The following is a 54,323-nucleotide window of genomic DNA, read 5'->3' on the forward strand; positions in this document are numbered from 1 at the left end:
ATAGCAGGTATGGGAGTGGTTACATCTTAGGAGGAGGGGAACATTTCCTTACTACCATATACGGTCTTTTTTGTGCCCTTTAGGAAATGAGGAAGTCACCTTAGGCATACGTGACATAGCTGTTGGTCACGTAGGCTAGCTTTTGTTTGAGAAAGTGCTTAGCGATAAGCACTGATACATTGTATAGAATATTGCAACAAAGGGACCTTGAAGATCATCTAGTTCAACCCCCTGCTCAGGTAGGAAACCCTATACCATTTCAGACAAATGGCTGTCCAGTCTCTTCTTAAAAACTTCCAGTGTTGGAGCATTCACAGCCTCTGGAGGCAGATTGTTCCACTGATTAATTGTTCTAACTGTCAGGAAATTTCTCCTTAGTTCTAGGTTGCTTCTCTCCTTAATTAGTTTCCATCCGTTGCTTCTTGTCCTGCCTTCAGGCGCCTTGGAAAATAGCTTCACTCCCTCTTCTTTATGGCAGCCCCTGAGATATTGGAACACTGCTATCATGTCCCCCCTCGTCCTTCTCTTCATTAAACTGGACATACCCAATTCCAGCAGCCGTTCCTTATATGTTTTAGCCTCCACTCCCCTAATCATCTTTGTTGCTCTTCTCTGTATTCTTTCTAGAGTCTCAACATCTTTTTTACATCGTGGTGACCAGTTTTTTTAGACCAGTCTTTCATAATCTATATCCTCCAGAGGATCGTAATTCCTGGCAGTTCAGGTCAGCATGGCCAGAGACTGCATGGGCTGGGGATTTTGAGAATTAGGAGAGCATAATCCAGGTAGGAAAAGGATTAGAATGTAGGGGCTTGCTCTATAGATCAGGAGTCTTCAAACGTGGCCCTTTTATGAGCTATGGACTTCAACTCCCAGAATTCCTCAGCCAGGCATGCCTTTGCAGTCCTAGAGACTGCTCCTAGCCAAGTTAGGGACTTTAAGCATTTAGTTTCAGTAAATTGGGTTTAGGATTAAAAAACTAAATTTTGCTATGTTTCCAGATGAAAACACTCAGTAGAGAACTATGACAATCCAACTCAATGTTTCCTGAGGCGCTTCCTCCTGATTCAGTACATAATTTGTTTCAGATCCTGAATCAGATTTGAAACAAATGCAAATGGTTTTTTTTTCTTCCTTGGAGGCATCTTTTCTCTTCATATAATACATGACACCTTTAGTCCTGCAACAATACTTTGGAATTAATGATTGCAAATTAAATGTTTAAACTTCCTTTACAATAGTATTTTACAGACTGAAAATGAGAAGCAGCACAGCCTATCCATCTTCCCATACCATCATCCTATTCATGTATTTTGGGCAGGATTGAACTATATCCCCAGGGCCTAAAAAAGCAAATCCTTTCAGTGCATACCAAGCTGTAGGCTTCTTAATCTCTAGAATTTTAGTTTTAGGAAGCATTTTAAAAATGCCAAGCTCTAATAAAATCTGTTACTCATTTTAATTACATTATTTTAGCATAACATGTTATACAATTTGCTCTACCCCACACACCCTCCTACAAACTTGATGGAAGTTGTACTTAGAATATTAATTTATTTTTCTGATGTGATGTACTAAAGGAAGAGATTCACCGTATGCCTAATTACACCTACTGTAGTTTAATTTTGGCACTAGCCTAATACAACCTCTGGTCACATGTACTGCTGAAAAGTGGACCCCATAAGTTTTGGTTGAGATAATGCAGAAACAAAAGAAATAGGTTTTTAAATTAAGAGCAAGAGCATGTCTCTATGAATAATACATTCTAGACAGCTTTGGGTGACCTTTTATTATGGGCCAAAAAATAAGGCTTCAGATTAAATTATGGAATGTATATATTTGCATTTTTGCCAGTGAATGCTAATAAAACAACTTGAAATTAATATACTAGAGTTTTGAAGTGGTTGTAGCAGTGGGCTATGAGAGCTGTGGCTTCTGTTACTTGAAAAAAAGGACATCATAGCCTTTGTCTTATTTGTAAGGTGCTAATGGGCCATTTAACAACAGCCCAACTTTAGCTTGTGAATAACCACAAGCCTACTTAACTATGGCAAATGAGTGAAAACTGACTTCTGATTATCATATCTGATCCTAAGTCTTAAATTTTATTTTATTTTATTTTTCCTCATTACTGCTCATGACTGAGCAGGTATCTTAATTACACATCACACTAAATTGTCATGTAATTTGGTTGGTTTTAGTTGAATATGTGTGAATCTTCACTCCTTTCAGTCTAAGCTGTAAAAGATTCAACTTTCTTTTTCATGCCTTGCCACTGCTGCTTTATGTTATTTAGATCCTGCTTATTTCAGAAGAGAGAATCCCAAGGCCTAGTCATTCAATAGGTTAAGAGACTAAAGAAACATTTGGATTTTCTGCTGCCTGCACCATAATGTCATTTTGTAGCTCTAGGTAGTATAATTGCCTTATTCTATTTGAGTGGGTATATAAGAACCATGTGCATGCATGCCATAAAGTACTCAAATTGACTGCTTAAATTGAAGGCAAAGGGATTTTTTTTTTGTCTCAACTGACCCCAGACTGAATTATCCCCTGGGTCAGGCCTTGGTTCCTCTGGGTATAAGAAGCTTTCAGGAATTCCTCTGTGGCTGCATGTTGAGGCTAGAGAATGCAGCTCAAGGAAAGGGCAGCCATCCTATAGCCCAGATTGCTTTACAAAGTGGTTATTTATTGCTAATATAAGCTCTGTCATCATATCCCCTGAGGCCGCAGAGCCCCATCAGACCAAGCAACATCAAGAATTCTTTCATATCCTTTTCTTCAAATCCCTTATTTCCACAGTCAAATAAGTGAGCTCTGCATCCAAAAGAAAAATGGAGAATGCAGAAAATAGGAATGGCAGGGAGGAAGCATTTCAAGATTTGGATACATTTAAATAGTAGATTTTAAAGTGGACTTCCTTGACCCTGGTGCCTTTTGGGGATGCTGACTAGCAATTCCCATAATTATCCAAGGCTGAAAACAAGTTAAGGAACGTTCCTTGATACTCACCATGCTCCAAATTCTGTAAAATCTCAAGAAACCATCATTTGCTAGATCATCATCATCATCATTGTAATTGACAGCCACTGTGTAAGCATGTTTGAGCATGTCTGATAGTGTGGAATTTGGCCTCAGCAATTCCTGGGAGTCTTTGCAACAAGCAATTCTTTCTTGGGAGTTTACTTCTTGTTCCTGGTGTCCCTTTTGGACTCTAATACCACATACGTTTGTCCTCCACAAACCTGTGTGACACTCTTACCATCTCCTACATTTAAGTTTTTGTTTTGTTTTCCTTTTTTTACATAACTCAAAGTGGCAGAAATAACTAATTCTCTTGCTTCCCCACAACCACCCTGCGAGGTGGATCAAGCTGAGAGAGAGGAACTGGCCCAAAGTCACTATCATTATTCTCTTTTCCATCTGAAATATTTTATTTACTTATTACACTTCTTTTACTTTTAAACGGTTTAATACATTTTATGTTAAATACTACATTGCCCCAAGTGTCTATGAGGGAGATGGTTTGATGTAGTGATTAAAGACCTCAAGTTAGGAACCGGGAGACTGAATTCTAGTCCCACCTAAGGCACAAAGCCACTGGATGACCTTGCGCTAACCACTCTTTCTCAGCCATAGAAAGCAGGTAGTAGCAAACCTCTTTTCAAAACCTTACCAAGAAAACTGCAGGGACTTTACCAGGCAGTTGCCAGAAGTCAGACAGAACAGAACAGAATAACAGAGTTGGAAGGGACCTTGGAGGTCTACTAGTCCAACCACCTGCTCAAGCAGGAAACCCTATACCATTTCAGACAAATGGCTATCCAGTCTCTTCTTAAAAACTTCCAGTGGAGGCAAGTTGTTCCACTGATTAATTGTTCTAACTTTCAGGAAATTTCTCCTTAGTTCTAGATTGCTTTTCTCCTGGATTAGTTTCCATCTATTGCTTCTTGTCCTGCCTTCAGGCGCTTTGGAGAATAGCTTGACTCCCTCTTCTTTGTGGCAACCCCTGAGATATTGGAACACTGCTATTGTTATGTATTGATGTTAATTACTTGGAAACTGTTGGAAACGGTCAAACCGCTGCACCTGTTTAAACTTAAGACTGACTGTCTACACATGCTCTTTAGCTTGTGTTTAAGCGGGAAATACTGCTTTAATTCTGTTGACCGCTGCCTAGCGGTGATCTGTATAAATAGTGGGTAAGCGGCAGTTAGTGCTGCTTCTGTGTTAACTTAATAAAAGAGTTGTTGTTTGCACCAATCGCCTCGTCAATGCTTCACCAATCCCAAAACATAACAGCTATCATGTCACCCCTAGTTCTTCTCTTCATTAAACTAGACATACCCAATTCCAGCAATCGTTCTTTATATGTTTTAGCCTCCAGTCCCCTGATCATCTTTGTTGCTCTTCTCTGCACTCTTTCTAGAGCAGGGATGTTAAACTGGCAGCCTGCGGGCCAGATGCATCATGCACAGGCCACACCCACCCCAGCTCAGCAAAGGCAAAAAATGTCATGATACATCACAATACATCACATGACACGATCAAGTTTGACACCTGTGTTCTGGAGGCTCAATATCTTTTTTACATTGTGGTGACCAAAACTGGATGCAGTATTCCAAGTGTGGCCTTATCAAGGCGTTATAAAGTGGTGTTAACACTTCATGTGATCTTGATTCTATCCCTGTTAATGCAGCCTAGGACTGTGTTGGCTTTTTTGGCAGCTGCAGCACACTGCAGGCTCATATTGTCCAAGATCCCTCTCAGAGTTAATTACTATTGAGCGAGGTACCACCTATACAGTACCTGTGCATTTAGTATTTCTTGCCTAAATGTAGAACCTTACTTTTTTCACAATTGAATTTCATTTTGTTAGATAGCGCCAAAGACAGAAGTCAAAGGCACACAGACACACACACACACTGTGGGTGCATCAGATTAACACTTTCCTTTGCTCAGTGAAGATGCAGAATGCTTCCACAAGGGAGAAATTCAACAGGTGAGCAACATGAGCCAGTGACAGATTAAGATAAAGGCGTCTTCCAAGTCAACCCTGACTCTCCACGTACAGCAGTTTTTTTGGCAACAAAAGGGAAGTGGTTTCCGCAAGTGCCATTGCATTCTGGGATTTTTGTTCATTCAGCATTAGCCTACAGCAGTCCTTGTATGGTTTGATGGTCTTCTATTAAAATGCTGATCAGACCCGAGATTGGGTGCTGCCTTGTACTATGTTAAGGCGTCAGATTAAGTTTGTTTTGTTTGATTTCCCTCCGTTCTGTGACATTTACTCTTAGGAAAGGGCGCCAAGCACAGCAGCAAGGAAAGAGAAACCAAGTGACAATTGTGATTATTTTGATGTGATACTCCGGGCTGGCACTTAGATGGCAGTCTCCTCGGGGCACATCTCCATCCTTTGATTTACTGTTCCGTAAAGTAATGTGCTTAACAATATTATGCGGAAGCCAACTGCGTCGAATGGGCGACAAAGCAAACTCGGAATTAAGGCAGGCATCGGAGGGGGGGGGGAGAAAGGCAGACGCGCTCTGGAAGAAGCCGAGAAAAGGGAAGTCGGGGGAACCGATCCCGCCGGGCCGCGCTGCTTTCTTCTGATTCGCAGAGCAGCCAGGTAAGCGGGAGGGGGCGCCTTACCTGGCTCAGGTACGGGACGGGAAGTACCTGCTGCTTTGGGATCACGTGCCTCGGAGGGGAGGAGGCGGCGGCGGCGCTGTCGTCGTCGCGGGAGAGCGACTGCTGGGTCAGAGCGAAGGTGCTTGGCCGACAGCGCGGAGCAGGTAAAGAAAGGCGGGGAGGGCGGTGGGGAGGGGGAAGGGAGAGGTTTCCTCTTCGGGGCTTGCGGACTTTGGCATCCCCGCCAGCGCAGGCGAAGGCTTGGAGCGCTGCCCGGGAGAAGGAAGGCAAGCCTGCTTCTCCTTCCCGATCCTCGGAAACCGAGGGTGGGGTGTTTTGTTTTCGCTTGCTTGTTTTTGGCCGGGCTGACCGGGCGGCGGGGGGGGAGGAGGGTGTCCCGTTATTAAGCCGGGGCTTGTGCGGGTTTTCCCTTCGAGCGAGAGCGGTTGGCGCGCGCTGCCTGGACCTTCCGAGCCCGGCCGCGGAGCCCACTTTGGCGGTTCTCCCCTACAACTTCCAGCTGTTTCCCGGGAAAGGGCGGGCGAAGCAGGTGCCCGAAATGCTAAGGGAAAACGGCTCCTTTGAACTTGCGGTGGGCTTTTGGTGCGCCCTCCCGACCTTAACTTCTGCTGGGAAGGGAAACTTCTGGGGGCATCGGGGGGGGGGGACACCCGATCGGGCCGAGGCCACGAGCAGTTCGTTGGTGCTGCTCGCTGTTTGAGCGACTTTTCGCTGGGTTGTGCTTCCTAAGCGGCCGGGTTAACCATTGAGTAACCTGCTTGAATTTTCTCGCACTCCAACCTGGGAAACCGAGTAGAGGGAGATCTTGTCTTCCGCTAGGAACGGAATTGAGAGTTGAGCCAAATCTTGTAAAGCGGGGGATGAGAAATTTATGGGCTTTTGCGATTTAGAAGATGCAGCGAATCTCTCTCCCTGTGTGTTTCACGTTGCCCTGGCTTCTTAGAAGAAAAAAGGCTGGAATTCCCTTGATCCGCACAATACATTTTACAGTTCTGTTCTTACATGTACATAGTGTAGAGATGTACTCTTAACTCCACTTTCTATTTGTAATTTCCAGCCTCATTGTTTCTAAACCATCTCCCCCCCACAGCCCACTAGACTGTGGGTTACTTTTCTGCTCACCTCTCTTTGTCTAGACTGTGCAGAGGACAAGATTTTTGAATAAATAAAAGCAGTGTCATTGGCACAGATAGGAGGTGGAATATGAGCAGGGGTAACTCCTTTGCAGTTTCTCAAAGTACTGAGGCCTTGGCTCCCTTTGCATCTGGAGAACACTCTGGAGAACTGTTTTCTGCAGAGGGGAAAAGTGACTTTTCTTGCCTTGCCAGGAAAGTTGGTCAGAATTCTGTGAAATTTAGTTGTAGGAAAGGGTGAGAAGATAATGTTCATAGAAATTGCAGACACTGGCCTGCCAGAATTGTCTGTGTTAAACTTTCAGCTGCACTGAAGTAAGCATCAGATCAGATTTTTTTTAAAAAAAAATAAGTTGGAAAGCTGTGTGCTTGTTCTCTCTGGATGGATTCACACAATGCTCTAAGCTAGTGGTTCTCAAACATGTTGATCTCGGGCTCTCTTTATATTTTTAAAATAATTATGGATTCCGAAGAACTTTGGTTTATGAGAATTTTATCAATAGATATTTACAGTATTAGAAATTAAAACTGAGAAATGTTAATTTATTTGACCTTGAACATTGCTGCTCAAATCCATAATGTGTTTTGATTTAGGCTTATTGTGATGCATGGAGTCAACCATGTGATTGTAAACCATAGTTTGAGGTTTAGGATTATATGTGAATTAGATTTCTGATGCTTGTTGAGACTTACCAAAATAGAGCGTAAGTGAATTAATCTCGCCCTTTGCTTACCTGTAACTGTTTAGAATACAGATGGATTGCCAAGATTTGAAATCATTGTGGTTATATGTGTGCTGATGGGTAGGGCCTTCATATGACTTGACCAGGCTTGAAACTTTTCAGTGATGCAAATCAAAAGGAAGAGGAAGAGGATAGGGAAGATTTACTCATACCACACAACCATAAAAGAATTGGCAGCTTCACACTGTGTTTTATAAGGGTGGAACTTTTGCTTGGACATTGCTTCATCTGAAAACTGCCCTATCTGAAATCTAGGATGGCCCAAGTTCCTTTCCCCACTAGACTTCTGAGCAGAGATCTGATGACATGATTACCTGCTCAGCAAACATAAGTATTTCCTGATCAATCTTGCTCTTTTTGAAAATGCGAAAAGTGCAGGAACTGTGATAACAAAAAGAACACAATAAAAGTCCATTTTTCTCTCTTTCATGCCTTGAAGTAGTAAAATTAACTTGAATATACCTCTGAAATAATAAGGTTCAGATTCTCAGAACTTGGTTGTTGTTAGAGAAGGTAGATCAATTCGGAACAAAGTGGAAATGATTAGGGATATCTCTAGGTTCTGTCTAACGCACAGTCAAAAGCTGCTGAAACTGGTATTAAAGATAACACTTGGTGTAAGCAGTCCCAGTATAAGTTACTCTGTGGTTAGTCCCTGTAGTGCTTGTCTTAGAAAAAGAAGTTCAAAGGTAACAGGAGAGACTCACTGGCAGAATACAGACAGTACTCTGAACTGTAGGCTAACGTCCATGGATAGGTTCACACAGGACATGAAGATAAAAAGTGGTTGGCTGACTTGGGGCTTATTTCTTCCTAAGGGAGCTTAGTTCCACACTGTGATTCCAGCGGCATGAAATCAACTTGTCTCAGTGTAAGAGAATTGGTGCCACCTTTTGACCAGTGACTCATGAAAGCTTCCTAAAGATCATGGGAATGAGTCTGTCTCACAGCTGACTTTTTGCTCTGGGCTTCCAGCATTAGAATATGGTGTCAGAAGGAAGAAGAGGGAAATAAAAAACCCTCTGAGTCAAGAGACATTCGCAACTGCAGACTTTCTGTGTGGAAATACACAGAAATTAGTTCCTGCATCTACTCCAAGAAACCACTGTAATCTAAGGCAGTGCTTTTCAACCTTTTAGGATGCAGGTAGTTCTTGACTTACGACCACAATTGAGTCCAAACTCTGCTACTTGTCAAGTGAGTTCCACCCCATTTTACAAGCTTTCTACAGCTCACTTAGTAACACAATTGTTAAGTGAATCTGGATTCCCCATTGACTTTGCTTGTCAGAAGGTTGCAAAAGACAATCACATGACACTGGAACATTGGAACCCTTATAAATATGGCTGCCAAGTGCCCTAATTTTGATCTCATGACCATGGGGATGCTGCAATGATCGTAAGTGTGAAAAATGATCATAAGTCACTTTTTTCAGTGCAGTTGTAACTTCGAACAGTCACTAAATGAAAGATTGTAAGTTGAGAACTGTCTGTATAAAATATACTTGGATTATCAATTATTCATAGAATCTAGATTCATCTTGGTAGAAACAAAACACACCTTTTATTTTATTGGTGGCTGTCACTAAGGACTTACTTAAAGTGTCAGGGATTTAGCTTGGTTCCTTGGTTCCCACATTTCCCACAGGAGCCAAGCTAAAAGTGGTACATTTACTATCTTTTGAGATCCACTCATGTAAAGGAGTTTTTCCTTGCTAGCCAGATGTCAGCATGAGTTAAGGCCCAAGGTGAGTCCTTCCTAAGTAAATCATTGGGAGTTTTATGAAAATAAGGATGTAATTATTTCAAGAGCTAGATGGATAATTTGTTAAAGTGCAAGGAACAAAATAACTTGTTGACACTAAAATATTCATTTTTTAATGAAAGAAATATTTATAGATATTAGAAGTAACCATTTACAGTAGGCATATTCTTACTGGCTGGGGGTGATACTGATATGTAAAGTGAGAAGTACTGTAAAATAGGTTTATGGATGCAAATTATGGATCACTAATTACAAATTATTCTTGGAGGAACTGATTATGATTTTTAGGCTCAATTCACACATTACAGGAAAGCATAATGTAATTTGGTTTCAATCCAGCATGTTCCATGAACCCAAGTGATTACACTTTATTCAATAAACCCGAGTTAAACCAACCTGAGAGGTAATATGATCAGCAATATGCAATGTAATTTGATTTCTAGCAATGTGTTTTGGCTCAGGCTTCCAGTGATATAATTGCTGTAGAACCTTAGCTCAATCCTTTTGCCATAGAAGTATTGTATTGTATTGTATTGTATTGTATTGTATTCTTTGTGAATGGCTACCTTAAATTACTTACTGGTTGAGCTCTTCACAAATTGTTTTAAGCTATAATGAGCCTGGATGATTGCAGCCTGATTTAGGTGCTGTTTCTCCCCTCCCTGCTAATTGCAGTGGGGAACAAGTAATTTTCATAAAGATTGTCCAGGACAAAGTGGTCTTGACATGCTTCCCAGCAGCCGTTTTTTTTATCAAGGTGGCTGTTTCTCTGAAATGCTGGGACCTTGGATTCATGAAGCCCAGTGTTTATTGGAAGCCTGCCCATGAACCTGATCAGAGCAAATGGTTGTTGGTTCCTGGTGTCCTGAGCAAGCACTGGAGCAGAAGATAATGGGCAGCCTTGCAAGCTTTCCTTATGGCAAAGGGCTATTGAACATAGCTGCCCTTTTGGTAATTGGGCAAGCTTTCTTATGCCATTCCTTTTGCCTGTGAAAGTTTTTCAATAAACATGTCCTCAAATTATATCCACTTTTACCTATTCATAAAGTGAGGCGAGCAAAGCTTTTAATGCACTGTGCAGAGGCTGCTTTAAAGTTAGTATTCATAGAAGGTGAAACCACTATCAATATCACATGCACACTTTTATGCACAAGGAACATAGGCTAAGATGTAAATGCTTTATCTACATGTTACATTAGATTAGAATATATCCAGAACTGTTAATACAACTTGCATCTGGAGTAATCCTTGGTTTACAAGTTTAAGGTCAGATTAATTTGGATCCTTTCAGGGTGATCAAGTTACATTTCTCTTCCCATGAAAGGGTGTGTATATGTGTGCATGCGTGCATGCATGAGTGTTCAAAGGGCAAAGTGGAGGTAAATCTGAAAGCTGTGCTGAGGGAACAATATAGTATTTCTTTGGGCAGGCCTAAAGTAGCTCTTTAGGTCCCTGCTACTGTGCATTAAGCAATGAAAGTCACTGCCATAGGACATGGTAACGCTTTCAGAGATGGCTAGTGGTGTATTCATTGGTGGCTATTAGCCACAGCCTTTTGTTTGCTTCACGGCTTGTCTTGCTTGGGAACTTTTCCAGAGCATCTTGTGGGGTGATTGCTGGCAGACTGCCAGATGAGGTGGATGTGTGATCCGACTCAGTAAATAAATTCCTCTGGTGTGCTGATTATTAAGCAATCCGGTTTTGCTTTCCGCCCAGGAAATGAAGCAATTGCTGATGTGCACTCCCATTGAACTAGAAACTTGAGGGTATGTTCTCTCCTGACAGTCTGGCAGGCAGTTGACGGGGTTCCTGGAGTGAAGAAATCATGCATGGACCTGGCTAATTGGGAAACAGTCTGTTCTGTTTTTTAGAAAAGAAAGAAAAACTTAACGTAAATATCCAACTATAAAGATTTGAAATCGTTGCGGTGGGTTAAAATAATTAAGAAGTGTAAAACTGGGAGAGAAAAAATAGCAATGAGTTTTGTTTAAAGATTGATTTGTAAATACTATATATGAGCAGCTAGGCTTTCCTATTGTTGGCTGGATATCCAATTTCTGGAGCCCTCCCCCCTTCCTATTATGTTGGTATATCAACAGAGCAAAAGCAAAACTCAATTTCTCTCCACCACCACCCCACTTTGACAAAGTCCTTGATGTTGTAGTACAGATGAGTGAACAACATCTACTGGGCACTCTTCTTTTGAAATGTTAATTAATTTACCTTTTGGCGAATTGGCTTCCTGTGAATACAAAATAACTCTTTATTCCCACCTTATCCTGAAGGTTTGAGGAAAGATCTCACTAAATTTATTCATTTATTAGATTTTTATCCCCTCTTTATTACTTTATAAGTAACTCAAGGTAGTTGAACATACCTAATGCTCCTCCTTCCTCCTGTTCCTGAATCAGTGTCCTCCGCAATTCCCTTTATCAGTCCGAGGGGGCATGCTGGTTATGACCTACATGTAAATTATTGACTAGTCCGGCTGGGGAACACTCATTGCTGTGTATTTGTTTGGTTTTATCCATCCTTGCTGAGTGATGTGAATCAAAACATAACTTGCTCAAAGCCCTTGGACTGTTCTTCTTCTGGGTCTCAGTCCAGCTTCCACTGGGCTGCTTCTCTAAGGAACATAATTTAAAATAGGGGTGAGCATCTAGCAGGGTCATCTAGCCCTTCAGCACTCTCCAGTTGCACTGCTGACATTGGGAGTAAAAAGGTTAGGTGTTTGGTGGAGAGATATTGTTGCTACGAAAATAAGAGCCCAGCCCTATTTATATGGTAAAACTTAATTTTCCTGACTTATTCCTTATGCCCTCAAAGTAAAAATGATTTACCCATGTTAAATCTTAATGCTTAGTCTTTACATCTCCCTTCATTCCATTCTGAGGACATATTGCAAGGTAGGGCAATACTGTTATAATTTATATGTAGTTCTTAATTTGCACCATTTGTTTAGCAATCTTTCAAGGTTACAACCGTGGTCCCCACACTTGCAGTTTCCCCATGGTCATGTGCTCAAATTTAGTTGCTTGACAACATGTATTTATGACGGTTGGGCAGCATGCCATGTCATGCGATTGCCATTTGTGAACCTCCCAGCTGGTTTCTGACAAGCAATGTCAAGGGGAGAAGCCAGATTTGCTTAAGGATCAAAAGAGTTACTTAACCATTGCAGTGATTCGCTTAAAAACAATGGCAAAAAAAGTCATAAAATCGGGCGCAACTCACTTGTTTAGCAACAGAAATTCTGGTCCCAACTGTGTTCATAAGTTGAGGACTAGCGGTACAGTTTGTGAGTTAATGGGTATCTTCCTTAAAGTCCCCTTAATAAATTCATGCTGGAGTTGAATTTTCAATTGGGACTTTCTGGTGTAGAACTACGGCACTCAGGCTTCCATCCTTTGTGATATGCTTATTACATATAGCTCCATCCTATACCTCACTCGTGTTACAGGTAGCTTTTGACTTGCAATCACAATTGAGCCCAAAATTTCTGTTCCTGAGCAAGACCATTGTTAAGTGAATTTTGCCCCATCTTATGACCTTTCTTGCCACAGTTGTTAAGGGAATCACTGCAGTTGTTAAGTTAGTAAGTCAATCTGGCTTCTTCATTGAGTTTGTTTGTCAAAAGGTCACAAAAGGTGATCACATGCCCCCAGGACACTGACACTGTCATAAATACATGCCAGTTGCCAAACTTTGATCATGTGACCTCAGGGATGCTGCACTGGTTGTAAGTGTGAAAAACAATCATATCTTTTTTCTCCTGTAACTTCCAACGATCACTAAACAAATAGTTGTAAGTTGAGAACTTACCTGTACTCATAGATTTCAGTGGAACAATTTCTAGATGAACCTGTATAAGAATGTAACCCTGGTCCCTTGAGCACCCTGGCCTGTCTGCTTTTTTTTGGCCCAGATGGCAGTATGGCTCATTTCCAGTGATCGCTCCAGGCACCTTCCTTTTTTCTGCCCAGAGGGGGATTGAAATGTGCATTAAGATTACTTTTTTATATGCATCAGGAGAGGGGAGAGGGAAAGCAGCAAAAAAAAAAGTCAGTGATGGGTGGATTTTGAAAACCTGATGTAGTTGGGTATTGAGAAAGAGTGAGTGAATGGAAGTACTGAGTTACAGATTCGAGATCATTTGCTAAGACTGCCATGGATGGCAGGAAAGGTAAAATTGGTCCTGACTGTTTCCTTGAGTTGTTACTCAACAAACAATAATTAGGGCATGCAATTTGGGGGAATGATAGACTAAGAAAAACATCTCTCCTTGTCGCAAAGTTCAGGGATATGGAAGGAGAAGGCAGCAAATGTAATGGATGGATGGGATCAGGGAGATAATTGGGATGTCCTTGGAAGAATTGCAGAGGATGTTTGCCCATATAATCACCAGGGTTGGGCCTGACTTAATAGCCCTAACTAACCAAATATAAGTAATAAATGTTGAAGTATTTCCATCTCAGTGGAACGTATGTAATTTTTTGTGGGGACAGCAACAAGCAAGGATGTCTGGGGAGATTCTCAGTCATTTGGGTCATAGTTGCCTCAAAGGTATTTTTTTTTCTGGGCTGTTTTTTTTTTTGTTGTTTGAGGAAGAAGAAGAAAATGTTTCGCTTCTCATCCAAAAAGCTTTATCAGTTCTGATGACGGGAGAGAGGGGAATGGGAGGATAGGTAGTGACAATTGAGAGTGGATGGTAGAGGGATGGAAGGATAAGTTCTGATAGAATGGTGGGATGTGTGGAAGGATTATATTCCTTTGCAGTCTTCTGGTCTCTTCAGGCAGCACAGTTTGCCTCACATGAAATACTGAAACAGTACTTTCATCTGAATGGGATTTTTCATCAAATCTCTTTTGATTTTGTAGTTTTCCATTTTTTTAAAATAACAAATTATTTGATTTTTCAAATGTATTAATGATTTAACATATAAAAGGGGGGAAAACACCATACAACAACATAGAAAAAACATAAATAAAAATAAACTAATAAGAGAAAAAACTGTTAGAATACCTAAATATAAAATGAAAAGCTCAATTCTTAAACAAATTGAAATTCAATCAGATAAAGAACAATTGAATGACTGACCTCAGTCTAGTTCATATTCCATCCAGAGATTTATGTCAAGTGTGAAAGAATAAAACAATATGTTTAGTTGTATCCCCTGTATAGGAAAGCTAAATCTCCATAATTGATTTTTCAAATGTGATTTAACTTCACATTCACATCTTTAACGTTTGTTTTCTCAGAAACTTAGTGAATATTAAACCAAAATAACGGCACAAGAAAACAAGGGCAAAATGTGTGAGTTGTGTCTCTTCCAAAATATTATATTTCTGATATATAGAAACCCAATCTATACAACATACAAGTAGTCCTCAATTTATAACCATTTGTTTAATGACTATTTGAAGTTACAACGGCACTGAAAAAAGCGATTTATGACCATTTTTCACACTTATGACAGATGTAGCATCCCCATGGTCACATAATCAAAATCCGGCCGCTTGGCAACTGGTTCATATTTATGACAGTTTCAGTGTCCTGGGATCATATAATCATCTTTTGCAACCTTCTGATGAGCAAAGTCAATGGGGGAAGCCACTGAACAACCACATTACTAACTTAACAACTGCAGGGATTCACTTAAGAACTGTGGCAGGAAAGGTTGTAAAATGCAGCACTTTAACAATTATCTTGCTTAGGAACAGAAATTTTGGGCTCAGTTGTGGTCCTAGGTCAAGGACTACCTGTATTGTGTGGTGCATCTAATATTCTTCAGAAAAAATCTTTGGTTGTGTTAATTACATTTTAAGATTGCAAGATAGGGTTGCTTTATTAAAACAAGATATTGCAGCTCTTTGTTCTAAATTACCTGTAGGTTATATCTATCTAACCTTATATCTATCTAAGTGCTATTTTTCAGTTATACATAAAAATTAATAGTTGTTTGGGAACCTCCAACTCTTTTTCCAACAATATTAATCATGTAGGAGTTTGGGGCACTGCTAACGCATGTCTCAAATTGCAACATCAGAATAAGACTTTATATTGCTGTTTTCAGGTTTATGCTGTCCATATTTAAATCATTTTTTTTACTATAATCTGTTGAATGGGAAATGAGACAGAATCAGCCTTGTAAATGAAAAAAGTAATACTGTATTAGCTTGTTTAGCCAATTGATTAATTATGTGTCACCAAAGCATTTTTTACTTCCAGCGATCACAGATAATCTGCATGATTAGTCAAATTACTGGTTTATTCTTGCTCCCATTTTAGGTGTCCTTGCCTGCATATAAACGATTCAGAAAATCGTTTAGGCAGAGCTCTAAAATAATCCAGTAGTAATCCAGTAAACTATAAACCAAATCCAGAGATCTTGTTAAGCCACAGTTGTAATAAATAAGCTAATAAACAATGGTATCAAACTCTGGCTTACTTACTTAAACAATCCATGGGTTACCACTGGTGCCATCAAGAATCATTCTAAGCTATAATGGCTAAAAGAAGTGTGCTCTATCAACAAGAAGCAACAGAGTATTCTGACTTTCTTGCATATGTGCTTGAATGCTGCTTGTCACTTAGCACTTTGCAAACTATGCTTCATGTTTCTATAAGGGTATGCTTTAAAATACTTCAAAAGATAGTTGTGAGAAATTAAATGCAGGCAATGTCTCCCAGGAACAAATTTATGAATAACAATTTATGGAGCAACATACATTTATGGAGGATTATATTACGTTGCAGGACAGAATGACTGATCTATTGTCCCATTTTTGTGTGTGGATGTGGGGTGAAAAAATTATCAGAATTGCCATGTTGGTGGAGAGCAGAATGTTCTGTGGCTATACCAAAAAATGCAGCAAGCCAGTTGCATTCCTGTTCCAGATCCCTAATGTGTGTTCATTCAGACCATTTGTTCAATGGAAGAAATATCTTCTGATGATTCCAGACAATTTCTGAGTTGTACTAAGATTGTGGGAGGCCCAGATTCAAATCTAGCAGTTGCCTAAATATTTGGGTATCATTCACTTTGTCTCTTTCTTTTCCAGGGGCAAACAAGCCTGGTGTCTCTCTCTCCCAGGACTTTCTTGCAGCAGAAGAACTACTTGAAGAACTACCTTTGGGAAGTCGCTGCAGTACAGGCAGAAGTTGGTGCCAGCAGCCTTTCTCCTGCGGCAGTGGGGACTTCCTCCCCTCATCCTGTCCCTCTCCTGGCTGGAGAGGTGGGCAATGGCTGGACAACTTGCACTCCTTCTGACAGTGTCTCTCCAGTCCCTTTTGCATCCTGCATGGGGTCAGGGTGGGTGAGCTACCTTTGCTGCCATAAAGGAAAGAAGAAAGGGCTGGCTAGAATTTGGGGAGGGAATTTGGCATCTCTGCTGGCTGGTGGTTTGTACAGTTGCCTGTCTGCTAAATGATTGCCTCAAAGAGTGGATTGTGTCCAACAGTCAGAATGTCTTCTCTAAATTACTCCTCCCCTCCCTCCCGAAACATTGAAAGTCTGCATCTGCAACAGTTTGGACAGTAAATATCCAGCTTATACTACAAATTCTAGGAATTCTATCTCCTGTTGAAGTATGATTGGCTTTCATTGATTGGCTTTATTTTGATATCTTAGACCATACAGTATTTAGCAAGAGTGCAATGTCATAGTTAAACAGTGCTCCATGTAAGGTATCATTATATACTTATTTTTATTTGATTTGTTCTACTTACAAACCCCCTCAAATGCTAAAGCAAATCTAAGGGAATAGGCAATAAATTAATGAAAACATTTGAGGGGGGAAAAACTGAAAAAAAAAATCAATAATAAACCAGATACTGTACCATTAAATACCATGTTGGGAGAAAACAGCATAAATAATAAACCAATTAAAATATTCAGTTATCAAATTAAATATGGAGCCAGAAATCACTTTGCCCCAAGGACTGCTGAACAAAGCCAAGTCTTCAAGCTTTCTGAAAATCCAGCAGAGTCTGGATCAGTGTTTCTCAACCTTGACAATTTTAAGGCATGTGGATTTTGCTGGCTGTGGAATTCTGGGAGTTGAAGTCCACATGCCTTAAAATTGTCAAGGTTGAGAAACACTGGATGCAATCCCAGCAGGCATGGGTGTAGCCATATAGAGAATGGCTGCCGCGAGGCCCTGTTAGATTGCAAGCTTTAGTGTAGGACCAGGAACACCTGCTTTCATTGTTTATTTTGAGAAAGCTCCATTTATTTAAATTTAATTAAGCTGAATTCAATTTAACCCTTGAACGTTTGATTGTTTTGCATAGCCTTCGTTCTGAACTGGATTTTAAAACTTGGAAGAGTTTGAATACAAACATTTCAACTTTATTGTTATTCTGTTGCACAAGCTACCTTAGGGGACTTTAGTCCATAAAGGTAGCTTAGAAATAGTTGTAATAAATAAATTATGCAACATTATGGACACAATCTATTAAATTTGAAGTGTCACGATTTGCCAAACAGTTATAAATACATATTTGACTTCCATTTTGGTAGAGCGGAGGGGCAAATTAGTTTGTGTTCAGAGAGATCACAATTATGTATGCACCTTGTTCTTGTAGTTTTGATTTCTCTGCAGTCTGAGAAAGCCGGTAGCCTTAAAATTTCTGCTCATTCAAATATAGTGAGACATTAAAATAATAGATCAACTAAAAGCAGAATCCTTTTCTTTCCTCTGTGGCTGAATTCTGAATTCTGAATCTCTGAATTCTTTGGCTCTTGGCTAGATCTCACCTACAAATTGCAAAACAGTTTCAGGGTATAGCTCAGACTCCTTCAGGCCAGGGAATGAGATCTGGCTAAATCGTTAGTGCCCTCCTATCATCTGGGCGTGGATTCTCTGAAACTTGGAAAGACTGCTGAAACCTGGTGGCTCCACCTCGTACCTTCTCATACCTGGAACAGTGCTCAGGCCAAGGCAGAAACGGAATGCCTGGGAGCAGAAACTGTTCAAACATGAGCCACACCTGCCCCAAGAGCAAGGTGAAAGCATGTCAATGGAAGTTTCTTTAAAAACAAAACCACCAGCAATTCCGTAGTCAAGGGAGTCATTTCCTAAATGTTGCATTTCTGGGTGAGGTTTAACAATCTTGCTGGTATTTGGGACATTTTAAAAAGGGAACTCATGGATGGAGTATTCAGTTTGAAAAGATTGTTGAGCCCTGTGATAAAACACAGATTGCCAAATTAGTCTGAAAATGTATTTATGTTGGCAGGATTTGAATTAAACTCTGTGGAAGTGGTGTATCTATGTTTCTGCTTCCCTAATGCCAAAACATTAACTTGGGTATAAATAGGGCAGGCAATATCCCAGTAGTAATTGTCTAAGGACCTAGTGGTGAGCTTGAATGTTTGAAACAACCAACTCTAACTAGCATTGGGAATTAGTGAATGATTGAAGCTATTCCTTAACGACCATTTCTTTCTGGCACTACTACCCTGGATTGTCCATGGATATTTATCGGTTTCACACACAGAACTACTATATCTCATTGTTTTTATTCAAACAAAAAAGAAACAATCCAGGTGAACAGGTTGGAAAACCACCTATTTGCCACATTACAAAGATGCCTGGGTATATTATGTCATAACGGTTAGTCACTGGGTGGCGTTGCATTTAGTTGTGTATGGCTGGATAAAAAAAAAATCCCATTAGCTTGGATAAATTTGATTTCTTGGCTGGTGTGTTATTACAAATCAACTTGAAGGAAAGACATGAATGGAGTATCATTGAGATCTGTGCTGAACCCTATGATGTTCCATAATTTTATTCCTGATTTAAATGCTTCTATAGAGTGTTTTTTAAAATCAGACTGGAGATCTAAAGCCTGTTTTATGCTCCTGCATTTAGGTCCAAGAATAAAGGCAACTGAGTAAGGTGGCAACAATGTGTATGAAAAGTCTAACGGCCGACATTGTTGACAAGCTGACCATGATCCAGCAAAGTGGCAGAACCACTAATAGTAAAGACTAATTTTCATTCAGCAGTGCTTTCATATGCAATACCATGTCCTATTTATGGTTAAATGGTATTTTAAGAAAAAATGCCACTGGAAAGTCCAGAAAAGCAGCCACGATGGTGAGGGGCATAGACATGACAGAATAGGGAAGAAATTGACTATACAGTATGTGTAGGGTTGAGGAGAGAAGATTGGAGTGATATGATATCAATTGTCAAATATTTTTTGGGGGGGAAATAACATCTAGAAGATGGAGCAGAATTCTTTTTTGTGTTCCAGAGAACAGAAACTATTCCTGAAGACAAATTAGATGTGCAAACCCAATTAGAAGGACTTTCCTAATAGACACCAATTTTGAATAGACTGTGTTATGAGACCGTGTCCTTATTTTTACTGGAGGGACTTAGGGAGAGCTTCAGTAGTCTCCTATCTGGAATGCTGTAGTTTGTAATGGAGAAGTGTTGTACAACATCATCAGCAAGATTTCTTCCATGGCATTAGAGCCAGGTATGAGGCCCTTCCTGTATTTCTAATGCTGTTTTATGTCTCTCCAAGGTTCCTCCACTGACAACAGTACTGCGGGGTCTACAGCGGCGCCATCCACTTCTTCCAAAGGCCTCTCGGTAGGTGTCTCGGAATGTGAGCTTAGTTACTAATAGTTCTTGAGGGAAAGGAATAGTAACCCTAGAGCAATTTCCCTTCTTTCCAGTGAATGAGAAGAAGAACACAACTGGTGTTTGTGTTTGATATGGTAAAATTGGGTGACTCGAGGATTGATCATTATACTAATATAAGATTGGCAATGTGGAACATCACCACTAGATGGTGCCTATTGACTCACAAAGTACTCCACTTTTTAAAAGAGACAAATCTTGAAAGATAGTTGTGTTCTCACATGAGTACTTATAAAAGTCTGACTGTTTTCAGTATATTATACACAAGCACGAGAATGCATTGGCAGTGGGAGGCTGGATTTGAGCTGTACTTTTGGTATTGGAAACAAACAAATATAGAAAATCTTGCACAAATTCTCTTTCTGTCTGTGTGACCATCCATCCTACCATAATTGATAAGGGCTCTGAGCCTGAAAAGAAGCTGTGGCAGTTTGGTGAATCAAATAATGAAGCAGTGTGTCTTTAATGTGATTCTTAAAGCAGCTGAATCTTTTAAGCTTTAAAGATGACAATCTGTTTGTTTTATGGAGAGTAGAGGTGCTCGGCTTGTGTGAGATCTCAAATATCTTTTCTAAATATGTGCTCTGGCTTAGCACATAAGCAAAGCTGTGGTTTTGGATAGTGACATTTTCTTTAGAGAGTCCTCGAGTTTACAGCCGCTCATTCAGCGACTGTTAAAAATTACAACGCCACTGAACGAGGGATCCTTATGATGGATCCATGAAGTTGTGCCCATTGCAGCTTCCTTGCAGTCACGTAATAACTATTTGTGAACTTCCCTGGTCACTTCCCACAAGCAAAGTCAAGGGGAAGCCACCAGGGAAAAACCACAAGCTGTTACCATGTTTGTTTTTTCCACTTTTTTTCCAGAGGAACCCCACTAGGGAGTATGTCTGCAATATCCCCCTGCCTCCCGTGCTCCTTAACGTCAGGTGGTCCAGAGGTTATGACACTAACCGGGACTCCTGGGGTTTATGCTTTATGACTATATTGCTTAGCAACAGCAATCCCAGTCCCAATTGCCGTCATAACTCATGGACTACCACTGCTGATTTGTACAGCACAGACTGCAAGGGGTGGGCAGCAGCTTTTCCATGTTGGGCTCTGCCCTGCTCTGTTTGTGTGCTGAACAGCAACTAACTCTGCTCTCCTTCTTCAACTCTTCCTCTGTGCAGAAGGCGGAACTGGAAGCTGCCATAGCTGTGCCGTGTGTTTTTATAGGCCTCCTGCTAATTGGCCTTTTGGTTTTCATGGGACTCAAAATTCGGGAGAAGCGCCAGACAGAAGGGACCTATCGGCCCAGCAATGAGGAACAGGCAGGTACCCGGGTGGAACCGCAGACCAACCTCAAGCTGCCTCCAGAAGAGCGACTTATCTGACAGAGGGAAAAAGAACTCAATTTTGGTGTGCTTAGCACACTGGACTAAAAAAAAAAAAAAAAAAGACTGAGGAACGGACCTGTGAAACTAAAAGACCCCCAGTATGAATGGTTGGCAGCATTTCCAGCTGGCTGGCTAGCTGTGAATAGCTGTCAGCAGAGAAGTCCTAAATGCCAGAAAGAGGATTTGAAGGCAGCCCGGGAGCTGTGAGACCCGGTAGAGATGCAAGATGGGATCCTGCTCTCTGCACCCAGAAAGAAAAGGCCCACCCTGATGCTGTGGGAACTGACCGTGCTGGTTGGATACCCTCTGTTTTCACTGTCCTCAAGGACAAGTCGTCCGTCGTCTTCTTCCTAGACAAAGATTGACTGTGCAGCCAGTGGGAACGGCTGAAGGGAGAAGGATAGGAAGGCTGCTGCCTTGGCCCGACTGGTGGATTCTGGGAGGGGATTTTGCTTTTCAAGTGTGGGCTTTTTTTAAGTGTGTGTTGTCCTCTGCTTTTAAGAATACCACTTTCTAATAAAAGGCAATCTCCCTTTTTTGTTGAGGGAAAAACATGGCACCACTTCATGAACTCTGTGGTGGGGAAGGGGTTAATGAAACTCAGTTGCTCGGTAGAAAGTTTAATCTGAAATGATCTCAATGCATAAATGGAGGACATCACTCACACCAAGCAATAAAATGAAGGAAACCATAGAAAGTCTCATTCAATCTTATCAAGCCATCTAGAAATTTTGCTAGACCTCACACATATTAAACATGCTGTCTCTTTATTCTTCGGTTACAAGTTACACCTTTCGTGTGTCTCATTTTGAAACTCTGGGTCATTCAATTTATATCCTATTTTTATTTTCTGTAACTCAAGGCTGGGTGTATAAAGCCCCTGCCTCCTGTTTTCTCAACAATCACCACTTTGGAGGTGGGCTGGGCTGAGAGAGAGAGGGCGACTGGCCCCAAAGACCCAGCTGGCTTTCCTGCCTGAGGGAGGACTCTCTCTACCCGCTTTTCTGGGCCTTGGCGTAGAGTGCAGGCAGTGTTTCTTTGATGCAGTGATGAATTAACTCTGGAATGAGGGCATAAAGAGACATCCAGGCTTCTGTACAGGTAATCCTTGTCTTATGCCTGTCTTTTAGTGATCATTCAAAGTTACAGCAGCATAGAAAAAAAGGTCACTTTTGACTGGTCCTTGCACTTACAACCATAACAGCATTCCTGCTGTCACATGATCAGAATTTGGGCACTTGGCATATATTTACGATGGTTGTGACAATCCCAGGGTCATGTGACCATCCCAGGGTCATGTGACCACCTGTGACAATCCCAGGGTCATGATCTTTCCATTCAACTTTTGACAAGTTAAAGTCAATGGAGAAAGCCAGATCTGCTTAACAACTGCGGCGAAAGGTCTTAAAATCAGATGCGACTCACTTAATGACTACCTCATTTAGTGACTGACGTCTTGGTACCAATTGCAGTTGTAAATTGGGGACTACCTGTAGCCATCCAAGTTCATGGGTGAAAAGCTAGTTCGGTGTAAGAAACTTACAAAGGAATATTTTAGGCTTTGGCAGACACTAGGTGGCAGCACAGTACTGCATAGCAGGGATTCCCCAACCCCTGGCCCATTAGGGGGCTGTGGCCTATTCAGAACTGGGCCGCACAAGAGGTGGGCTAGTGTGTGTACGCAGTTCCACTTGCACGAGAGGCTTTCCAAAGGCTTCTCTCTTGCACGAGTGGAGCTGCGTGTGTGCATGCACTCTGGCCCGCCTCTTGCGCAGCCCAGTTCCCCTCCCACCCCAACCAGGCCGCCAAGCCACCTGCTCCCAATGCTCCAAAAGCAGAGCGATGAGAGCAGAGGCTGAGTGGGATGAGTGCACTCTGCTCAGCTTCACTGACTCACTGAGGCTGCCTGTGCAGGAGACCTGATCCGTTTTTGGAGTGTCGGGCAGCTTCAGTGAGTCTGAAGGAGCACGAGACTCTGCCCCCAAAGGCTTCTCCATGCCAAAAAGCTTTTGTAAATGGATGAAAGGCTTCGGGGGCACGATCTCACGCTGCTTCAGGCCTTCCGTCCCTTTGAAAAAGCTTTTGGCATGAGGAAGCCTGAAGGAGTGTGAAACCGCTTCTCTCTTGTCTGCAGGCGTGCCAGCCCACTGCTCGCGCAGCCCGGTTCCCCTCCCCCCGTCAGACCACCAAGCTGCAAAGGTTGGGGACCGCTGCTGTATAGTACCGTATACAGGTAGTCCTCGACTTATGACCACAATTGAGCCCAAAATCTCTGTTGCTAAGTGAGACAGTTAAATGAGTTTTGCTTCATTTTAAAACCTTTCTTGCCAGTCAGTCACTGCAGTTGTTAAGTTAGTATCAAGGTTGTTAAGTGAATCTGACTTCCCTATTGACTTTGTTTGTCAGGTCACAAAAGGTGCTCACATGATCCTGGGACACTGCAACCCTCATAAATATGAGTCAATTGCCAAGTGTCTGAATTTTGATCTGAAAGGAGGATTTTTAACTCAGGTTTGGACAACTTTAATGTGTGTGTGTGTGTATATGTGTGCAATGGAAGCTGCGGTGGGGTGGATAATTTCATTTATTTCTTATCTTAAAATAGCAAGAATCAATGTTGCCTATAGCTGGAAGCACTTGGGAGGGCTACCAAAAAGTATCTATCTTAACAGAATAATTAAAGTTGACCCAGTGCAACCTAGAAGCTGAAGAAGTCTTTGAAATCACCCACTAGATTTTTTTTCCTTCAGGAGTAACCTCACCCTTTTATGACCTCTTATTTCTTTTAAATCTTAAGGGATTTTATACTACCTTATTGCTGCTTGCTAAAACTAGTTATTTCTGGCTGCTCTTCTGTAATTATTTGCATAGCAACTGGACCTAGAAAGGGCTTATCTTAGTTCTGTATTATTGGTCTGATGGATCCCTAGCTTTATCAATGCAGAGGGACAAAGGATTAGTTTACAGTTTACAGAAAAATGACCAGCAAGGGATCTCTCTCTCTCTCTCTCTCTCTCTCTCTCTCTCTCTCTCTCTCTCTCTCTCTCACACACACACACACACACACACACACACATAGAACTAGAGCTACTTTTCCTGATGTGCTGTTTGAAAAAGGTTGACATGGGAAGCACTCTTCCATACTGGGCAGAGGAAAGGGGCTCTGCCCAGCTCAACAAATTCATTTATTGAAATGCAGGTTCTAGGAATGAAGCCCCGCCAGTTGGCTGCACATGAACTAAGTGCTCCTTTTCCTTTGTACCATTGATAGACACCCCCCCACACACACACCATCTTCTGCTTCTCGCAGTATTTTTATGTGCCTGGACAGATGAAGCCCTTCTACGCTGCTGCTCCCTCTCAAAAGGCCTCCAGGTTCAAAGGGTAATTATGACTCAAACACAGAAGGTTCTTTTCTCTTAAACATTGTCTATTTTCAGGATGCTCTTTCAGGCCTCAAATCTTTTCTTCAGTTCCAGCACCCTAGGCTGCATCGATTGCCGAGAAACTAACTGGGATGGTAAACTGGTGACCCTACTTAGGTTCTTCTTTGCTACAGAGTCATTGGCTTTTGTTTGTAAAAAGTCTGCAGATGATTGGATGGTGGAACTACTAGCAACCAATGACTCTACCTTTGGGTTCTCCTTGATTGGAGGGTCAAGGGTCTGGTCAGTCCTACATTCCTGTGGCAGCTTGGTAGCAGTGTGGCTCTGTGGTGTAACTGAACTAGGAAAGGCAGTTTCAAGATCTGCCTCCTGGGTCAATGCCGCTTCTGATGGCTCATTGCTAGCCTCCTGGAAGGAAAGAGTGGGGGTGTCCAGACCAGGACTACCTTGCAGCTCAGGGGAGCTGTGGACCAACACCTCGTTACTTGTGCTTGCAGCTCTGGCAGACAAAAGCAAAGTGTTTGACATGTTCTCTTCATCCGTGTAGCCCAGGAACACTCTATCCTCAGACAGAGAATCATCAGCATGGTCTTGTTCTTCAGATAGGGCTTCGTAAAGGGCCTCTCTACTGGGCCTCAGCTGCAACAGATCAGAAGACAACGGGGTCAATATTCACACCTTTCCCGTGGCAGCTCCAGTGGCACCCCAGAGTCTGAGCTGGTGGGGCCTACCTTAGTATAGAAGTTCTCTTCTTCTAGGTTACAGAAATCCAAACTGCGGGTTCCGTAGAGAGGCTGTTGAGCTTGGCTGGACTCCAGCAAGTTTAGTGTCTCAAAAATTTCACCTAAGAGGTCAAACTTCTCTGCATTCAGGGAACTTTCACCTCCCTCAGGTTCCACACAGGAGTCTGGGGAAGGCGATTTGAAGGAAGCTGAAACATCCCTGGAAAATAAACATATGAGAGAGCTTGACATTGTGAGGCAGTTAATAAAATACAAAGGAAACAATTTTATTAGCAATTGGATTTAAATAAAAAGATTTGCTAAAATGCGTGTGTTTCACTTCTTCCTCTGTAGGGCTCTTCTCACAAAAGGTGCAAGGGAACTAATTAATAAAACAGATGAATTGGTGTTTTGAAGCTGAGATTCAAAAGTAATACTTAAGAAGCTACCAGATAAACTAATCTCAGTCTGGGTTTGCACAACGCTACTAGTGGCATTCATGGGGTGGTCAAAGGGGAGGAGCCAAATTAAAGCAGCAGCATTTTGTCTCTGCCTCTTATGGTTATGTGGTGTGGTGCTGCGTACACATACCAAAAATGTTGGAGCTTGTGAAACCACAGGGCTATGCCACTTCCTTCATTTTGAAAAAGCCTTCAGTCCTGCACAGAACTCTGAACACTTTCACTGTATATTAAAAAGCACCCTAGTGGCAAGGTTTTTTATATTTGCTATGAACACAGGCTGTATGCAGACCCTCTATAGACTTCGTTCCATGCTCTTTTGAAAACTCTCCCCAAAGATATATGTATGGTTTTGTTCAAGGAGGGTGAGGTTCCTGCATTTGCCCAGATGAGGAATTCTTGATAAGTGGTACTCATCTAAAATCCACATTGCCACATTTTTAATTAATTTAAATTGAGGCATTTAGCTGTAATGCATTAGCAGAGGAAATAGTATAGGTTTGACTCTCTCACTAAGGAGTAATTATCTTGTTAATTTACCATTAGTTAAGAGTTAGTGACCCCTGTTCCAATGGGTTTGAAAATTAGTTGATGCTTTGTAACAGGGACAATCTTTTGGTTACTATTTTTTTCTGAAGCTGGATTTTTGACTCCATTATATAAATGAGGGTGTTTCAAGTACTGTACTCAACTGTTGCTCTTCAGCTACAATTACTCTTCCCACTTCAGGGGATCCTCAATCTTTGAATGCCTAACATCTATATGTGTTTTCATCCATCTCTTCTTTCTTTCTTTCTTTTCTACAAAAATATGCTAAAGTGATCTAGGCTTTGGAAATTGCAAGTCAATTTTCTACAATCTGAACAGAGATAAAAAGGTCCATGGAAAAGTAGATAACTGTATGATGAACGTACCCTGTATAACAGGGGAGAATTAGTTTTTCCAGAGTCGATACTCAAGGTGAAAATGTTGTTTCTTTTTCTTTTTACCCCTGGACATTTTCAAAAGAACAAATATGTAAATCCCCAAATTTTGAAAAACAACTTTTAGGGCAGGTTTCCAACCTTTTGGGCATCAGGGACCGGTTCTGTGGAGAGAGGTTTTTCCGTGGACCAGAGAGTGCATGGTTTTGTGTGCTGCCTGCATCCCATGGGTGGGGCTTTGCTTGTTTGTGCGGATCAGTTGCTGACATGCCACAGACTGGTATCGGTCCATGGATCGGGGGTTGGGGACCCCTGTTTTAGGGGATTTTAAAATCTCAACCTAATTCTGAAACATGACAATTCTGTAGTGTTTCTATCTTGTTTCCTGAGAAGTAAATTTTAACACAGCTTACAGCTAGAGGTGATGTGTACAGAGTTGAAGTGCAACACTTTGATTGAACAAAGGGTTTTATATATATATATAGGTCTTCCCTTTTTTGTCAGTGTGGTTTGTGCAGAAGCATTTCCTACAGACTGAGCCCCTTCTTCCCCCTCAGGCATCAAAGGTTCTTGGGACAGATCTGACACCATACAGAACTTAGCTAATAAAGCAGAGCAGCGGTCAAAGTAAGAAGAGCTAGTGGAACCCAGCTGTCCTCCATTTGCTTAGCTTATCCTACCGTTGAGTCTCCAGTTCTGTCTCACTGTTTGTTCTTTGTGGTCGCCTGGGGCGAGACTGAAAAAAAAAGAGAGGGAACCTGAGTCACCATGCAGCACTGGACTTGTAAGGGAACAGCTATAGTTTTTCTTACCAATACTTTGATGTTCTGAGGATAGGCAAGTTAATGGAACCTTTCCTTTGGGATTTAGAGCTGTATACAGGTACTCCTTGATTTATAACCATTTGCATAGTGACAATTCAAAGCTGAAAAAAAATGACTTATGACCATTTTTCACACGACCGTTGCAGAATCCCCATGGTCACCTAATCAAAATTTGGATGCGTGGCGACTGGTTCATATTTATGACCATTGCAGTGCCTGGGGTCATATGATCATCTTTTGCAACCTTCTGACAAGCAAAGTCAATGGGGAAGCCAGATTCACTTAACAATCGTGCTACTAACTTAAGAACTGCTGTGATTGTGGCAAGAAGGCCATAAAATCGGGCAAAATTCACTTGACTGTCTCACTTAGCAACAGATGTTTGGGGCTCAGTTGTGATCATAAGTCAAGGAATATCTGCATTCCTCACTTGAGTAATCACAGCAGGAAGCCACAAACTGACTTTCCTACAGATATGGTCTGGCACTTCAGTCCTCAATAGATTCAGCAATGGATCTTGCTATCTGGGGATTTCTGGGAATTGGAACCAAAACATCTGGCAGATATACAGCTAGGAGATGACTATTTGGCTTAGTTATATTCCTGGGATGGGATGGGGGAGGGCAAAGATTCATTTAAAGATTTCCAAAACATCAAAAATGTAGCTTTGTGAAGCACCATCCTTTGATATTCTTTCGACACTCTTAGTTGACAAAAAAAAGTAGTGGCATATAATTCTCTTTCTCCAGGGTTAGAAAATATGCCTGCAAAAAAGGTTGTAACAGAAAGAAAGCAATGACCCTTAATTCCTGTAGGTTTTCTCATTTCTGTCCAGAGAAAGCTTTTGTTCACAATCTCTGAATCAGGGCAATTAAATATTCTGAATTTTGCCTGCATCCATATAGATGGGAAGAAAGTCCCATCTGCAAATATTTTAAGTTATTTATTGTCCTTTTACAATGAATTTAAAAGGAAGCATGCCCTTGTCTGTTATAAACATTAAGAGTCTGCCATAGAAAAAGTCTAGCACTTTCAGAAGGCTATAATTCCCAAATTATTCAGGGGAAGCCATTAATAGTTCAGCTGGCACAGAATAAGATAGTTTTATCTTGAAATTTAAATTTATTTTTTTATCCTGTAGTACTGTTGCTTTCTGCTTTATGAAGAATATTTTGGGGTTTGGGCATATTAGAACTTAGATGAACATTAACTGAGTTCACTTCACATAACTGCTCTTCTGAGTTTTCTTCTGCAGCATACAGTATACAAAATCTGTTTGTAGTTAGCTGCTATTAATATTCCAGCTATTTTCTCCCCTTCAGCCCCAGGGCACAAGAGCATAAAATTGCATTCTAAGAATAATTACTAAGGTCTATTTTGTAAACCTTTGGCTGGTGATGATAAAAGTCTTGTTTTTAAGCTCCAAACAAAATGATTGAGACTGAGCTATACTGTACAATATATGATGGCCTTAAAGTATCTTATAATTTGGATTCCTATTCAATTACTTATATTCTACTCCTCACTACTGCTTATACAAGTTGCACACATTCAAAACTTTCTGCCCATATTTTTTAAAAATAAAAAATATGCCCTTCTCTAATTTGTTTTTGAGTTTTGATGCAAGTGATTCCAGAATCTTGTGCAATTGCTACAGAGATCTACTGCAGAGGACACCCAATACTGTATTTGGGCCATGAAGTAAGGAACACCAGACCTCTTCCTCTGCTCTTGTTCATTTCCTTCCCCCAAAGCTCCCCTCGTCTGGCTCCTTCCAGTCTTTAAGCCATTAACACTTCCATTCTCTCAATACCTTCCCAAAGTGCTGGGTGATGGGCAGTCTCCTTTGCAGGTTCTCAGACTGTTTGTTTCTGGTAGGCAGGATGGGACTGGAGATCTGACTGCCATTCAGGGACTGTTCTTGCTCTCTGGACTGGTGTAGAGTGGAATCCTAGAAGAAAACAGCATCTTATGGAGCATTAGCTCTGCTTCCCTCCCTACTGTATTCTTTCTGGGGAGTCAAACAAGGCAATAGCCACACATACGAAGTCTGAAATATGGTTGCTAATGTGACCTAATGATACACTTGATAAATGTCATACAAGCAAGACAACTTGCACAGAAAAAGACCTAATATGAAAGGAAGCTATGCAATGACACAATGAATTGTATGCAGTTACTCACAGTAGTTATAGGGATACTTATCCTGAAAAAATGGCAAAACAGAGCAAACTCTTGTATAAGACAAAGCATCTTTTTGGTTGACCTTGACTCCCAAGGAGTTCAGGGACATATGTGGCTATGTTGTTTTCTAGGCAAGAATATGGAGATGGTTTGCAATTCTCTTTCTTTTATTTTCCACTCTAACCTATATATCTGGAATTTCCTGGAAGTTTCCCATCTAGGTACTAACCAAATCATATGCTGCTAAATTTTTAAACTTCTCCACATCAGCTATGTGCTGCCTTCTATTTGGATGTTAGAGTAGCGGGGCTGGCCGAAAGGCTTTGCAGGAGCCTGGCTGCCTGGCCGGAGAGAGGGAAGTAGGAAGCTTGGACAGCTGCCGCTGGTTTGGGCGCGGTAGGCGTGGATTGGGCGGAAGGAAAGAAAAGGGGAAGGGGAAAAGGGGGGGATGGTTGTTGTTGTCAGGGAGAGACCAGGTGAAGCCGAAGAGGGGTTTTATGTGATTCTTTTCCTCTGAAATAGAGGAAAGGAGAGAGAGAGAGTGAGAAAACAGAGTTTTATTGCTTTCTTTTGTAGGGGGATATCCCGAGTGAAGGGAAGAGGGAGAGTGAGAAGAGGAAAAGCTTGGTGGAGTTTTAAATTCAGGTTTTAACTAGAAAGGAAGGGGTGGGGGATTTGGCATAGAGAGACATGGGACTACGAGTGCCAACAGAAGAGAAGGAGAGGCTGGTTAGTACTGCTTCGGAGACCAGCAGCCATCCGAACTTTGATCATTATCACCTGTGTAAACTGTAGACATTGTGGGGAGCTGCCCTCACGGGGCGAGCTGTTGCTGTGGAGCGCTGACTATCTTTGCTCCTGCTTTCCGTTGCTGCCTGGAGCCGGAGGGCCTCCCCCCCCTGTTTTCCCAAGCGACTGCTACAAGCCATTGACTATTATTGTCACGACTGCTAGGGGGTTGATAAACACTGTCACACACTGACTGCCGTGGCTAGGGGTTGGCCATCTTTGTCCCTGTAAACCCCTTTGATGACGAGAACCTGCCACCCCTTCACTTTGCATGAGTTCCCGCTAAAAAGGACATTCTGTCAACGCCTTGGGAGCCCAGCTGCTGAGCGTAACTGAAGGGGGGGCTAGGAGGGCCTGGGCTTTGGCGGCCCCTGAGGGGGTTACACTACATTAGCATACTACATGCAGTGTTTCTCATCCTTGGCAACCTGAAGATGAATCAACTTCAACTCCCAGAATTCCCCTGCCAGCATGGTTGAAGTCCACATGATTTCAAATTGCCAAAGTTAGAGAAATACTGATTACTACCTGCTTTTTAAATGAATTTATTCCTGTTCTTTTTACCTCCTTGTGAGCTTTGCAACAGGAGTAGTGTAACATGCAGACATAACTGCACTTGTATAGTAAAATATATTACTATCACACTGTTCCCCCCCCCTTTGTAACACGTTTTAAAAGGAGAAGTTTGAAATAGGAAAGAAAAATTGTCTCTTACTTTTATGCGGCTCCTTATGTTTTTCAACCTGATTTTGGCATGACCTTTGGCCTGGAACATACAAAACAAAGTGATAAGTATAAGTTAAGGGCATGTAGTGGGAGGGAAGAAGACAGGCATGGATCATCCCAAGAACCAGCTTAGTTGTGTGTGTGTGTGGGTGTGTGAGTGAGTGTGTGTGTTTCCCCCTCTCATTTCCCCAGAGACATTATTACCAACTGTCCTGTGAAAAGCATTTTAAAGGCATCTCCATTTGTTTGATTTTAATGAATATTTGTTATACCGTCACCCAGTGTCACTTTGCAGAGTGAAATGGAGGCATTATATAAATTTAATAAAAATAAATAAGTAAAATACTATACTGTACTTTTATTTACCATTGTTCCGGAATGGAGCTTGACTCAAAGGAGGATTTGCCTGAAATGCTTCTAAATTATGCACATCTATATCCAGTATTTATACATCTAGTGCACCTGTCCATCCATATACATATATGCTCCTATGTTTTCTTTCCTTTTTTATTGCAGTTGTTTTTTATTTTTCTTTGTTTTCAATTCTGTTTTTTTTTAGTTTCGAAAACAATATATTTTAAAATAACTAAATAAAAATATTCTTGTAAGACATTTCAGGAGAAGGATGAGGATGAGGATGAGGATGAGGATGAGGATGAGGATGAGGATGAGGATGAGGAGGAGGAGAAGGAGAAGGAGAAGGAGAAGGAGAAGGAGAAGGAGAAGGAGAAGAAGAAGAAGAAGAAGAAGAAGAAGAAGAAGAAGAAGAAGAAGAAGAAGAAGAAGAAGAAGAAGAAGAAGAAGAAGAAGAAGAAGAAGAAGAAGAAGAAGAAGAAGAAGAAGAAGAAGAAGAAGAAGAAGAAGAAGAAGAAGAAGAAGAAGAAGAATGCCTTACATATTGATATGCAGTCTTGACAGCTGGATTGGCCTTATTCTTCATAGTACTGATCAGGGCTCCTCCACTTTTCTAGTGAGAAAAGATCAGAAACAACTGTTAAGAGCAAGGCATTCAAGCCACATTCCACTGCAGCTATTGAAATAAGACACTCAAGGAAGGGAAGTTATGAGAAGTTCTACAACAAATCCCAAGTGGACAAGGAAGCTTGTCCAGGAAAATGGTGCTGAATTTCTAACATACAACAGGTCCTTTTAGCAGCCTATTTAAAGGAGACTCCCTGTAAAGTAGATTGGAATTATCCTCATATTGGAAATGTGTGTAGGATATCTTTGTGGTGTGGCCAAAAGGTCTAGGACCTGGAGAGCAGATCCATGACAAAATTAATATTCCTCCTGATCTCATAGCATCACTCTTTAGCTGGTAGATTGGATTGGGGATCAACATGCAGTATTTGGGGAAATTCAGAAAGCAATGTCTTCAGCTTAATCCTCCTAGAAGTTTATTAAAATTTGGGTTAAATTCTGGCAATTCTTAGGTGGTTTGTGTTGAGAATTATGGCTGCATTAAAGAGCCTTCTTATGATACCGATAGAAGAGAATATATGTAGCTCAGGATTGAATTGTGGAATCCTTGGTGCTCTCTGAACTTGACTGTTTTCTGGCAGACATTTCATTACCAACTAAGTAACATCATCCATGCTCAATGATGATGAATGCATGGATGATATTATCTAGTTGGGTAATGCAATGTCTGCAAGCAAAAATCCAAGCTCAAAGAGCAACAAGGACTCCACAACATACTTGTGAGCATATTAGAGGAATGTCTCTCAAACTGTTTTTTTATTTAGGGTGACTGCATAAGAGTTGCACAAATTCTTTGCTCCATTTAATAGTCATCTGGATTTTTGCCTTCCAGATCTATCTTCACTATAGGTCTATTGGAAGAGCCTTGTAATAACTCCCCAAACAAGAACAAGTTAATCATAAACATGAGAAAATAATTGGGTGAAGACATAACTGCTATTAAAAGATAAATGTCCTTAGATGAAAATGTATTCCCTTACCTTGAGGCTCTCCACCCACAGCTGATAAGAGTGCATACTACCTAGGAAGGAAGGGGGCACCGATGAGTTGTCAATCTGGCTGCAGGCCTTTACAGAAAATGAGACTTGAACTGCATATTCAGCATAATGTATGTATCTGACCTACAATGTCAGTGATCTCTCAGTAGTTCTTTTTGTTTTTGCTTCCTGTATTTTTAACAGAAGTTAAAAAGTAGCCCACAAAGGAGAGGATGTTAAGAAGAGCTTAAGGGGTTTTGCATATCCAAAGAGGGTGGGGGTCTACATTACCTGGGGACAAGCTGCTGTCAATCTCTTGCTCAAAGAGGTCAGAGAAATCCTCATTTGCATTTAGCTTTTCCAGCCGGTCATTGATGAACTGATAGCATTGCAAGATTGGGAAGAAATAGAAAGGACCTTATTAGAATAAATAGGAAAGAACCATCTTCCCTTGAAGCAAAATATTTGAGGTGTTCAGCTGTGGGATTAGTATGCAGAGACACATTTATGGTCTCCTCCTGTTCTGAGATGTGGGAATATGACAAGGAAGTAATATTAAGGAGATTTTTGAATTCTCAAAAAGGCTGAGGAAAAAAAACCCACTCCTTTTTATCTGATCTTTCAATTCAGCCATCCCAATATAGCAGAAATTTGAGTGGATTAAATATTCTATTAATGGACCATCGATTTGTATAAAATGTGTAGGCTCTGTGCTTGCATTACTCAGGAGTCCATATGTAGTTGAATGTTTTCTGTATTTGCCTGGGTGTTGGCTTGTGAAGGTTTTTGCTTTGGGGGTTGAACATGATAGCAGTCCATTTTCCGCCTCCCCCTGGATTTGCTTGAAGAACTAACTGGGAATCCGCCAGGTTCACCATTGTGTACCTCCTTGAACAGCTGCAGATGCACAGCCCGCTGGAGGAAGTCCTGCATGGCGCCGGATCCCTGCTGTAGGAAATTCTCTTGGGAAAAGGAAATGTGCTTTTCCTGTGAGAAAGAGGGACAGGGAAAGGAGAGGTGATTGACAGCAAGTGTGTGACCAGGGTGGATGGGCAGAGACTGGGCTAAGGAGGCTAAAAAGAAGAAGTGGTGGAGAAAATTAGAGCTGGGGAAAAAAAGAGGAACATCCCTGGAATATCCTTCTGGATAATGAACACAACAGTGGAAATCACAGAACCTGCTTGCTTTGAGAATTTCTTTATAGATCTATCCCAAACAACGACATTCACTTGCAATCCCAGATCCTAAGCAGTTTCCATCTCTCCAGCAACATCAAAGTGGTTCTAGATATGGACTTAACTGAATGATGTTTGCAATGATGCTGTCATGTCTGTGTATGACCAGATACTGATTTTCTTCACTGAAAACTTGTCTGTGTTCTAGAATTAAATATGCTTTTTTCCATGTTTAAAAACCTTTTAAACAAAATAATAAAAGTGCACTGTTGCATGAAATAAAGTTTCAGATTTTTTAAAGGCTCATTTATATGAACATCTTTCCCTTTCACAAAGTATGAAAAAGATGCCTGGGATTTTATTGAGGATTTTTTTCAATCCCCCCCCCCCAAAAAAAAACACTAAATTAGTCCTGGGAAAGCTTAACCTCTATTTAACATGTTGATTGTTGCCACCACAAGGGGAGGGGTTCTATTGGATGTTTTTATTTGGGGGTTTATTTCTGTAAGCCACTCAGAGTCACCATGAGTGAGTTGGGCAGCCACATACATTTTCTTAATAAATAAAAATAAAAGCCTAATCTCCTGCACCTGTGAAGCTACCATACTGACACCACCCCACCCCTTGAGCTTGGAGGCTCAAACAAAAAGCAAACAAGAAAAAACAAAGGGGTTTCCCAACTACCAAAAGTGACCACCCCCAAATTTGTTTTTCTCTACATATACATTTTTGTTTTTTGTTTTTTTACAGATGATTCTTATTAAATGTGTTTTAATTTATTTCATGTTGTAAATCCACCATAAAATTGGGAGGGGGGGGAAGGGAAGGAAGGGTATTTTTCTTTTTTGTTATGTCTCTCCTTTCTTCTCCATCTCCAAAGTTTCTGTGGAAGAAAAGGGAGCTGTGTAGAACTTCCTCTTCCAGCTGGTGGCTGAATGAACAGAAGAAAGCACTCACCAGACTGCAAAGGAGCCCCTCGCGATAGCTGCCAAAGAGAAGTGCTTGGGCCCTGAGGAAGGCTCGGGCAACTCCATCCCCGGTGGCTGCAGATTGCTTCTTAAGCTGGAACTTCAGTAGGGAGACCTGGAGACACAGAGAAGGAGAAGAATATATATACTCACCTTAAACCCAGCAGCCTTTCCTGATACTGACTGGGTTTACACATTTCTACTAAGCAATGGTTTGTTTTAGCCATAATCTGGTGTTTAAACCCATAGTAGTCCAATTCACAGGCAATGCTATGCTAGAAAGAATGATTTATAATGGACAATGGTTGGGTCTACATGTACTAAGATGTCATTGCTAATACAACCACAGTTCTACACAGTGCCCCAGGTGGTCACTAGAGCAGTATCCTCTCATGTGTGTCAAGACCTGTTCCATTATTTTTTTTGTGATCCACACCAATGTAGTGTGGTGTGGGGTAAAGGTGTCAGATTGGGCTAAATCATGGTGTTTGTTGGATAATTTTGGATAAGTTACTCCAGTTCAGCCCAGCCTACCACATGGAACTGGTTGTAAAGATAGTCCTGGGCGTCATTTTAAGCTCTTAGGGGAAAAAGTTGGTGTAAGTGTAATACATCTAAAAAATTGAAAATTAGGACCTTAATGATACCAGACCTGGGCAAAGCAGAATTCTTCATGACCACTAGATGGCAGCAAAGGAATACAGAACTCCTAACTTCCAGATTTTTGCAGCTCAGGTCTAATATCTTAACTTGAGTCCTCACTTGTTAAACCTTACCTACCGCTGACACCAGCTCAGATTTTTCTAATTGTAGCTAACTAGTTTTGCGACAACAAGAAAACATTTCAAACGTTCCAGTTGGGAAGTGTCCCCTCTTCCAATTATGCCAGTGGTATTTTCAGAAAACTGGGGGGGGGGGGGGGGGGGAGGGGGGGAAAAATTATGTAGGGTTACATATAAATGCTTTAGTTAATTTAAAATGAAAGTTCACATGATTTAAATTTTACATCAGGACAAACCAGAGTTGCTGGCAAAGAGGACAGAGCTCCTTATATAGAGAAAAATAAAAGAAGGCTCTGAGTAGTCATAAGAATTCTAAAACACTGGCATTTAAAAAAAAAAAAAANGGGGGGGGGGGGGGGGGGGGGAAGGAGGGAAAAATTATGTAGGGTTACATATAAATGCTTTAGTTAATTTAAAATGAAAGTTCACATGATTTAAATTTTACATCAGGACAAACCAGAGTTGCTGGCAAAGAGGACAGAGCTCCTTATATAGAGAAAAATAAAAGAAGGCTCTGAGTAGTCATAAGAATTCTAAAACACTGGCATTTAAAAAAAAAAAAAAAAGTCTGAAGAAAGTAATACTAACAACATCACTTGGGAGATTTTCCAGGTCTTGGAAGGGTGATTCCATTGTATTGCTATCAATGCTGAGAATGACGACATCCTCCAGGGCTTTGCTCCTCACACTCTAGAGAGAGCAAGGCAGAATTGAGAAGCAAGAAGAATAGAAATTTCCTTAGTCTTCTTACCTTTGCTATTACAAAGATGACAGGAATGAAGAAGTAAATAAGGCCAAAGGCGTACAAATGCTCCAACCTGCTGTTAAAAAATATCCACAGAACAACCTTACCTAGGCCAATCTTAGGCCAGTTAGCCTAAGGACAAGGTAGTTTTGCAGTCTCACCTCCATAAGGCTTGTGTGAACTCCAATGAGATAAGGCATAGGGGCACTGTTGGTGAAAGAGATAAATGTTAGAGCCAGCACCAGTTATTTGTGGGCTCCTAGCACTGTAGGCCCTCCTAGATCCAGTTTTTTTTAAATAATACACTGTGATACTTTTCTAGTCCCAGTTTTCTTCCCTCTTTTAAGAAGTGCTGTTTCCTTAGGAGTAAAATGTATTTGAGAAGGGCAAGAACTTGCAGAAGGGCTGAATTCCCTTTTGGCGCAGATCTCTGCAGTACGTGAAGTCTTCCCTTCACAAAGTCTTCCCTTAAGATGTAAACAAAATGTGGCCAGCTCAGAACAGATGGTAGTGCCACAGAAGACAGACTCCTCACATATATTCTTCAGTCACCTCCTCACTGACTATGGCTAAACCCAAGAACTACAACCTAGCCATACAAATGTCCTCAAAATAGTCTCATTTGGGTGATAAACAACATCAAAGCCAATGTACTGGCTGGGGAACCATTGAAGCTGCTCGGCCTAGAGAAGCTGACTCTCAATTGAGGAAGGTGCAGTCACTCACCAGCAGTAGTCCAGGAGGTGTGGAGGCAGTGCAGGGATAAAGATGTGCTGCCAGTACATGGGATACAACAGGGAGGAGGAGGCCTGGACGCAGGCTGTCAGCTACAGGGAGATGAGAGACACACCTTACATTAGAGTAGACTGACCCTGCTTGGAAGCTGAATAAGGAGACAGGGCTTTGCATAACTCTTCTTCCCAAAGTGAAATGCAAGTAGTACTTTCCTCCCAGACATGCAGAGGATTGAGATTTGAATCAGCAGCCTCCTAGTCACTACACATGCAGGGATAGTGAACATGGGGGTGGAGGGAGCAGGTTTGTGTCTGCAGTTTACTCGCTCAACGTGCTAAACAGTCCTGATTTCTGCCAGCCCTGCTTTAGGCATTAGGGAGTAAAAGGCCCTATGAGGATATCAGGGTAGACTGCTACTGTGCAGCCACCAAGGGGCACAACCAATGAATAGGACCCAGTTCTCTGTTTACACTTTCATTGAATATGGAGGAGGAGGGCCAGGGAATACAATTAATTGATAAGCCATATCACAAGATATCAGATCAGAGGATCCACCTTTGTGAGAGCTTTGTGCCAGGTGGGTAGAAGAAATGCAGATTCCTTAACAATTATCATTTCTAAATCCTTCCCACCCAGGCCCAGCTTAGCGCTGAGCTCTTTGCCTTGTCTTTCCTCCAGCCGCCTGGCCTCACCGTGCTGAGCTTGCTGCTGGTGAGCAGGATCCGGCGCTCGTGGAGGAGGCTTGCGTAGAGGTGCAGCATGTTATTCACGTCCACTGCCACAACAAACTCGGTCAGATTTCTCTGGGGAGAGCCAATACTTAGTTAGGTTCTCTGGTAACGGCTTCAGCAACCAAACCTGACTCTAGTCTCCATTTCTCTCTATTCTGTTTCACCACGGTAACTTGGTGAATCTTTTCACCACTTTTAGTGGTGGCTTTAACTGACTTCCAGTGTTTATTTTTAATGCCAGACCTTAACTCTGAAATGCAATTGAAAAATAGTACAGAGAAACATGTGATCAGTGACTTCCATACTGTAATCATATTCAGCCCTGCAAATTTGTGGTTATGGAGGTGATTTTTCAAAACTGGGGATTTCTGACTTACAGAAGAAAATTGTCCATACAAGGCAAGGTACTATATTCTGTGACAGAAACGCTATAACTTACATTGTCAGGGATGGTGGGCAGTTTGCCAGGATCAGGGGCAATGAAATAAGCCTAGAACAGAGAAATAAATAATTAATCTAATCTAATTTAATCTTTTATATTTTAATGTAATGACTGCCTACTCCAGAAGAGTCTCGGTAGCCATATCTAGAAGCAGAGAGATGATAATAGTGGCATTAGTTAAAGTAAGCAACAATCTAGCAGATATGCAAATAGAAGGAATCTAATTAAGGCTACATGCTACATTACACTACGATATTTGTGACTGATCTTAACAATATTTTCACTTTTAATTAAATGAAGACATGGGATGTTGTAATTTAGTTAGAGAAACATCATAAGGAGTGATGGTATTTGAAGTTTTCTTCTATATGTTATACATTATTTTTCCAATTTAATTTTTCTTCCCAAACCTCCAAAGCTGGAAAGAGAAAAAAGAAGAATAAAAAAATAAAGAATAAAAGATTGCAGGCACATTTTCCCCTCATTCCTAAATTGTACCTCATAATTTTGATTGAGGAAATAGTTGCTGCCCAATAAAATTAGCAGTTAACCAGATTACCTTTGCCCAAAACTACACTTATTAAATCCTAAACCCATAAGGAAACCAATTATGGATTTTTAATGTAACATAAGGAACAGTGATTTGCAGCCCATAAGCCACTCCAGTCCCAAATCTGGAAACTGCAGAGAATTCTTAAGTCACCCTGCCATCATTTGTTAATGAAGCTAATTCTCAGCAGCACTGTTTTGAAGTGAAAAATCAAAAGGCAAAGATAATACAAAAAGGCACTCATTTGGGCTATTGCATCATGCTCTACATGGGATTTTCCTTGAAGACCATCCAGAAGCTTTAGCTGGTCCAAAACACAACATTGCAAATGAGTCCATCCCAATATGCCCATGTGACAATGCTGCTCTGTGAATTGCAGGGGCTTCCAACAGGCGTCTGGGAGTGATTCATTGTGCTGGTTATCGCCTTTAAAGCTCTACATGCCATAGGAATGGATTATTTGTGGGACTGTCTTCTCCCAAGAACATCTGCCTGTCCTACATTCCAAGTTCCTTCTTTTATAGTAGATGATTTATTGTTTCTTTTTTGTTGTTTTATACCTGCACCACCCAGAGTCACATTGCTGGAAATGAGTGGCTTTATAAAGTTAACAACATCTTACAAATCAAGTAAGCATTTTAAAAATATAAGCTATATTTTTTTAGTCCACTTGGGGTTAGGGTTAGGATGACCTTGGGGTCATCAACACAAGAATATTATGGGTAGGTTACACCTTCTTTCCTGCATAAGATACAGCCTATATAGTATGGGCTGCCTCTCATGCAGGCCATAAAGTTTGTTGCACGCCCATAATAAAATATGCTCCTGGGGCCTCAGAGACAATGTTTGATCCTTCTGAAAGGAGAGCAGAAACAGTTCTAGGCACACTCCATGCATACAACAGAATGAAATGAGAACAAGCTGGTAGAATCGTGATCCCTCCTCCAGATGTTTGGAATGTAACTCCCATAACTCAAGAGGCTAGATTGTTAGAAAGCAAGGAAGTTGAATTCCACTGCATCTGGAAACTGAATTATGCTCATTTTTTTAAACATCCTGTTATGCTAAAAATGGAAATAAAAACATAGTAAATGTAGTCAGAGGAATGGCAAAGCCATGTCTGGACTTGGGTTAGAATCTTCTTCATTTTTTTAACTTTTTTATTTAATGTAGTAAGTCTTAAAAATGAGAATAAGGTTTCTTCCACAAGCAACTGGTAAAACCAATTCTGCTGCCCTCAGTGGCATGCACATACCTGGAGGTTGCAGTTATTCCTCCACAGCAACAGTGACATAATTTCCATAAACAAACATGGGTAGGACCACAGCAGACATCAGACTGTGACTTACCAATGTGGTCCCAGTGTCCAGATCCCTATTTCTGTTTTGCCTGTTCAGATCTGTCTCAGTAGAAATTTTCAGTTTAGTTGATTTTGAGTCCTTATAGAACAAAAGATGGTTGAAAATGAAGAAAAGATGGGATTAGTATTCTGAGCAGAGACCCAGAACAAAATTGCAATTAATAAGTGGAGATCACAGAAGGTGTTACTTAGTCATCAAATCTCTTATTGTTACAAATCTTTTCCTAACCCTGAATTCAGAATCCACCTTTCTATAATTAGAATCTGTTGATTCATGTCCTGCCCTCAGAAACAATGGCAAGCAAACAATGGCAAACATATTCTGTGTGATAGACTTTCAGATTTTAAAGCATACTATCATTGCTCTTCTCAACCTTCCTCACATCAGGTTTTCCCAGTTCCTTCCATTTCCCTTCCTACGGTAGGACTTGATTACCTGCCCCTTGATTATTCTCATTGCACTCCACCAAACCAATTCCAGTTTGAATGGATCCTTCCTAATGTGTGGAATCCATAAATTATTTACTTATTAACTTAGGATGGAGTCCACAACTGGATATAATACTTGGAGACTGACCAGTGCAAAATGAAGTGGAACTACGTACTCTCTTGATAGGGAAATGATACCTTTCTTAAAAGAACATAAATTTATTTTTTTACCTTTTTTTGCAGCCAACTCACACTACTGGTTTATATTCTATCTGCAATCAACTCCAAGATCTTTTTCAAAAGCTGAATAGTTGAAAACAGAAACACCCTCCCTATCTGGAGCAGAATTCACATTGGAATAAAACTACTCAGGTGTTGCATCCCATCACGTTACAACTTTTCATTCTGAAACTTCAATGGATGCGGGGATCTCTGAGTGTCTCTAACGTGTCTTTTCTACACATTATTACGAATAATGTTTTTCTGTGTTGTGAAAGTATCCATTTTTATTGCTAGACAAAGATGCAATGCTCTTATAAAAGCAGAGAAAATGAACTAGAAGGAATTGTGAAACTGATAGATTGGTTTCTTGATAAAATTGGTCTCACAAATTGTCTGGAAAATGAGTGAAATACTACGAGGACTAGAGAAGGAAGCCCTCCCACTTCTACTGGACAAGAAAGAATAATTGCCTAATGTTTCAAATGTGTAACTTCAAAGGAAAAAATATGTATGCATCTGTAGACAGAAAACTGGACTAAACAAATAAGCATTGCAAGCATCTATTGCAAGCATTGCCACTATGCTACTATTAGCCAAAAAAAGTATCCCTTTTTTCTCCTAAAGGTAGGGGTTGTATGCCTGACTTATGCTCACTTTTTAAATGTAGCCTGCATCAATTAATTAATTAATTAAATTTATACTCCATTCATCCCACTATTGAGCAATTGTGGGCAGTGTATAAGTGTAATAAATGAATAAAATTTAAAATCTGAATAACAGTAAATAATAAAACACTTATATGAGCATAAATTTGAAAGATGCCAGGCTTGAGTCAAAGGATGTCTTATTTTATGGCTAGGGATTTCTTAAAAGTTTTTTTTTTTACTCTGCCTTTAGTTTTTTATAAATAAATCAAGCCATTGAACATGCCTAATAGTTCTTCCTCTACCTATTTTCCCCACAACAACAACTCTGCAAGGTGGGTCGGGCTGAGAGACAGTGACTGGCCCAAAGTCACCCAGCTGGCTTTCATGCCTAAGGCGGGACTAGAACTTAGAGCCTCCTGCTTTCTAGAGATGAATGTATCTTTGCATTTAATAAGCAGAATATTTTTTCAAAGTACAATGGTAGGCTGGGGGGACAATGACAATTAACAGGCAAGAGGATTCAATCTTGAAATGTATCAAATGGAAAGTGACCTCCCTCCATTACTATCTTTCCAGGATCAATGGAAAGTTTTTCCACAGGATCCAAGAGAAAGAATTAAATCCCTAAATCTGTTATGGAACTCCTCCTCCCAGCTGACACTAGGATCTCAGCATGTGATGCACTACCTCTCTTCCTCAAGCATATGCTGACTCACTCCTGATTTCTTATGAGGTGCCATCCTCATTTGGCTTGTATGTGTAATTGCACTTGCTGAACTGCTGCAACTCCCACACTGATGTTTAAAGTGGTTAAAAACTGATTGCAACTGTGTTAGGATTGTCACCTTGGAACAGAGATTTGAAGGTGAGCACGGTACTTACAAATTCAAGGGTGATGGGGCTGCAGAGGCTAGGCACAGGGTAGAGATACAATGCAGATAAGAACTCATCCAGCTCTGTGAACTGGCAGGGAAGATAAAGGCAGAAGTTATACCCTTGAATGAAAATGTTAGGAAGAGCAACAAGGGCAAAGAGGATCTCTGGGGGCATTTCTGACCTTGGAACGGATCCAGCAGGGTGCTTACTCTTACCTGCTCTTTGGCTATGTTGTCTGCAATGTAGTTCAGGATCTTGTAGAAGACTTCAAACCAAGGTAAGTAGCTGAAGGAAGAAGCAATGGCAGTATAAAAATGATTTTATCATAAATACATGCCTTATATCCAGATACTTTCTGGTTTGTCCTTTTCAGATCAAAGCCACTTCAGGTGGCTAAGAAAAGTGTTTGGGATTATGAGTCACATAACTCCTCACCACTGGGTAGGCTGAGTGGGGTTTATGGACATTACAATTTAAATATCAGGGAGGATGATATTGAATTGCCAATCTTTAATATACTACACGTATGCTGCAAAAATACAGACAATCACAAGATGGCAGAAAAACAATTTTCTGTTTCTGTTTCTTGCTCTCAATGGTTGCAATGGATGCAATGGCAGTGTTCACACAATACTGTGAACCAAGCAGTGTAATGATTGCAACAGTAATCCTGTCCTCAACAGTCACTACTGGTCAGAGAAACAAAGGAACAATTCCAATTCTGCAAATGGGAGCTTCATAAACTCCTACTGACCATGGCAAGCTATCTGGTTTTAGGAAAAAATTAATTTGCACTTCTGTACATCAAAAGCACATTGCTATCTTATGGGCTAATTTTATTGCAGAAAGAAAGAATTTTTAAACACTCAAAGCAGCAGCACAATCATCTCATTCTGCAAAAGGTGGAGCAGGGGGAGAGCGAGCAAGTGAGCGAGCTAATAGTTACTAAACTAAAGACCACTGATGGGTTGTGTTTACTCAATGTGCTTAAATCGTTTATTATATTAATTTATTTTCTGAGAATCAAATGAGTTGGATTTGTACAATAAAGCTTCCATGCCTCTAGCCCCAAGAGTAAGGTAATGAAACTTAACATGCACTGACATGATCATTACACTGCTTGGTTAACAGTATTGTGTGAACACTGCCAGTACATCCATCCAAGAGGAAGATTGGAAAGAAAGATCTGGTGTATCTCTATTGCTGCATTTTCAGTGAACCTTTTCTTCCCATCGGACCAATAGAGTATTTTCACAACGCTCAAGAAGTTCAAGAGGGCTTCTAGATGGGACTAACTTGAGGCCTCCTACCCAGGAGGAGCCCCTTGTACCTGAGCAGACACAGGCAGGCTCGGAAGCCGATGGCCAGTCGACAGAAGCCAAAGTGCTGTTTCCCCTCCACGTTGGTGAGGGCAAAAGTGAAGTGCTGGACTGTGGGGCATTCCTTGGCCCTTGGAAATAAATGGGGAAATAGCGTCAAGGAGACATATATTATGATGGAGAAGAAAGCAGGGAAACATCCTACAAAGGCTGACCAATTTATCACAGCATATATTGTTGTAGGCATTGCCTATTTTGTTATGTTAATTATATTCCTTAATTCATGGATAAACTATATGCAGGGCTGATAAGTCTCTCCCCTCCCCCTGGTTCTCCCTCTCATCTACATAGGCAGAAAAACATAAACACCTGCATATATGTAGGTTTTCCCTTCTGGGAACAGGGAGAGAAGAGCTCTTTGCCAAAGACAATTCCAGTGTCATGGTTCCAGTAAATGAAACCCATCAAAAGAACTCCAAGGCAAGAATTCTTCCTTAAAGAACATTTTATTAGGATACACAGTATCGGCACTACATAGCTGAACCCAAAAGTAAATTCCCTTCTCCCCCCCATACAAAGTAACAAGTTGCAATTCCCACCCCCCTGGAAGCAGTCATAAATCACATTCTCCAATTAGTCTGAAGCGTGGGCTCCCTCTCCAGCTCCTCAGCCCGCCAAACGTTATCAGTTTGTGTGCTTGAGTTCCCACGGAGTTGCATTACTATTATGGCTAGCTGAGCTCAAGCATTCACCCCATCCCCCTTCTACATCAGATTCCTAAACAGCAGAAAAAGCAGAGTAGAAAATGGTTGCAATTTCCCTCAGTTGTCAGAGCGGGAACATCCATTGTCACAATGTTGACATCCAGTTTAGCAGGTTGGGACAAGCATGGTAGAGTTTGGGCTAGGAATGCTGGGGTTGGTGAGTGAAATCCTCTCCTGCACAATCCCAGGGATACATCCAACTTGGGATCAATGGGGTTAGGAGGAGTAAAGCCTCCATGTCCAGTGGCCCTGGCCATTTGTTTTTCTGCTGCCTTTGGCCATAAGGAAATGCCAGTAGAATAAATGGAGTCCTAACTCACATGGAGTTCTGCATTTGCATTCAAGCAAAGGTGAATCCAGCTCCTTTTCAAACCTATAGCTGAACACGTGGAGGCTGGAGAATGAAGGGAACATTCATACTTACTCTCCTCTTTACTCAATTGAATTTTTCACAAATTTAGGTGAATGCTGAACAAAGCTAAAATGGGAACATGAATTCAAAGTGAAACTAGGAGATGCATTTCCACCTAACCCGGATACAGATGAGAAGCCTACAGGGAACATATTAAAGCAGGCATATGCAACCAATGGCCCATGGGTCACATGTGGCCATGAACAGCTAGTAATGCAGCCCCACAAGATTTTTTTTTTAATATTAAAAAATAAAGGAAGTTTGTTATTTACATACATTAACTATATTATATATTTTATATGTGGCCCAAGAAGATTCTTCTTCACTCAGGGTGGCTGAGGGTAGCCAAAAGGTTGGACACACCTTCATTAGAGATTTATAAAATCATGCACCATGCAAAGAAAATGGATAATGGGAAGAATGTCTCATAATGCTGAGGGCCAAGAAATTTGAAAAATGGCAATTCAAGACATACAAAAAGATGTTTTTTTCACAATGGGCTAAATACAACTTTGGTAATGTTTGTAGATGATTTATGGAGAAATTTGGAAGTGTGGGGATCCACCCGTTCTTATCCTGTTAGATCTCTGAGCAGCGTTTAATACCACTAATCATGGAATCTGTCTTGGCTGTCTGTGGGAATTGGGGAAACTGTTCTGCAGTGGTTTCGCTTCTTCCTGAATTGATGGAGCCAGTAAGTATTGATGGAGAAGAGATAAAAATGTCTTAGTTGGAGTGGTGGTGGTTGTGGAGTGTTACAGATAGCTTTCCCCCCCCAAATCATGACACTTATTTTGCCCTTTAAAAATCCCCCAAGATTCCCTAAGCAATCACATGAATTGGTTTGAGAACTACAGAGTGAGGACAGCACGGGGCATGGGGTTGCTAGTCTATAACCCCAAAGATGACTCAGTACCATTTGTGAGCCAAGCTACTGTGTAATTAATTGGTACAAGATGTGCTGAGAGTGAATGGCTAAAATGGCATTAAAAGAAGATCACTGGTGACCCTGTGCTAGAAGCAGCTTGCCAGTGAATATACTATTAGTTGCTGGCAGCTGAGGACCTCCTGCCTGGTGATTCATGGGTTTTCATTGCCCACATTCAGTTCTGGGGAGGGTGTGTGCCTTCAAACCAGAATCATGACTCATTAGAGACAGAGGAAGCACCCTTTCTAAAGTGTTGACATGTCTTCCTGCAAGAAGCGATTGAACAATCCATCCTAACGGGAACTATCTGTTTTCGCTAGAGACAGAATGGAAGACAGACACAGCTCAGTCTAGTTAGCAAGGTGGAAAACTCTTCCGGTGGATGAGAACTTTCTCTTTACAGTAGGCCTTTTATTGTGGTTTATTTCCTGTTTTTTCAGAATTACTGCTCTAAGATCAATAACTGATCTTGGGAGACTAAATTTACATGACCTGGACTACAAAAATCCAGAAGACATAGACAGTACAAAAATTTAAGAGTATTCTCTACTTTTCTAACATGACTTAGCAATCACATGGAAATTTCTAGCCCACATCTGAAATGCTCTCCCACTGTTTGGTAAAGTGGTTTTGCCTGAATTAGATACTGATATCGGTGTCTTGCAGACTTATTGATAAACAGCACCATTTCCAATAGATCAGAGAACAACTACATCTTTCTTTTCATTGTTGTTAACGTTGTTAATATTGCCAATAGGATTTAAGGCATTAGGCATATATACAGCTCATTCATGCAGGAAAAAGACATTGTGAATATTTTGCTCCTCCCTAAATGCAGCTTGTTTCAGTACAGGTAGGGCCGCTTTAAGGAGTTAGTAATCTATAGAAAAAGACAGTTTACTGCAGTGGTTTAGGACATCAGATTAGAAACCGGGAGACTGTGAGTTCTAGTCCCATCTTAGGCACAAACCCAGCTGGATCACTTTAGGCCAGTCACTGTCTGTCAGCCCTAAGAAGAACAAACCATGTCAGCAGATGGAAGCAAGCTTAGGGTATAAGAACAAAGAGGCTACTGCGGCCTGTTTTTCTGATCCTGAGGGTGATGGTAGTATGTGCCTTGAATCAATGGGGATTTGGGGCACATGGATCTACTCATAGGCTTACATATCTTATTAGTTAATGGACACATGAGGATATTTGGATTTTTGAGTGTACAGGTCTTTAGCTAACACAGCTGTATGTTAGCCAACAGGTAAATTGAGTTTATGGATTCTTGGTCTGATCTAATTATTGACTTTTGTTAGTCAATGGATAGATTGGGGTGACAAATAATTTTTCAAAGCAGAATTTTATTGCATGATGAGTAGGGCTGTTCTGTTCCTAGATCATTTTATCAGCGCAAAGGCCTATTACTTTTAAAGCACTCTGACTTTTCATCCGCCATCTGATTTTCAGGAGTCCATCTACAATGTTAACCTAGAGCTGGGTTGTAAAGGAAATATTCAAACCTGGTGTTGCCCTGGGCTGCTAAAGTCTGACCCTGGTTCTCACATGTATTTGGGAACCAATAAATTAAGCATAAATAAAGAGGCCAAGTGATGTGTCTGTGTATCAGAAAAAGCAAAATGGCTAGCTTCCAGAAATCAGAAAGCAAAATTTTCTAATGGCCAAGATTGCTCATTAAATTGCTGTTAAAGCAGTAGTTGATTAAAAAGTCAACAAAGTTCAATCGCAACAGAGCATCTTTTTCATCTTTTTAAAGTGCATATCCATATCAGCTGGAGAATTCCCATTGCTTACCTCTCTATATCAAGAGGGAAGCAAAACTTAGGTAGCATCTGGGTTGATTCCTATAAGAAGAAGAAAGAATCTTTGATCATTATATTGCCTGAACTCAACAGTGTCTCACAGAAACACAAGAAAGCATAACCAGGAAATCACTTGCATAAAATATGGAACATTATGCAAACCTATCCATGAGTACTCGGAAGGAATTCCCAATTACTGTACTAACTTTGATTCAGACTACATTATTTAAATCCCATAGGTTAGTCCTATAGAAATGTTTTATATGATTATAGGTTGCTCTCATCAGCCAGTTGCACCTCCCTCAGAAAAATTCCATAAGAACTGGAAAATTATAAGATCCACCTGTGCCCTCTAACAAAGGTAAATCTATTCCACCACCCCAGTTTCAGAAGTTTTTGTGATTATTCTTCAGGAACATATATTTATGGTTGAACCATAACTCATTATCTGAAAAGATAATTGATCACCCTCTTATCTTCAACAGAACTTGTTAAGTCCGGAGAATAATGGCGAAAGAGGCAATGCATGTTGCTAACAGATCTATATTCTCTCTCTCTTACAGCTAACAACCAACAAGAGCAGAGGCACGCAGGCCTCTATTTATACCCCCGGATCCCCGGGCAATCCCAACCAATAGCAGGCAGTCTTTTCCCGCCTTGTGCATGCACGCAAGGCCGGCGCCGCTCAGTCTGGTCCCGGGCAGCTTTTGCAATGCCCGGGACTCTTGCGTCGTCCCGAGCCTGCTTCTGCAGGCTCAGGACACAACACCCCTCCCCCCTAGATAAAATAATACTGCACCCAACATGGACGCCACCAATGGTAGAGTATGTGTTTGCTAACTTGTGCATCAAATACACAGTGTGAAAAGTATGGGGTTGTGCTATCATTCTGAGAATAATGCGCCCAACCCTTTTTCCTATGAGCTATCCAATCTGGACCTCTTGTCCAGATTTCTCTAACTCTTGCTCACCTCACATAATCAGCAAGGTATTTGGGCGGGCCTTTGACTGTAGCGACCTTCTTGGACCTGGGGAGCTTGAATGGTCCCCACCATTGCTTTCCACACTAGGTGAATTACACTGCGACTGTCCTATGACTGCTGCCTGACTTCCCTGCTCGCCTCCTAGGCTCGGGTAGTCAGGACTCTGCTGTTCACTGTACCTGGTCGACCTGCCTCTTAGGGATCTTTCTGAGCCCTCTGAACTCATCTCCTTGTTCCCTGAAGGGGTGTAATTTTCCTGGCTCCTTTCTGTAGTGATAGGGTCCAAGGATACCTCCCTGTTAGCCCTAATGCATGGGGACTTCCTTCTGTGAGCCATTGCTGAAAAGGGCAAGTCCCCAAGCTGTTGTGCCTGCTCTCTTGTATGTTGTGAGTTATGAGGATGCTCCCAGTCAGTCTCCTTGTCTGGAGTATTGTTGTTGAGTTGTGGGTAGTGAGGATACCTCCGGTGTGACTCCCAGGCTGGAGTGAGTGTGGGGGTGTATGTTTGCCCCTTGCCCCATGAATTCCTATTTGGAGCACTTGCAGAACTTGGGGGTGTCCTCAATAGCCAGTGTCGACTGCTGATGCTGATTCCCAGAATGCACTTCCCATTCCTCCTCCCCCCCCAGAGAAAACTGAGGAGGAAACCGAGGCGAGTCCTGCCTCACACGTAGTTGATCAATATGGCGGCGAAGGACGCGGCCGTCGTCCAAGAACACCTTGTAGGACAGAGGCCCCGAGACCTTGCATACCACTGCTGGGACCCAGAGGTGTCCAGGCCCGTAATTCCTGGTCCAGACAGGATCACCCACGAGAAGGACCCATGGTGTGCGCGGCTGGGACACCTGTGAAGCTACTCGCTCCAGATGCAGCCTGTCCAATTTAGTCACAAGCCGGCGACCCCAACGGAGTTCAGCCGGGCACTTACCCGTGGCAGTGCACGGAGTAGTACGATGGGCTAGAAGGAAGTCAGCCAACCTGTGATGCCAGTTGCCATAAGTCAGTTTCTTGAGAGCGTCCTTGGTGACGCGGACCATCCGTTCAGCCAGACCGTTGGTGGAAGGGTGGAATGGAGCTGAAGTTGCGTGGCGAATCATGTTGGCTTGTAGGAAACCCTGAAACTCAGCAGAAGTAAATTGAGGACCATTATCCGACACCAAAACATCTGGCAGACCATAGGCAGCAAAAATGTTTCTCAACACCTGGATGGTCTTGGCAGTAGTGGTGGATGACACAGGCACAACCTCCAGCCATTTGGAATTGCTATCCACAACAACCAGGAAGAATTGCCCCTGAAAGGGCCCAGCGTAATCTATATGTATTCTAGACCATGGAGTGTGTGTTTCCTCCCACCTATGAACAGGGGCCTGAGGCATTTCTGGCCTGGACTGCTGACACGCATGACACCCATGTACCTGGGCCTCAATGGCTCTATCAATGCCAGGCCACCACAAATGGCTGCGCGCAAGCGCTTTCATCCTGACAATCCCAGGGTGACCCTCATGTAAGGAAACTAAGATTCTCGACCTCAATGAGACCGGAATCACAACTCAAGAACCCCAGAGGAGGCAGCCATTGAATGTGGACAACTCGTGCCTCTTGACCCAAAAACGTTGGAAATCCTCCTCTGGGCATCTGTCAGGCCAACCTGACAGCACCCATGTCAGCACGCGTTTAAGCGTGTGATCAGTGGCAGTTTCAGCAGCCACATCCCTAGCATTAAGGGGACACTCCGGCAATTCCTGAATTGACAATATGTGTACAGCAAGGGCAGGATCAGGCTCCACAGCAGGCAATGGCAGCCTACTTAAGCCATCAGCATGACCCATTTCTTTTCCAGGTTTGTGAACTAGTGAATAGTCATAAGCTGACAAAAAAATGGACCATCGCAACATGCGAGGGGAAAGGATGTGTGGGGTTTGTTTGGACGTAGTAAACAACCCCAGCAAAGGCTTGTGGCCAGTAAAGACCGAAAAATGGCGGCCATAGATAAAATCATGGAATTTTTTAATTCCAGCCACAATAGCCAAAGCCTCCTTGTCAATTTGAACATAGTTACGCTCAGCAGGAGACAATGTCCTAGAATAACATGCCACAGGGACCTGAGTCCCATCAGCCGTCAGATGGCTAAGCACAGCTCCCACACCATAGGGGGAAGCATCAGAAGCCAGACACACTGGCAACTGCTCATTAAAATGAGCTAGCACCGCATTGGATGTAAGCAAGGCCTTAACCTCATTGAAACTAGCTTCATGGACTTTGGTCCACTGCCAACAGGCATTTTTATCTAAAAGTCTGTGTAAAGGCTCAGCAATAGCAGCTTTATGAGGCAGAAAAGCATGATAGAAGTTCAATAAACCCAAAAAGGCTTGTAATTCACCCTTAGACTTAGGGCTTGGAGCCTGCTGAATAGCTTTGAGCTTAGCATCAGACGGGTGGATGCCCTGAGCATCTATCCTGAACCCCAGGAAATCAGTGGAATGGACACCAATCTTACATTTGTCCTGTTTTAACTTAAGGCCTGCTCTTCGGAAACAAAGCAAAACAGCCCTTAACCTCTCTGCCAGCGTTTGAGCTGAGTCCCCTGCGATGAGGACGTCATCAAAATAAGGACACACACCAGGAATACCCCTCAGGGTGTTTTCCATTACACTTTGAAAAATGCCAGGGGCTACATTCACCCCAAACTGCAACCTTTTCACCTTGAAAGCCCCTCTATGGGTAACAATNGGCTGGAGTCTACAGGCTCTAATATGCCTTGCTGGAGCAACTTGTCCAGTTCAGCATCAATCTTGCCCTTAAGAGCAAATGGTACTCTCCTAGGTTTAACCCTTATGGGCTGTACAGCTGAGTCTAGCTTTAGTGAAACTGGAGGTCCCTTGTAGGATCCTAGCTCAGAACTGAACACATCTGCAAACTCCTTGCAGACATCTGCTAGGGTCTCCATTTGCAATTTGTGCAACCCTGTTACCTGGATTCCTAAGGCCTCGAACCAATCGAGTCCAATCAGACTCGTGCGCTCACCCCCAACAACCAGCACGTCTAAGGGGCCTTCAAAATTCTTATACTGTACCTTAAGGGTGGCCTCCCCCTTAACGCACACCTTGGAATTTTGAAAATCAGTAAGGATTATATTAGAAGGCCTTAGCGAAGCTCGCTGGCCACTGCTGCTGCAGATTTTGTGAAATGTGTTGAGGGAAATTATTGATAGGGCAGACCCCGTGTCTAGTTCCATAGACAATGGAACTCCTTGCAGTCTTATTTTAAGGGACAATTTCTTTTTAAGGGGTTGTGTGTGCCTATTCTTAATATATTTCTGCGTGTTGCACAGAAACCCACCCTGTTTTGGCTGGGGACCCTGGTACCTTTCAGATTCAATTCTTCCTTCGGTTGTACCTTCTGTCGACCCAGGCAAACCGCAGCGATGTGGCCTTTCTTTCCGCACGCTCGGCAGATGGCGGAACGGAACCGACATTCCGCTCGCTTGTGGCGACCTCCGCATCCGAAGCATCGAAGCTCAGCTGGGCCTTTGTCCGGACGATCTTTTGGCCTCCTTCCAGCTGCTTGATAAAGCTTGTCCACTTCATCTTCAGGATCCTCTTCTGAATCCTCCCGCACGTCCTCCTTGTGGATGGTTGCAGTCTCTGGAGCGCTTCGAGTGGGCCGCAGATTCTTTACCGCTCCGCCTGCAGCTTCCTCTGCCGTAACCTCTCGCAGAGACATCTTCCTTAGCAAACAGCTTCTGCTGTAAGTCTCTGTTCCTCAGTCCGCACACAAAACGATCGCGCAGCCTTTCTTCTAGATCCTTGAACTCACACGGTTTAGCCGCTCTTCTCAAGGCTGCAATAAATTCTTTTGCTGATTCCCCAGCTCGCTGATCTCTCAGTTCAAATGTATGCCTCCAAGCAATAACAGATTGCTTGGGCTAGAAGTGTTCTTTCAAAAATTTCTTTAGATCAGAGTATGAAACAGTTTCTAGCGAGGCCGGGGTGACTAGATTCTCGGCGATCTCAAAGGCGTCTTGCCCACAAACGCACAACATTGTGGCAGCCTTTATTCCATCTTCCCTTATCTGATTCACGTGGAAGTAAGTCTCCACCCTTGCAACGTAAGATTCCCATTTCTCCGGGTGAGAGACATCAAATTCAGATAAGCGACTGATTTTCGCCATGATAAAGGGACAGGGTTTTCTTCAGCCGCACTCACCCTCCAGCGATGCTGTACTGGCAGGATAGACGCTGACTTCAACGCCATCGTCCCTCTTCCGGACTTCTTTTTGGGTGAGTCTTTAAGCTTCCCTAGCTATCTAGACTATATCCCACCTTCGTCGCCAGTGTTAAGTCCGGAGAATAATGGCGAAAGAGGCAATGCATGTTGCTAACAGATCTTTATTCTCTCTCTCTTACAGCTAACAACCAACAAGAGCAGAGGCACGCAGGCCTCTATTTATACCCCCGGATCCCCGGGCAATCCCAACCAATAGCAGGCAGTCTTTTCCCGCCTTGCGCATGCGCGCAAAGCCGGCGCCGCTCAGTCTGGTCCCGGGCAGCTTTTGCAATGCCCGGGACTCTTGCGTCGTCCCGAGCCTGCTTCTGCAGGCTCAGGACACAACAGAACTCATATCAGGCAAGCTTTTGAACATTGTTGAGAATCTCCTAACTGCCCCACTTGTCTTCTATGAAAGCCAAATGCCCTTGCACAGTTTAATTTCTGGGTGCAGGTTCATATACAATGATAAATCAGAATCTCAAAGAAATCAAGCATATCATAACAAACTATACCCTGGGCATGAATGGCCTTGGACTGGCCTTAAAATTATTTAACATAAATATATGCCAGGGATTATAGCCTATAGCACGGGTGTCAAACTCGCTGTGTCATGTGATGTGTCGTGACATATCACGACTTTTTTTGCATTACCGGAGCTGGGGTGGGCACGGCCTCCGCATGATGCAACCGGTTCGCGGGCTGGCAGTTTGACACCCTTGGCCTATAGGGTCTCAGAGTTAGCTCTTGCTTAACAATGGTAATTAGGACTGGGAACTGCTGTTGCTAAGTGGCACGGTGTCATAATATCATGCTTTATAAACACAAGTCTCAGCACTGGCAGTTCCAATAGCCTACAGTTATTGTTGTTAAAT

General features: G+C 41.9%; 2 protein-coding genes across 2 annotated transcripts; one reads left to right on the plus strand and one right to left on the minus strand.

Moving 5' to 3' along the window:
• The first annotated feature begins 4,967 nt into the window (after nt 1-4,967).
• Nucleotides 4,968-22,024, plus strand: CRB3 (crumbs cell polarity complex component 3). Its single transcript, XM_015822735.1, has 5 exons — nt 4,968-5,002; nt 5,662-5,795; nt 16,355-16,528; nt 19,833-19,900; nt 21,127-22,024. Exons 1-5 carry the CDS (start codon nt 4,968-4,970, stop codon nt 21,328-21,330), a joined length of 615 nt encoding a protein of 204 aa, XP_015678221.1. The 3' UTR covers nt 21,331-22,024.
• Nucleotides 22,025-24,469: 2,445 nt separating this feature from the next.
• On the minus strand, nt 24,470-49,005 carry LOC107293578 (DENN domain-containing protein 1B). Its single transcript, XM_029285424.1, has 21 exons — nt 48,994-49,005; nt 48,192-48,241; nt 44,299-44,418; nt 43,184-43,253; nt 42,975-43,055; nt 40,784-40,873; nt 38,882-38,932; nt 38,404-38,514; nt 37,703-37,803; nt 37,138-37,183; nt 36,820-36,921; nt 35,439-35,564; nt 34,192-34,293; nt 33,598-33,685; nt 33,310-33,350; nt 32,244-32,315; nt 31,338-31,388; nt 29,463-29,600; nt 27,506-27,561; nt 25,451-25,661; nt 24,470-25,358 (listed from the first exon to the last, which is right to left on the minus strand). The coding sequence occupies exons 1-21, from the start codon at nt 49,003-49,005 to the stop codon at nt 24,783-24,785; spliced, it is 2,295 nt and encodes a 764-aa protein (XP_029141257.1). The 3' UTR covers nt 24,470-24,782.
• Nucleotides 49,006-54,323: the final 5,318 nt, after the last annotated feature.

Source organism: Protobothrops mucrosquamatus, unplaced genomic scaffold (genome assembly GCF_001527695.2).
Source record: "Protobothrops mucrosquamatus isolate PMUCROS unplaced genomic scaffold, P.Mucros_1.0 scaffold1658, whole genome shotgun sequence".
Classification (NCBI taxonomy): Eukaryota; Metazoa; Chordata; class Lepidosauria; order Squamata; family Viperidae; genus Protobothrops; species Protobothrops mucrosquamatus.

What these genes read in the sequence shown, in the direction of transcription:
- CRB3 (XM_015822735.1), top strand. Translation starts at nt 4,968, where the DNA reads ATGCAGAATGCTTCCACAAGGGAGAAATTCAACAG. An exon ending in ACAAGGGAGAAATTCAACAG is followed by an intron (nt 5,003 to 5,661) that starts GTGAGCAACATG and finishes TACCTGGCTCAG; the next exon opens with GTACGGGACGGGAAGTACCT. An exon ending in TGGCCGACAGCGCGGAGCAG is followed by an intron (nt 5,796 to 16,354) that starts GTAAAGAAAGGC and finishes TTTCTTTTCCAG; the next exon opens with GGGCAAACAAGCCTGGTGTC.
- LOC107293578 (XM_029285424.1), bottom strand. An exon ending in AGGGGCTCCTTTGCAGTCTG is followed by an intron (nt 34,294 to 35,438) that starts GTGAGTGCTTTC and finishes TCTTTCTCACAG; the next exon opens with GAAAAGCACATTTCCTTTTC. An exon ending in AAGAGAACTTCTATACTAAG is followed by an intron (nt 25,359 to 25,450) that starts GTAGGCCCCACC and finishes GATCTGTTGCAG; the next exon opens with CTGAGGCCCAGTAGAGAGGC.